The following is a 72,089-nucleotide window of genomic DNA, read 5'->3' on the forward strand; positions in this document are numbered from 1 at the left end:
AAAGTATTTTTTTCCAAATTCAAGCCATTTTTTCTCTTTTTTTTCTCAGGCATGGACAGAAAAAAATATGATTCAATATTTCACTATTACTTTACAATGAAAATTTACAAATATGAAAACATTGCCTTGTTAACTGCCTTTTTTTCACCCGACATCTTGATATCGGCGGGTAAAAGACAATATCAATCAAGGGCTGATAACAAAGACAATATCAAAATGGCTGTACATATTCTGTTTATCACATACATTTTGTTTTACCAGTAATGGATTATTTATCAATTTTTCTAATTTTGGACAGAATATAATAAAACACCAGCAGGTAATAATGTGGTGTATTCTATAATGTTTTTACTGCATTTGATTTTTTTCTGTGTTTATAGCAGAATCACTCTTCATTATGACAGGTGATTATTGTTTATCATCAATTCAGCATAAAACCAATTAACCCTTCACTCGTATTTTCCTACTTTATATTTGGGCATTATATGTAGATGTACTTGAAGACATATGGTTGCTGTCATGAAGATTACATAGGGAAATAATCCAAATCAAGTATTTTTCAGGATCATTAATCTTGAGTGCAATTCTTCCTAACCAACACAAGGGATTTTGATGAAACTTTATATGAAGGTTTTACAACATATTTAGATATGCATGAAGTAATATAGTTACTCTCTGAAGGCTTGAAGGGAAAATATTCCAACTTAACTGTTCAAATGTTAAAACCTTATAAGTGCAACTCCTCCTAAACTACTCAAGTGATTTTGATGAAACTTTATAGGAAGGTTGGAAATCATATATAGATGTAGAACTATTAAGGAATAAAGTCACAGTCACGGACTGCAAGGGGAAAAATTGAACTGACAAGTTAAATATTCACAGGATATGAAGTGGGGGTCTTGCTCGCAGTATTCCTAGTTTTTTTTAGTTTTTGTATTATTATTTTGAAGGGTTTTTTTGGTTTACGTCCCGGTATTATGGTCTTTATTACTTTTACATTAAACAAAGTACTCTCCAAATTATTAGTGGCAGTGTTAGTGGTCCATGGGCTGGGAGGGTCGACCGTGCACCCCCAACTCATCAACTTCATGGTGATATTTGGGTATGTTTATACCTCCCATTACCGAATCAATTTGTCGCCAAAGAATATTCTCAAATTCGTTTTCAGTATAAGCCTATATTTGTACCCCAATGGGTAAAAAAGCCAAGATTTTTGTGACTCAATTGTTTAAGCGTGTAAGCCTTCCAGGGATAGTATGTGTTAACAAACTAAACAAATGTAGGTATCATCGTATAGAACAATGCCTCAGCTTTATAATGGTACTATAAAAATCGTGTTAACACTTAGAATAAAAAATGTACCCCTACCCCGCCGAAAAATCGCTTGAATCGACATATTTTTCAATTACAAACCCCCTAGAGTATTAATGCTTCAGTGAAAATGGCTTATTTGGTATTTTCTGTTTAGTATTATCACAATTTATACTTCTGGAGTTCTTTTGGTGACTTTCGTAGTCAGAATTTATCCAAAAAATGCGAAAAATGGAGTTTTCGATTTTTCGGTCAAAGTCACATAAATTCGACTCTACAAGTTACTGCTTAATTAAAACGTCGCAAACTGCGATAGATAATTTAATTTTTTCCATAAATAAACCACGAAAACCTATTTTTTAAGAAAGGATTTTTAAAAATTATATTACCCCTCCCCCTTGCAAAATGGTCTCATTATCTAACAGAATTCTCATTGAAAGCATACTGACATTATGAAACACATATTTTGGGCATTCAAAATTAAAATAATGATGTTCCCAACATATCTGATCAATTCAGGCGCACAAATTTTTTTTTTGGGGTGATACTTATTAAAAAATCGTAAAAATGGGAATTTTCAGAATTTCAGGGGTTACGGTCTTTCAGCCAAATGGCCTGGAATACATTTAATTGTGTATTTCCCTTGGGTCATTAGAAAAGTAAGATGTATCATAAATGTGTTTGAATATACAAAAGCTTGTTTAGGTAGGGTACTTGGAACATATTGCCCATTACAGGTGAAATGGAAGAAAATATAAATCCGAAAATTTCCCATTTTATGAAAAACTCATTATTGTCAGCTTGGAATTGAAAATAGCTCATCTGAAATAAGAAGATATGTTTAATACTTCGATAATGAAAACAACAGTACCCAACATGTCTTTTTTACATCGATTATGTGCCAAAAAGTAACATTTTTTATTCATGTTGAGGTATTCTTTTCATGGGTGGGGGTGGCAATTTTCCACCTATTTGGACTTTGAAAAGTTCAAATATTTCTTACCTGGGCTCATTACAAAGCTAAGACACTATATAATTGTATTTACATAAACAAAAGCTTATTCTAAAACAAAATGCCAATTATAGGTAAAATGGAAGGAAATATGAAATTCTGAAAATTTCCCTTTTTATGAAAAACTCATTATTGTCACATTGAAACTGAAAAATACGCGCCTGAAACAATAGTACCCAACATGTCTATTGTACACCGTTTAAATATCAATGACTAACACTCTATCCAGCAAAGGACGCATTTTCTGCCAATATTGCCTGTCCGATATTGTAAATCGATATTGGGCAGTTATTTTTAAAATAACGTGGGAACTACTTTTTGCCTGTGAAACTGTAAACAATATGGCGGCCTCCGTGTCGATGCATGTCGCTTAGAAAATTTATCATACATTTTGTACGTTTTCTGCATGTAATATTTCTCCTCATTGGAAATTAAAAGTCTGAATATTGAAATCGTGACTTGTTTTTATGTGGTGTATAATTAAATGATGTCTGAGTATTTTTGTGTTATTTTGTATAACCCTATGCTGGTCTATTCTCCTTGATCCGCATTCCACTGCAGACGACCGGTAGTCGCCCACAAATGTCTTCTGTCCGACAGTGAAACGGAGCCTGCATCGCAATTTAACATGGACTGGTCGCCGACATTGAATTTCCATAATCTTAATGTTTACATGAATCCATCGCCGAATTCCATGCATGAATGGCTCGTTTCGTGACGTCATGATACAGTAAAAGCGTTTGACAAGACTTGTCGACATTTTTATCCAGATGTAAAACAGTTACCTTTTTCATATATATTATAGACCTTTTTGTGGTAGTTGGTGAGCATGCTCAATATACACTTCCGCGAGGTAGAGCTTGGGTAGAACAAAAGAAACTTCCTGGCGGAAGTGTATATCGAGCATGCTCTACGCATGCTCATCGACTACCCCAAAGTTAGCACAAAAGGGTCTATTGTGATGTGTGGTTTTCACGATATAAAGTTCAAAATATAATCATAAATTTATGAACTCATTTTAGCGCCCATTGTCAACAAGTTCTTCAGAAAAGTGCGTCGCCGGTTACGCAAAAAAGGAACAACTCAGCCCAGCAACCGTGATAATGTATAAGAATCATTTTTCGGCATGGAATTACACAGAAAATATTTTATACTTTTAGTCATTTACATTTACAAAAATGTTTAGGTTACAAATACAGAAAACATTTTCTCCCGAATGAATTATTTTAAAATGAATTGGCAGACTCGTACGGATTTGCATACCCATACTGTCGCTAAGATATTACTTCGCGCTGCGTCGTTAGAGGCGCAATAGGGGTACTTTTTGTAAACCACAATTTTACATAGAATTGACTTCAACCAATATTTTTTTTTATTTGCAGGATAAACACAATACAAAACAAGTGTCCTAGCATATCGGAAATATGTGTTACTCTGCGCGAAACGGGGGTAAATCGCTCGGCAAAGCCTCGCAAAACCTCCGTTTCATAGCCCCATACCCATATTTCCGATATGCTAGGACATTGAATATGTATTGTATATTCATGTTGAGGTATTTTTTTGTGGGGTATGAGTGGAAATTTTTCACCTTTCATGACTGAGAAAAGTTAAAATATTTATTACTCGGGCTCACTTTGAAGCTAAGATATTATAATAATGTACCGTATGTATACTCAAGTTAGTGTTCAAACAAGAAATTTCTACAGACGACAATGCCGAAACTGACGCAGCATGATACCTTTATTCCACCGCAGTCAACGATGACGAAACTGACGACCGCATAACATTATTCGCGGCAGAAGACAATGACGAAACTAGTGACGGCATACTATTATTCCACCGCAGACAACAATGGCGAATTGACGACAGCGTGATACAATTATTTCTAGGCAGACAACAATGACGAACTGACGACAGCATAATACCATTATTCGACGGCAGACGACAATAACAAACTGATGACAGCATAATACCATTATTCGACGGCAGACGACAATGACAAACTGACTATTGCGTGACACAATTATTCCACTGCAGACAACAATGACGAAACTGACGACCGCATAACATTATTCGCGGCAGAAGACAATGACGAACTGACGACAGCGTGATACAATTATTCCACCGCAGACAACAATGCCGAAACTCATGACAGCATACCATTATTCAACGGCAGACAACAATGACGAACTGACGACAGCGAGATACAATTATTCCACCGCAGACAATGACGAAACTGACGACGTGATACTATTATTCCACCGCAGACATCAATGATGAAACTGACGACAGCATGATACCACTATTCTTAATAGTCTATCTGTATCTTTTATGCATCTAAGTGTCTTTTCTTTGTTTGTTTGTTTGTTCAACCTTGTAATTTGTACCCTTTTCCATTTGTGTATCCTTTATTTCTAGTGTCAATGAAGGGGAGACCCGATTGATTGATTCATTGATAGCAGTTAATTATCTGTTTCAAACTTTTTCCAGTGTAAAATGTTGTTATACTAGTGAAATTGAAAGGAACCCTCTTTAATAAAGTCTCCAACATGGACCTCTTTAGTAAATTTTGGTAGCGATAAATTGGACACATCCTGACAAAACATCAACAAGACCACACTCAAACAGCCCTTTCCAGACACTAAAGTGAAAGCCAAGCAGAAATAATGTGGCGTCTTACCATTGTGTTGGAAATGCACAAAATTAACCCTCATGGGAACATCTTCAGAAAATGGCCAGAGACAGGCAAGGAAATTACAACTAACCCCTACGGGCAAACAAGAAGAGATTTTCGTTAAATATGTTTGATTTTTTTGTACATCAGCAGTCTGTATAATATTACAAGACAATTTACACAAAACAATTATCAGATCTGCTTGGATTAGAAGTAAAATTTGGAATACTTGAAAAATGCAGGAGCAATAACTCTTCTCTTCTAAAGTTAAATAAAATCTGACTAATTATGGAGGACTGCAATGGCTTGATAATGTTTCACAGTAATTGAAAGCATATCTAATTGACACCTGATCAAAATTGACATACATGTACATGTATTATTAAGAGTTATTGCAATAGTAACTTCAGAACTTTAAAAAACAAAACAAAACAAAACAAAAACAAAAACAAAAACAATACAACCAACAACAAAAAACAAACAAACAATACAAGTTCCCACAATTAAAAAAAATCTTGATTATTCAAACTCTTGTTTGTTCCCATAAACAAAATTCTACTATTGATGAATAATAGACAGCATTGACATGGGAGCAAAATGGATTATCTCCCTTAGAACTACAATGTATAACAATGTCCTTCAGAATTAATATTATTGGACTGGATCTCTATCTAAACTAAATAATTAAGTGTAAGTTTTAAATCAGGAAAAATGCATGTCCCAACCCCACAAATCTGACAAAATAATTTTACTCAATGATACCTTCTTTATTGGAAAAGACTATACTTTGATCTCTACATCAACATTATTGTTCAGAATAATTTTTAAAGAGAATGTTAGAAAATTTAAATTTTTGACAGAATTAGCTGCCCTTGAAATGTTCATTTTGTGTGCATTTCAGTGAGATTATAACTCACCTTACCAAAATTATATGCTTTTCAATTGCACTGTGGTGTGGTGTTAAAATAATAAAAAAAAACAATTAGCAAAATGGATTATCTCCCTTAGAACTACAAAAAAAAACAATATTGACATATGACATATTACTTTTCCCACTCTCCACAGAAGAAAAACAAAATAAACGAAATACATATATAAATGTACATGTATAATCCTTCTATACATCAAAGGAAAAAGCTAAATAAAATATTTAAAAAATTATGTAAAATTAAAAGCCTATTTTGTGGCAATTTCTTTACATTATACATGAAGATTCATTTCTGCTCCTGCAAACTCCAAATTTAAAATCTACATTCATGAAATTGGTAATAGCTAGTGAATTACAACTCACTAGTATTTTCAGTTTCGTTATTTTTTGTTTTTACAAAACTAAGCATTCTATAATTACATATAGTTCCTTAAGAGTACATGTATGTGATTTCCAAAAATTCGATATCCATATCGATCATGATAAAATATGTTTGATTTGCCCATTATCGGAAAATTCAAATTCACCGAGTGTTTAAAACTAACTTCCACCATGCCTTGGCCATCTAGATATATTAATATTGTCTTAGTGTATTATAAGATAAATCCCAAATCTGTCTACCGTTCAATGTACATGTACATGTACATGTAATGCCATATGGCTAGGCCTTATTAGTTCTAAAATACAAACTGCGGGGAAAATCCTAACTGGCCTTGTTAACAAGTCACTTGAGATTTCCTATTAAATTGTCAGACTTCCGTGGAATTGAACTATAAATAATTGATGTAAACACATTTACAATGGGTATCCAGGGGGTTCATAGGGTGATGGAAAATTTGTCTTATCTTCATTCAAAATATCAAATGAGCAAATAATAGCCTGACTGCCCTTGGGGACCCCCTTTTCTCAAAATTTCTCAATCCAACTCTGTAAGTACATACACACGAAAACAATACACATACATATTTACAAAAAAATTAAAAAAAGAGATACACAAATATTGTAAATAAATCAATTTACATTTAGATGATGTACTGCACACATGGTAAGTATTGAAGAAATCCCCATTTATTTACAATTAGTGACAATAATTTCCAGTTTATTTACTTTATGTCAAAAATATTTCAAATTTCAAGAAAAGAAATGAATATACATGTAACTTCAGAAGGATTATAAATGTATAATACATAAAGAAATGTATTTTAAAACTAAAAAAAATAACATTTGACTTGCATGTACATGTACAGGGATATCACAAGTTGTAAAGTTGAAGGTGAAATGTCTTGTAAAACAATTCAAATCATGGATACCAATAAAAATAAGATATAATGCATGTTTTTACATAACTACTACTTTTACAAGTTCATTTTAAAATTTTGAAAGTATTGTTTTTATCAAGAGTAATTAAAAGGATACATATATAATATTCATAGTTAAAATAAGTTATAACTATAAGTTTACAGTTTCTGAAATGTTCATTGTTTTAGAGAATCTTTTAAAAGAATATACATGTACACGTACATGTATATATGATATTCATGACAAAATAACAAATAAATATTTTTTACATCATTTGAGTATGACTAAATCCAAGATGAAAATGATAAATACAACTAATATGTATATACATGTACAACAACAATGAAGTAAACATATTTTCACTGATGACTCATCTAGATACATGTATTTGAAAAACTTGATGAAGACCAACACTTATTAATACAGAAATATAAAATAATTTCCCAAAAAAATGATTCATTTTACTAAATTAACTTATTTTTATTATTTTTCTTTTTTAAAGATTTTTAATTCAGTTAATTATAAAATGCATCACATTTACAGTATGTAAATAAAAAAGTAAAAGGTTATTAAAGATAATTATCTCAGTAAATTAAAACCTGTTTGTAAAAATACTTCTTACAAAAAAAGAGAGATAATTTCTGATATTGTTATAAAGATTTCTGATTAATTAAATCATTAATAAATTAAACATATTTTATTTACCTTTAAATCTGAATTTGTTTAATAAATTAATATTGTCCTAGTCCATCAAGAGAAAAAAACACCAAAGCATTATAAATGCACCATTCAAACTACATGTACATGTTATAGTCTTGTTGGTCATAAAAATACAAACCGGCATTGTTCATCACACGCATCATTCAAAATGAGATTTTCCTATTAAACTGTCAGATTTCGTTAGATTTGAACTAATTATAAAATACAGGTATAAGTGTTAACATAATGACAGTGGCGGATCCAGGGGTTCAGGGTGTACCCCCCCACCCAATATTGTTTTTATTTTTTGCAATCTATGGACCTTAATGAGCAAATAATAACCTGGTACCCCTCCCCTTTTTCATAATTTCTCCATCCGCCCCCGTTTGCTAAATATATAAAATTAAATACACATACATGTACATATATATTTACAACAACTGACAAGAAAATCAACATTTTATACCTACATGTAAATCAAGAAATTGGAGATATTTCTATTTATTATTGAAGTTGTAAGTACATGTACATGTAATCACTGTTGAGGGTAATGTAATGTCTTTATTAAAATCTTTCAATAATATACAATGTATATGTAATTAAAATTTGAAGAAAAAAAGATAATCAAAGTTCAGAAATAAAACAATCTTTTTTTAAAAAAAAAATCCATTTTAGTTGAAGCAATGAAGACTTATCACATATAAGGATATCACATGTTGCCAAAAAATTTCCATTAAATTAATTCAAACCATGCCTAAATAATGCTACAGGTACATTACATGACTGTACTTTTTTATTATTGTTTGAAAGAAAGTAATTTTTAAAGATCTAAATACTGAGTATGAATAAATAACTAATAGTAATACATGTACTTAATTTTTACCACATTAATATTTTGATGTTGTACATGTATGGTGTTAGATATTAACACTAAGTAATACTAGTATTAGAAGTTTTTATTTTAATTATTTTCAGTTTTTAAACAAGAAAAAATCATTTATTTAGAAACATGAAAATGCAAATATATACAAAAAAAAGCTAAAATTATTTTCAATGATGACACATCTACTAGATACATGTACATGTATTAGACAATCTTGATGAAGACCAACACTGATTGATAAAAATATAAATTAAATTTATTTTACACTGTACTCAATATGAAATTTCTGTACAATTTGAAAGATTTTTTTAATAAGTTAATAATTATCATATTTATGTAATCTTATGCCAAGATAAAAGTAGAAATTTTTGTCAGATATTGTTAAGATTTCTGAAAATAAAGTCCAAAAATTAAAATATGTTTCTTTTCTTTTAATCGAGTTAATTATCACATGAACACATGTATGTTTATTTATATCTGACAATTAAAAAAATGGTAGAAATGTCTGATATTATTAAAATTTCTTTAGGAAAACAAACCCTACATATAAAAAATAAAACATGTTTTCTTACCTTGAAATCGAATTAATCTCAATTATTTGTTTATCTCAGTTTTGATTCTCCATCAAAGTCAATATACAGTAAATATCCTGACCACATTCTTAGAATCAACAACAGTGAGGAGATGGTTCACTTTATCATAATGTACACACACAGGGCAATACAACCCATCACCTCCACTGACTACAACTTCATGTTTATCTCCATCCCTTGAAATTAGTAATAAATTATGTTTGTTAATATCACACACAAAAATATTCTGCTGTTCATCCATTGATATTCCACGAGGCCGTGACATTGTATTGTGATCCTTGAATGTGAAGACAACTCTAAGATCAGAATCTAGGACAGTAACTGTGTCGTTTTTGTTGTCAGGACAGGTATAACATATTATGTTGCCATCTGTGTCTATATATGAACTAATACTAACAGTCTGGTCATCATGGAGTTTGTCTATTTTTTCTGTATCTATATTAATTTTTCGGATTCCTACCTTAGGTACACAGAAGTATAAATGTCCATCACTATGTGTAATTCCAATGACTTTACTCTTTATCTGAAGTGTTTTAATGATTTTACTCCTGTCTACATCTATGATGGAGATTGTTTTATGGTCAGGATTAGAAACAGCAACATGGTTCTCATTGATGACTGTTACATCCCATACTGCTCTGAATCCTCCATTAAATCTGACTGATGATTTGTGTTGACCATTACTGTGTAGTATGTTTACTACACCATTGAGATAATCAGTCAACACCAGGAGTCCATTAGGCAGCGTACAACAACCAGGACACCAACCTCGATCTACTGTAAACTGTTGTTTAAGTGTCAGTTGTCTGGGGAATCTTGTCTTCACCTCTGCCTGACCTTTGTTTGGTTTGTTTATGTCTATGGAGGTTGTATTTTTTTCTTTTGATACTTTAATGTCACACAGAGTTTTTATTCCAAAAATTGTGTCGTCTGCTGTGATGTTTTCATTCATTTCTATGTCTGTATTATCCATGGCTCCTTCTTCAGATAATTTGTGCAAGATTTCTTCTGATTCTTGAACTTTTCTCTCCATTTGTTTTGTTGCAATAAATGCTTCGAAATTTGATGTGTGGTTCTTAATGAGTTCCTCCTGTCCCAATAATTCACCAAGTTTTCTTTTATTTGATTCCAGGATTTTTGTGGTGGCTTTGATTTCATTTACATTTTCATTTACAACTGACTCTAACTCTGATAGTGATTTGTTTTCTAGTTTCTTTATTTGATCAATAAGATTTTGTGTTTTTTCTTTTACATTTGTTGATAATTCTTCCTTCTTTGTTTTCAGTATTTTCACATTTTCTTCTTTTTCAGTGATCGCTGTCAAAAACGTTTGATGAGTCGTTTTTAATGATATCCAAACATCTTCGAAGATGGCTGAAGATTTTACATTGCGGATCACATCATCGATATGTAAAGTGTCTTCACATTGTTTATGAGATTGTAATAAACACTTACAACAGACAAGGCAATCGTGAGACCTACAGTAAATTTGATATTTTTGTTTGTGGTCTTCACAGTCGAGTTGAATTTTGTGGATAAAAGATGGTAATTTTAGGTAATCTTCAAAAGGTATGGTGCTGTGGTCCCTTGTTGCTTTTCCTACTCTATGGTGTTCACTACATGTTGAACAGAGGGATTCCTCACATTGTGGACACCATACTTCAGGAGTGCTGGTCTTTTCTAGTAACAGGCAGATGCTGCAGCTTTCAGATGCCATTTTCCTGTAATATAAATAGAGAACTATAGGATTTACCTATTACCTTGGTTAAGTACATATATATCAAGCCCCTGTTTTTCTTTATAAAAACTAATCCAAAGTTGTGATTACATGGGACTTGGGTTAAAATCAGTTACATACAGCTGAGCTGCGAAACGTAGCTTGAACTATTATTTTGTGATTTGGCACTGGGGATATTTTTTTGTTTTAATGGTGGTTGACTCAGCATGTTACCAATTTTTTTATCGACTTTAAAATGAGTTTATATAAACCTTTCCTCTTTCAACTATCCCTTTGACTTTTTATGAGCAATTCCACGGGTGTTTTCTAGAAAAGCAGAGAACGCTTAACCTACCCGTACACCTGGTCCATGCTCCCAGTTTTTAGTGGAGTCTGAGTTGCTAATTTGCTTTTGATACTCTCTATGTATTATTTTAGTTACTTTATGTTATTTTTTGTCTATGTCCGTTTTCTATGTCTGGTCTTTGTCCCTGGATTACATGGTCCTAAGTTGTGATTACACAGGAATCTCAAATTTAAGTACTTTCATGTCTTGATTTGGCACAACTGCCGTATATATATCAAATTTGTATTGTTTTAACGCTAGATTGCAAAATAAAAAAAAAAAAAAAAAAAAAAAAAAAAGATCAAGAGCTACGATTTCGCAGCTAGATTTGGCACACCCGCCATATACATCAAGTTTGACAATCAACAGAGTTATTGAGGGACAAATGTTTCTATGACTTACAGACATGCAACATATTCAGGGATTTCAAATTATTAGCGGCGGTCCTGGACTTATCAGACAGACGCGGAGTTTTTGTTTCAATGATGACGTATGTTTACGGGTCTCACTAATTGGCGACAAGAAGTGACAAAAAGCGAAAAGAAACACCTAGTCGAATAGCGCAAAGAAATTTATGTTTTCATTTAATCAGAGCGTACAATTGATTATTTATGTGTTTGATTTAAATCAGAAAGAAAAAAAAACGAATAAGAAAATATAATTTTTAAAAAACCAGGAAAATAATATTTTACAGGTAAAAGTGTGCAGATAAAGGATTGTTTGAAATATTTTCAAAATGATAATAGCATCCGAAAGATTTTTTCTTTAAAGAAAAATAATAATAATAAAAATAATAAAAAGAAAGAACGAGATAAATCAATAAAGTAACAAGAAAACTGACTTCAAAATATGTTATCAAGATTCATTGAATATAAAAAGACATAATGAAGATATCACTAATTGGCGACAAGAAGTGGCAAAATGCGACAAGAAACAACTAGTCGAATAGCGCAAAGAAATTTATGTTTTCATTAATCAGAGACGTACAATTGTTTACTTATGCGTTTGATTAAAATTTAAAAAAATATGTATTGTTTTTAACCAGGAAAAGAATATTTTTTCAGGTAAAAGTGTGAAGATAAAAGGTTGTTTGAAATATTTTCAAAATGTAATAACACCCGGAAGATTTTTTCATTAAAGACAATAAAAAAAAATAGAAGAAAAGAACGAGATAAATCAATAAAGTTACAGGAAAACTGACTTCAAAATATGTTATCAAGATTCATTGAATATAAAAAAGACATAATGAAGATAACAATGACAGGGAATTATTTGTGTAAATTTAAATGCTAACATGTAAACAAGAAAATATTAAAAAAAACAAGGTTGTCTGAAATTTAACACAATGTCGAGTTACAGATAATACTAATTACAAATATACGCCTTGTATCAGTGGCCTGGGAAAAAAAACAAAATACAAAAAACAAAACAAAACAAAAACAACCCAAAACACCAATGTTATGTTTTTAAATATATACTACCATTTTCGTTAAGAAGAAGGCATATTACTCATCCTGCTATTATCTTTTTTTCAAGTTTTCATATCTCTATACGCAACGGTGCCAAGGTGCTTTTCAGAAATATTGCTCAATTTTCCTGTTGAAATAGGTCTTTTTAGTCGCCTTTCCTATTTATAATGTGTTTAAGTCAAATCGTCATATGAGAATGTTGCTAAGTGAAAGTAGAGCACAATGGGTATGCTTATTTACAATTTTACGTCTTAGCAACGCGTCACGTAATCACATCGTGGATGCAACGCAAATTACTAGAAACATGATAAGTCCAGGAGGAATCCGACCAATAGGCACCATGTACTTTTACAGGCAATTAAAACACACATTCAACTATCTAAAAAGTGCTGCTAGAACTTTACCTGAGATTATTATTATATTTAAATTTTGCCCAAAAGTGACGTTTTCCCGGGTTTTTTTTTTTTTTTCATCACATTTCTCCACTTCAACAGGCAGTACCTACATTTTAAGTAATTTAGGTAAAGTATCGCAGTATTTTTTACGTAGATTTGGGTATCCGCAATTGATAATGCCCTAAATAAACTAGGTTTGTTTTGCGCTTCCTCCGGGACTTTTTGATTCAAAATGAGTGGTATTATTTCAAGACATGACAAACGAAAATTTAAACGCTTGAGGTAATAAATCGGTGTAGCATTGGATACGAGCGCGGTAGAGACAATAATGTGACAATCCGGAACACGTTATGAAACTTTCAGTTGTTTCAATTTGTGTGTATTTATATACAAGTAGAACCTGTTTACAGTAATTCTATTACATGTACTTATATTAAGTGGGGTATAGGATTTTTTTTAAACCTGAGGCTGTGTACATGTACATGTTTACGTGTATCAGATTTTTTTTTCAAGCTGAACTACACATATTCATTTTTAGTCCATGCCTTTTGTACCCGGCAGCATATTATTGTTTATTGGTACAGTTCCTGTGCACATCCTCCGATCTATTTCGAATTAACACATCTTTAAGTAAGACGGGGCAGTTAGTATATCAAGTTATTCATGTTGATGTGACCGTATTTTTTTAGTTTAAATTAAATTTGAAAATTTTATTCGTAGCAAAATTTGCCATTTTTTTTCACTTTGGATGCTGGCTTATGAAATGAAAAAAAAATGGACCGATATTCTGTATCTATCAATTCTCAGCACCACCCCCTTCCAAATTAAAGATTCACATTATCCGAGCGTAATTTCAACATTGAATATTACCAGTGAATGGGTCCGTATTTGCTTGTTTATGGAATTTACTTCAAAATAGTTCAACATAACTAAGATGAATTAGGTTATCAGATGATTTGTGAATTCATATTCGGCCTTCACTGGTTGTACTTAATGATGTTACAGTTTTGTTCTGCCATGAATTTGCAATTTACTAAATTTATATATAAATAAATTAAAATTAAGAAAAAAAAAAAACAAAACAAAACAAAACAAAAACTTCGTGAGTACATGTACTAAAAAAGGCATACATTTAAGTCTAGTTCACACTTAAAGAAGCATTTGAATTGTCTCCCGCTACATAAATTTTACGTATGCATCCCCGGCTTAAGATCCAGCACTCGATCTGTAAAACGATTTTAGATTTTCATGACACCCATGAAGAAAGAGAAACTGACTGGAAATAAAAGTACAGGTCTGTAGTCAAACCAATAACCATGCAGTTATTAAAAGAGAGAGCGAAGTTTTATTGAAGTCGTTTAGCGATAATGCACCCTCCGTAATCATAAACCAAAATTATGTAGATCTAGAACGTTTGCTTCAATTGCCGCTTTTAAACCAGTGGCGGACTCAAAGATTCAACCGTTTGTTTGTTTATTGGGGGTTTAACGTCCGATTTCAATAAAAACAAAGGGAGAAATCTTCGAGCATTTGTGGGAAAGGCCGCTACTACATGCATCCTCTGGATTCGCTTAGGATATCGTAAACTTTGGTCTTTTTTATAAGCAGCTGAAAATATGAACTCATCTCTCTGTTCGTATCATGTACATTATTGGTTGCGACATCACGCTAGATTTTTAAGATGTCTGAATGATCAATGCGTACTGATAATCACTGGTCAAAATGATCTGTATCACCGATATGCGGTATCAACCCGAGAGTCCTATATCACCCAAGGCCCATCATTTTGAAATGTCATGTTCATTATATGAATATATTCATATTTTATCTATATTTCAAGTATGGTCCGTGAAGGGGTGCCATATATAGGGTAAGCCTATAGGTCTAGAGGTGTGATGTAGGGTATGCGATTTACAGTTATTAAGATTAAAATATGTTTTTTTTTGTATATGCATTAAAAGTGTTTGTTTAAACCCTATATCGCACCCTTACACATACTTAACTTGAAATATGGTTAAAATATATCATATAATGAACGCGTTAAAATCTGTATCAACTCTCAACCTGTGGCCCCTGGGGTGATTTAGGAGTCTCGGGTTGATACATCATGTGATACAGATTTTGACATGTAATATTTAGTATATACCTGACTAAGTTTGCCTTTTTCTTTATATAAGCAGTTTTTCAATTCTTGTGCACCAATTAAACAGTCAAGTCTGCAGCACAGCTATGACGTATTGAATGGTCGCTTTTCTATCAAAAACATCATTTTAGTATGAAAACCAACATAGGAACCATTATTATGAAGGATGCTGTATAGTTTCACATTTTAAATCAGGACATATTGTACAAGTATATAAACAGCCATACTATCCGGGAGGACATTATTCTATTTCAGTTCTAAACAAAGACCTAGCATTCCATGAACATTTGTAAAAAGGTGTTTGGGGATGAATTCACTTTAGTCAGTAGTTTAAATAATAAACATGCATAGGTGAATACCAATGATTTCCGGAAATACCGTGCTCACTTCAAAGTTTTAAAATATTCAGCCTGGTCATAAATTTGTTGTGTGTGTGTGTGGGGGGGGGGTGGGGTGGGCGGGTCGGATTGTATAACCTTGGGGGTAAAAATACCTTCATAGAGCAAAGCAGGTATTTTTTTTCTCCCTGTTCACTTACCCTCTGCATATCTAGACCGTTTTGACAGTCGAACTGACCCTGCTCTGTAGTTATACATTAATACTGATTTTAAAGGCAATGTTTTTTTTCTTATGCACACAAAAATTTTCATATCACAAGTGCTGCGTAGAAACAATAGAAAACAGGCACACTGGAGGCAAACTCACTAAGATAATAACCCATGGCTCATGTGGGCCTACTCCAATTTAAACCATGAAGATATTCTGTCATAGAAAGGAGAAGACATTAATTGTTTTCCCTTAATGCACATCTACATGTTGCCTTACCTTCCTATAAAATACAATCAACTTTAATTGAGAAGTTAAGGAGGAGTTGCACTTGTGCTTGTAATTGAAACTACTCCCCCATTTCTGCTATTCACTAAAAAAATTACCTCGGATGCACCAGGTGGCATTAAAAAAAACTTGAAATAAATAACAATAACTCTTTTAAGAAGTTTGACACAAAGATAGGATTGATAAACTAAAAACAAGTAATGGTTACAGAATAAAACTGATCAGACTGATTTTAAAGGCCAGAGCTTTGGAGGTTTTTCTTTTGTATAACAAGGAAAGCTGAAGAGTTCAAATTTTGTAAAACCATTATAGAGGATTATTTCAATACAGATTTGAAGAATAATTACTTCCTTTCACTTGCAGACAATCAATATTTTCATTATGCACATCTACATTAAAGCAACTGAAACTATAAAAACTGGATACAATTACTCTGTTATTGGTGACTTTTATAGACAATTATATTATTCATCAAATTTTATTTTAATAATAGTACAGTTTGTTCTATCTTTTAACATATTTCCCATTATTCTAACAATCCACTGGTTCCAGTTTACTCTGCTCACTATGACGGCTGTAAATAATACCTACAAGTATATAGCAACTAATTAAACTAGAAGTTCAAACTATTAAAAAATCAATGACACATATTCATACACTCCCTAATAGTAATGTCAGACAAAAATACCCTTGTTTTACTCTTAATGGCCTTGACTAAAGACTGCAATACCTGATACATGTAAAAGTAATGTGTTTTCTTTCAATAATATAAATAAATCAAAATAGTATTTTGGTCGAGATGAACAAAGTAGCTGTCTTTGTAGGAACCAGGCACAATCTGTAAAATGTGCTACACCCCCAAAAAGGCTACACATTCTTATTTTTGTAATTTAGTTGTTATATAGGTCTATATTATAAAATGTGTAATTATTCTTTCAAATCTGCCCGCTCATAGGAGATAATCAACATTAAAAATCCAATATATTCTAATGTATTTGAGTGTCATTTACAGAGTTATCTCCCTTAATTTTGAAATCTATAGATCATTCAATCAAATTTTATATCCTAACATACATTGTTTTCTATTTACTATGGCAATTCAAACGAAATATCAACAATGTAGGCTTTTCACCCATGAATCACATTCTGCATGATCTTTAGCTGGAGTACTACTTAAAATGAATACACACAATAATTTTAACTTAATTCTTTAAAAAGAAGAGTAAATGGCTCTAAAACAGATATTTAAAAACAGGAAGTTATATCACTTTGCAATCATAAGCATGGCCATGTCCTCATATCTTTGATGCAATTCAAAACGCCCAGTTGTTGTCCAAGTGAATCTCGACTCATGACTTCGTATTAAGAAATCAATTAAATAGCAGAAATTGGTGGAATTTGTAAAAGTAAAAATACACTAGGGAACATAATGGTAAAATTATAGTTGAAAAAACAAAATTATCCTAGTAGGCAAAAGTTTATGTATTTCTACAGTGTTCATTCCAGAATAATTATCAAACCCCCCCCCCCCCTTTGACTGGCCCCTTTGACAGTAGAACTGGGGGTCATTTTCAGGTAACAGGAGGGAATCCAACAAATAAATCAATAAACCTCTGGTTGATATATACTTTACTGGTTCCATTTTTACTTACATGCTGTACTTATCTCTACAAGGGTCATGACTGCTTGGTTTTCAGACCCACATAACTTCATCTCTGGAGTTTTTTTAATAATCTGCTGAAAAAAAACATAGGAAGAATATTTTAGAGCAGCTTGACACAACATCCAAATGTACAGACCAAGTACAGGTACACTCATTAGTTACAGTTTAATACAAAAGCATATGATGGTACGATTGATTATTTTGGCAGATGTAAAATTTGGCAAAATTGTAAAATGGTACATGAAAAATTTGAACTTTCTGAACTTAAATGGCTGCTAAGTGGTGCACTAAATATTTATTGGTTGATTGGTGTTTAACTCCCAAACAGAATTATTTCAGTTCTATCCAGACAATGAACATGAAGTGGAGAATAAAAATGAACATGAAATGATGATGACATGAAGAATGGGATAAGACACAAGCTAAGGCTTTCATAATTGTGATGTAACAGACACAGCATCATTTCATCTCAAGAGCAACTAACATCTGAAATACATGGACAGGAGCAAAACAATGATAATAGATAGAGGTCATATAAGCAAATAATTCAGTTCAACCTTTTCTGTATTGAACACAATTAAGACAATGCATTTGTATAAACAAATCTTTTAAAAAATTGTTTTCTCATAAAATCTTTATTCCTAAGCATGGTTCATATGTTCATGATCTACATGTTCACATATGTACATGTATATGGTGATAAAATTTTGTTCAAGATTCAGTTATTAGAATCCAAGAACTTGCTCTTAAGATTGTTGTTAACAAAAGGTATAATATGATTATCTCAACTTGCTATCTTCCAAATATACTGGTAACATACATGTATATTCAGGTACAAGTGTACTACATACATGTTATCAATCTGTTATATAGAAAACTTTGTTTCTCTCAAGTGATCAATTAATACTGGAGGTTGTGTTCACAAGATCTATGTACAGAATAATAGTTTGATTATCACATTCCCTAATTTTTTTTCAGAAATGTTAATACAGATACTTTTTACACTGATGTACAGGTGTTATGTACATATTTGTTATTACATGTCCTTACAAAAATCATATGATACAAACATATGCTTAAGAAAACTACATGTAACATGCACTGCTGTTTTCATCAGGCTAAATAAAATTACACCTCTGTTTTCTGTTACATGCCGATAGCAAGGAGAAAAAATGGGTAGGTAAGAATTTTTTTTTAAAGAGCAGTAACCAAATCATCCTAATGGCAATTGACACAATTCAATGGTGAAATGTGTGTAAGGGGTACATATGAGATTAAAGTACACTGGTTTTAACAATAGACAAATATCATTTCATAACAAATTGATTTTTTTTAGAATAATCTGAAAACCGGAAACCGGAAGTAGTCACGTGGGAAACAAGAGGCTTCCAGAAGCCTGAATCCCTCACCTGATTAAAGTTTGTTTTTCAAGGGCAATAAATTTGACAAGGAGTTGTCCAACAAATTTGACTCAAGAAGACTTTGGTATGACTATTATTAGGATCGTTTCAGTGATAGAAATTTTCTTTCTTTTAGTTTTGAAGATATTGACTGAAAACTAAAAAAAAAAAAAAAATACTGTCATTTTTTTTATCTTTCAAGGGCAATAACTCTTACAGGAGTCACCTGAAAACTTTGATCCCTGATGACTTTTGAAGGCCTTATAATAAGGGTCATTTCAGCTATAGAAATAATTTTGCTAAACCTAACAGTTTTGGAGATACATGTATATGCGAAAAACTACTGTCTGACCCCTATGTTTTATTTTTAGTAACAGCGGCCCTGTTTTTGACGGATAAAATATCCCCACATCATTTCTATGCACAATCCCCAAGGATCATTAATACCAAGTTTGGTTCTAATTTATCAAGTGGTGTCAGAGGAGAAGATTTTTGAAAGAAATAACATTCAAGATAGCTAAAAAAAAACGTTGAAAAAGGGCAATAACTCCGACATGGCTTAACATATCAAAATGAAAATTTCACTACAGATAGATCTCAACATGCTAAACACTTTTACCCAACGGTTTTGGAGATATATGCGAAAAACTATTGTCTGATTCCTATGTTCTATTTTTGGTAACGGCGGCCATGTTTTTCGATATCCCAAGAAACATTCGTACCAAGTTTGGTTCCAATTGGTCAAGTTGTGTCAGATGAGAAGAGTTTTGAAAAATTGTTAAAGACAATGACGATGACGACGACGGACGCAAAGTGATGGCATTCGGCCAGGTGAGCTTAAAAAGATGGACCTGTGCTAAAAATTTCTGGTCAGTCGGCTTTTTATTTTTTTTTAAATTTTGACACAGTCGGGAGTGAAATTGCGCAGTCGGTCGGGTAGCGGAAAACAAAGGTATACTTTTATTTGGCCTCAAGATAGTCAAAGACCATTTCCTAGCATTTACTGTTAAAACATATTTTAAAAAATACCTGATATTCAATAATCCATGCTGTGTACATCAAGTGCATAATCTAGGCACTAGTAGAATAGTTACAAACCAGACTGTAGGAAAGGTCCATTCAATTCAACTTTGATCCCTGTAAAAAAAAGAATAATTCATGTATATAAAGGCACACATGTACAATCTACATACCGGTACTTATTAAATATTTGAAACAGGAAGTTTCGGGCAAGGCAATTCTGTTGATACAGGAAGTTGATATGGGGCAGCAACCAAAATTACTTATAGTGTGCATCCAATCTGTACAAAACCAAATTCCAAACTTGAGAGGCAAGGGCATAAACATTCATATGGAAGAATAAAGAAAGTGATTGTAACATGCTACCACTCTTTGAGTTATTATGCAACTAAGAGACTGGTCATTATTTATCTCCATGGGTGGGCTTGCTAAAAAGAGAGGGAGTGGTTGTTATAGAAAAAAATACAAATTTTCTGATTTACTAAATGGGAAAGAGGATAATGATTTGCTTGAATCATTCATGGTTATATGATACAAATAAAATATAAAAATATAAAAATGTAACATACACTTTTATACCAAAGTATGCCATGTGTATGCAATAAGCATTTCATACCTCAGGCTACATATAGAATTGCCCCTGAGCACATAGCATACACTTTAACATTGGATGCTAAATACTCTCTTATTACCCAGTCTGCACATGAAATTAATCAACGTCTCGCACACTTTCATACTCCACTCAACATATAAAATCACACAATGTACTAAATATAGCAATTTTTATTCCAGTCTGCATATAACATGTATAAAATCCTTCTCTGCATATGTAAAACACACTTCTATGCTCCAATTTGCTTATAAAATTACTTCCTGTGGATTCTGCATTATATTCTTCCCTCAGCCTGCATACATAATTAATCCCTGATCAATCTAGGTGGATTTTCACACTTTTAGTCTGCACATTTAATCCTCCCTCTATATTATCTATGAAATATTAGCCACTGTATATTAAACCACTTCCTATTTAGCCTGTGTGCACCTTTAAACTGCAGACTATGATTTTTAAATTTAAATTATACATGCTTTCATTAAGAAATGGATACTGACACTCGGGCATAATTTTGACAGTTAAAATTAATGCATTTACACTTGGCAGAAACACTTCAATCACATGCATTTAAAAGGGGGTCTCATTTTGTGCATATGTTTAATACATTGTAGATCTAGAGGGTGGGTTGAACATTTTACCGCATTTAGAAAAGGGGGTTCAGTCCTGTTTTTCTAATGTAGATTTATATTTTGCTGGCCAACACTTGAAGATAAAAAATAACTGTTCCTAACTGTTTACCATATGCAATGCATTCCATATAGTTTAATGATCACAAAATATTTTTTGTCAACATCATGAACATGCTACATCAGATAATGTACCTCAATCACTATTGACTTGGTGATCTAACTGGCCGGCACATATAGTTCACAAGCACCCAAATGAAAGGTAAATGGCATGTTCAGGGACTTGTACTTGCTAGGCATGATTCAATACAAAAGTTCATGGAAAGCAATTGAGACCCCATGTCACAATACTTTTTATCTTTTTCAATTCTTTGATGATTAAACGTATACATATAGTATGATAATCAGGGTAATACCAAATGTAATACACAGATGTTATGGTCAAAAGTACATGTACAATGACATATGCATGCATGTGTACTTCAAACTAATAACGATATGAGTACAAACTTGTGCTCAGACATAAATTAACCTTTTAAAAAATTACATTGTTACCAATAAAAACGCTCTGTTACATTGCACAAGCATATGTACCCAAGCAGCTGTCAGAATGTACAAATACTTTTCTTTTTTGTTACAAATTATTGTTTGTATCATGAACAAAACACTGAGTGTATCATTCCGTTTATAATATTAGAAACAGAACAGGAGCAATTTATATTCCACATATCAGCTTATTACGTAGAATTATATAATTTGCTAGAATGTACAATTGATAAGTATATATTCCCCCAGTACGTAGCCAAAAAAACTATCAATACCAAAGGTTTTCATACTGTCTTGTGAATTTTATTCTTCTTGCTCTTCTAACACAGAATGTATATAAATGTACACTAATATGGGTTGAAATAAAAATGTTAAGCTGCATGTACATGTACGGTATATGCTTGTGTTTATCATCATTATTATGTAACAATATTCATGTACATTTTTGCTTTAGTAAAATTTGTAGTCCACAATGTTCTGAGGTAAACAGTAGAGTGCCTAGAGTTGTGTCGGTAATAATAATTCAGAAATTTATGTAACGACTGTTAATACATGTATGTACATGATTTTTGATACATGTAGCTAACATTTTTGTACATATATATAGCTCTTTAACTTCTTGTGATCATACTTAATGCACACAAAGTATAATTAATGCATGTCGTTTATAAACATATATTTTGTGTAGTTACTGTCAGGGCAATTAAGGGATAAATTGGTGTCTAGAAGATTCCATAAAGAAAAAGTAAGTCGCACTAGCAAATCGGATCTGTGTCTGCTGAATTATCAACCAGTATCTTACATGTATGAAAACCTTTAATCATACATGCACAATGTGTATGTAGATCAACTCAACCGGTTATTCTGTTCTGTACCAGTAATATAAAGTCCCTGGCGAAATGCAAAATCTATCATGTCCCATAAAAAGTGTCTGAACATTCAATTTAATATATATCTACATCTGTAGAGTGATCGGCTGTCACTGGAGGAATATACCAGCAACAACATTAGCTTTTATCATACTAACTCTTAGTTCATACGTGTACATGCATGCCTGTAATATGCTTAGAATTAATTTTGTCCTTTTTTATCAATTTAGATCGAAAATCAGAATTGATATAGCAGTCGCCAGAGCCTTTAGATTTGTAAAGCCTGATAGCATATGAAATTATCTTGCACTACTGCAGGAAAATATTCCCACTGGCATACCTCATTGAGGTTCAAATGCAGATAGTTAGGTCCTATTTTTAGGTATTTCTAATTTGTCATATTTATTTCTATGCTATTTATGCCAATAAAAAACTTTATCTGTGAATTTAAGAAGATGATTAATTTGGTTTGTATTAACAATGATCCAATTAAAAAAAATAATTGACATTTAACTTCACCAATACCTGTTTATTTCTATGCATTTACCGGAATAAACCAATCGTTCATTATATTATATTCAATAGATCTCCTACAAATACAATATTCTTAGACGCATGATAAACGATTTGATGTTAAGCTAGAAATAAAAACCGTGCGAGATTTTAAATAGTCATTCCTCATAGAAATGAAAAAGAGCAATGGTGAGTGCCAATTGGAAGGGTTGCCTTTAGACATTTCATGCAGGGCTTGGCAGATCCATATACTAGTATTTACAATAAAGGGGCAGTGGTTCCGACCAAGAAACTTATATAAAGAAAGCGGTTACAGGCGGTAGGCAAGGACTACAATTCCTGTTCCAGCCTAATATTTGTCACTCATTTTTTGCAAAACTTTTAACAGACGACAGATTTTATTATGCACTCAGACAGTACAGGACTGTAACAAGAGGCAGTCAACTATAACATACAATACTATGGTGAACATGACAGAAGTGTAATACATATATACATTCTAACACAATCAAAAATACTGGCTGCATTATATGTGTAAGGTATAATCGATGTGCACAGGGGAGAATTGTGTTCAGTAATGTCATTTTAAGTAAAAAGCTAGCCAATGTTGTTCAGAACGGTAACATTACATAACGACAACATGCCTTGCATCTTCGACAGAGATGTATTCTTGTGGTAGTAGGTCGGTATAAGTTTCACATGCAGTTGGTGTACAACGTCGTTTGTACATACAAATAGGTAGTGAAACTCATCGCCAACCAATCTATCATAACAAAGATGACAGAAATGCTCTTCACGAGGAATGTTATTCTATTGTCCGGATTCTATGGGAAATCGTATATTCCTACAACGAAATTTCTCATCACTCTGACGTCTCTTTTTCTTCAACTTCTTTAAGTAATTTTCTAACTTGAACTTGGTTTTAAATGAACTATACAACTGACCCTTTGAGCTATTCAACTTATTAGAATACCAACTCTGTATAAATTGATCTTTTAGAATCTGTTGCATTGTCTGACCGCAAATACCAACAAATGACTAGCCTATAAGATCCCTTATAGATTTTTTATGAATAAATCACAAGTTCCTAAACTAAATATATTTCTAAGAGCCGGCTGTTGCATGTCCACGCCTGTCATGTCCACCATTTGTCTAAAAGCAAGATGGTAGCATAACCCCTGAAAACACCCTATTACACACTGAATCGTGTATTTTTATTATGGTTATCGCCTCGTGACATTGGAAGACCGGAGATGACAAAATGAAACTTTGCTCATAGACGATGGCATAGAAATTTCGATAATACATTCCTCAGGAATGGTATCAGTCTGTGGTCTGGTGCTGTAGGTGCTTCAGGGCCTTAGAAGTGCATGGCGAGTGTTTCCTGCACCAGACATAATTGTTGAAATTATTCTAAGGCTTTTACCAGAGTTTTTACCAAGAAACTAAGTGCCTTTACATGACACACAGGCGTCTATGTGATAACTTGTACGACTTGAGCCATATAGCTTGTCAACTGAGAGATGTAGCTAGTTGAATGGGACACGTACCTAAAGGCATGGTTTATTTCAGTGATTGTGGCATAAGTTTGAATGATCTGACAGACAGTTTCGACCTGAAGACCTTTTAATTGAATTTCGAATTGAAAATTTAGGAACTGAGAAAGGCCAACCAATAGTTTGTAGTTCAGTTATGCAGTATGTTGGATGTTTTGTATGAATTCATCTTGGTGTTCCATATAAACCATCATCGAACCTGAATATTTCACTAGCTGGTGCACTGCATGCTACGTTGCATCGCAAATTGTTTTTATTTAATGCCCTTCGTCATCAGAATAGTGTATTTAAAAAAAAAAGTCAGAGTTCAATATTAACCATTTCCAACAAAAAGCTTGTGATTAAATATGTTTGAATTCCATCCTTGTATTTTCCTCTTATCCCTGCTTTTATCCCATATTTTGCAATTTGACGGTTATTTGAGGCGTAAAAATTCAAGCGATTGATATAGATTGATTCAGTACATGAGTACTTTGATTTGTCTACTTAAGTAAATATATGTTTATAATTGAGCTGATAACTGGGATACATTTCCAAGGAGCACTTTTTATACACATATTCATATATGTAGCCCAGATATGACAGTGCATCATGCACAGGCACTTGTTTCTGTCAAAAAAGGGGGTAGGGTTTCCCCTCCACGTCTTTACTGTTGACAGAAACAAGTGAGTGTACTGTGTGACACCAAGCAATCAGATAACAAACTTTATAAATAATATACACAAGAAGAAAAGTAGAAGTGCGAGTCAGTCTGCATGGCTTTACTTTCTTTTACTTCATGTTTGGTGGCAAACCTGTGGTTGTGGACGCTTTTCCCGAACACAAGTTTACCTTGCAAGAAAAAACAATTGATCAGTTATAGAAATCAACATTAAATACCTACCATTCCCCCGCTTTTGTCTTCAGTTCTTGGTGAAGTCATGCCGAGTTACTTGAACAGGTGTTGACATCTGAGCTGACATCGTAGAAAAGCTTCACATTGATCCTGATGAATGATGAAAAGCTGTTGATTGGTCTAAAGTTATCGGTGGGCGTGGCAAGATTCTTTCAGTTTTCTTCAAAATACGCTTTTCGATCAGTTTTAAACCGAAAAAAAAGAATTCTTCGTCAAATAAGAAGTTAAAATGTATCATATGAACCAGGCATACCGTTTACGCTATGCTAGTACGATGGCATTCGAACGTTTTCTCTCCGAATACGCAACTCCTTACGGTCCCGCCATTCTGACGTCACTAAAGTCAAAGTAGAGTTACTTCACTTAGCAAAAAAATTCCTTAAAGTACTAACACCCTTGCGTAGATAATAATCCATTTATAATATATTTTGAACTAAGTTCTTCTATAACAATGCATGTTGCTATATTTTTCTTTCATTAAAAAAAATCACCTTTACTTTTAATCATACCACTGAATATTTTTCCAAATAATTTCCTTTTTGTTATTTCAAATAAAACATGTTTCCACATTTTTAACAATTTGAAAACACATCAAATCAAATCTAATATATATATAGATATAGTTTCTTTATGAATTGTAGTATCTAATTTGTTCAAACTGTGGTCAAATTGAAGAAAGATGTTTTTTTTAAATCTTAAATTTGTATCAGTTGACTTGGAACCATTTTTTTTTTCCAAAACCATCCTGACGTAACATAAATATATTTTCATTACGGTTACCGCTTCATGACATCGGAAGCGCCGAGATGGCAAATAAAAATGAAATTTTGCATAGACCATGGCATAGGAATTCCGATAATGCATTCCTTAGGAACTGTGTCATTTTTGGGGCTGATGTTATTGCTTTTTGCAATATTAATCAATTTATAAGACTATTTTGGCCATGATTGGTGAAATTATATCACAGGGGCTTGCTCCCACTATCAAATATGCAGCCCGACTCTATATATAAAGAAGTATTTGGTAGTGATATCTGTGTTTATTCATAAGGTTGTTTGCAGGGCAGTAATAAGTAATAATTATGTTTAATTTTAATCGGGGAGAGGGGATGAGTTACCCCAAAATCTGGGGTCCGCGTTTTCTTGTTATATACTATTCGGACTGCATATTTGGGAATGTGAGCAAGCCCCTGTGATAATATTATAATACTTTATCGTTTATGTTAATGTACGTGTCTCTGGACTAGATGTCCAGAAACTAAGCGCTTTAAAATGACGCATAGGTGTCTATGAAATAACTTGTAGCACTTGAGCTATCAACCTTGTCAACTGAGAAATGCAGATAGTTGAGTGTAACACGTTTCTAAGGATATGATATATTTTAATGGTTTGTGGCTTAAGGAGGTAGAGCTGGGGTAAGGGACGCCTCTTGAAATCAGTGATATGTTTGCATCATATTCGATTTCACCAAAGCATATCAAGCTTTCCTTTGAAACATAATGAAATCAGTCCAAATTACTTGATGTTTACATGAGCATGTTGTCAAATGTTGATTACAAACGTGAAATATGGTGAATTTAAAAAAAAAAATTAAAGCGATGCGTTTAATATTAACTATTTATAACAATAAGCTTATGTTAATATACGTTTGAATTCGATTCCCGAACTTCCTTTTATTCCATATGTTTGCAATACGACGATTATTTGAGGCGTAAAAACGATCGATAAAAAATGATTCAGTACATGAGTACTTTGATTCTACACTATGAATCAACTCTACCATTGGTAGGTAGTGTCTGAATTCTATGTGGACTGGTACTTGAATATACATGTATTAATACTTGTTTTATATATGGATGTATGTGGCAGACCTTATTTTATTTTGATCCCCCCACCATAAAAAAGAACTGGTCTTATTCATAGTCTTAAAGTTTGACCCTTGACATATTTTTCAACAATTATGAATAATAAAGTACGGACAATATGGGAAGATTGTACAATGAACTGAAGTAAAAGCTGAATGTAAATCTTACTCTTTACCGGTCAGTATTCCCAATAAGCACGATGTTAACTTCTTTGAACGTCAACAAGGAAAACGCCCCGTTGTTATGGTATGGAATGTTATCTTTTTACTTCCTGGTAGAACCTCACAGATTACACACGATTGGTTGACCTTTACGTGGTATTATTCAAACATTTAAATATGTGTAAATATTTTACCATTGTGAAATGCTGAATAGCACAGCGTCATCGAGCACACTGTTCATTTCGTATATTAATCTAACTTGATATTTTAGCCACGCCACGGGGTGGTCACTTCTGTTAAAATTTGGTACGGAGTGCAGGAGCTGCAAAAACACCCATATTCACATATTTGTCTAGCAAGGAAATCCGTCCCATTCATATAATTTGCAGTGCAAAATACATTCCCATTCATATATTCTACCACATCAATTTGAATTAAGAGAAGACACTTATTGATTAATTGGTGATAATAGGAAAGTTTATCTTGATAATAAATTATACATTTAAATTGTAGAAATATGACCCTTTGATATAGTACAGCTCAGAAATTACAACCCATTCACATAGGAAAGTAAACAAAATATGACCTAATCATAAGTTCCAACTCCAAAAAACAGACACGTTCCAGCACCACGACTGTATATGTAAACTAGTATATAGGAAATGACTTTAAAGTACTTTGGCGAGATCTTTTTAAAATGACAACCGTGGAAAAAATATTACACAATTGAACATACCTAAAAGTCAGTTCAAAAAGGTCCGAGTTATTTATTTTTGATGAGTTTGTGCAGGGAGTGTATGTCAAATTGACATAAAGTCCCAGTGGTGGATCCAGGGGGAGGGTGCAGTTGGGTGGGCACCTCTCCTATTAATTGGAAAATTTGTCCAAATCGTGTGTAAAATCGACGAAAGATGGCAAATAATGAGCTAGCTCCTCTCATTTTTTGAGGCACCTCGGCTGGCACCCCTCCTTTTCAAAGAGTTTTGACCCGCCCTCTGGCACCCCCCTTTTTTCAAAGAGTTTTGATCCGTCCTTGAGTCCCTGGTTAGTCCCTGGTTTGTGCCAAAATGAAGTAATTATAAAGTATTCCTAGTTACAATGAGTATTCAATGAATGTTGAAATGAGTCATCTTTAATCCTTTTTGGACTATTTTGTTGATCAGTTTTCAATTAGGTGAGAGGACAGGACGTAGGAGCCAGGATGAATATTATCATATTCCCCAAAAAAGGGTTTGAATTCTTTTTTTAATTGAAGAGGGGGTCTTTTTATTGCTCAAATATTTTATGTGTAAATATATTAAATGAAAAAGGGGTTGTTTGTGTTGAGAAGAACAGTCAATCGTAATGATGTTTTACCAACTGCTTTTCGTTTCACATACACACACGCAGACACAAATCAAAACAAAATAAAAAAAAGAAAAAAAAAAAAGACCATAACTTTATTTGCTGATGAGTCTTCTATGATCTATTTTATCTTTAATTTCATGTTAGGAGACTTTTCAGTTCTATTTGTTTGTTATGGTTTGTTTGGTTTTTGTTTCAAATTCACACTTTTTATAAACTATTTCCAGTTTGATGAGTATTGCATGTTAAAGTTTTTGAAAGAATTGACATGAAAAATATCGAGAAAAAAACGCCAAAAAGGACAATAACTCCAACATAAAGAAAAAAACCTGTCATTTCTGTTCCGACTTCGAAATCAGTGACTGGGACCAAGGTTTATTAGTCCATTTTGGGACCGGGATGAGATTTTAGGCATACGTAAGGACTATCAATTCCCAAAATACTGGGATTTCCATACCAAATTGAAATTCAAATTCTTTATTGTTCAAACACATGTTCATTAAATGGTCATAACACAATAATAACATAATAACATATCTTCCTCTGTCGTTGGGAAGATTTTAAACAGCCTCCACCCCCCCGTACTACTTATATACAAACTTCGAAATCGGTGGCTTGAACCAATATCCTTAAGCCCATCTTGGAACTGAGATTTTAGGCCTACATAAAGACTATCAGTTCCAAAAATATTGGGGATTTTTAGACTATATTTCAAATAAGGCCCTTAAAATTGGGTCTAGGTGAGGTCCCCCCTGTTTTGTAGTTGAAAAATTTGTCATCGACTGGCACTTCACTAAGTTGAACTTGACCCCTACTTTTTCCGACGTAGAATCATCGGTACGGGTATCCTCTACAACGCTATACCCCATGTCCCCCTTGCACTTTTTCAAAAAGGCCTTTAAAATTGGGTTCAAGTGAGGTCCCCCCCTCCCTGTTTTATAGGCACTTCATTTAATTTAGCGTTGAATCGTAAATATTTGAGACAGATAACCTTTTCATATTGAATTAAAATGTTTCTATTATTCGGTTTTAAAAGAAATAAAATTGCTGACCTTTTCTTTCACTCTTATGAGGCTGACTTTATAGTTGATCTGATCAGAAAGAAAGAAGCTTGCCGAAACTACGCAGACTTTTTATATATATATGTACTTCACGAACAACTTGAAAACCACTAAAACCCAATTTGTTAGATATTCTGTATTATTAATTTCCGCTTCTGCCAAACTCAGGACGAAACTTTGCCTCTTTTACATTTTTGACCTTATACCTTAGGGCCATATGCAGAAATTGCACTATGCTTATTTTGGACACATTGTTTTGGAAATACCGTATATACGTTCCTTTAATTGGCAACTAGAGGTTCTAAAGAGCCTGAATCTCACACGTAGCAAACTGTGCTAGGGCAGTATGTAATGATACCATTTTAATCATTATCATTTTATTCAGAATAACGTTTATATATTGATAGAAATTTGGCCCCTAAAAGTGTCATTTTGACAATTTTTCCAGCTTTTTCTAATTATTTAGAATTAAATCCTCATTGCATGGTGATCCGATTAAAAAAATAAAACAAAACAAAGCAAAAAAACATTCATCGCATGTTCGATGAATATGCGTGGGTCATGCTCAACATACACATCAGCAAGGAAAATTCATTTATTCTATTCAACCCCTTTATAGAGGAATTGTATATTGAGTATATTCATAGAGTTAACACGAACGGGTTCTTACGTCTGGTGTAGGTTTCACTTAACAAGTGAATCAAATACTGTAGAAAATTTCATATTAAAAAATCTATCACATATTTGAATAAAGTAATACCACTTCAATATTATCTTGAATATTAAACTTGAATATCGTTGAATACTATAGAGTTATAGAATGGCAATAAACGAAATTACTGTGTTTACATACGATGTAGATTTCTCTGGTTGAATTTCATAGTTTGGTACTTGGTTGGATCATAATGTCTTTGACATTTATTCCATATCTCAGTGTTTTTAATATATTCTATATAAATAAACAAATATAATATGTTCACCAAACTCTTTGAAACGCCAACATGAATTTAAGTACAAATGGAGTTTAAAAAAATGTTCGACGTTAATTTTTTTTCTTGGGAACTGTCAGTTGCGTTTATCATGTTTATAGAGAAATGCTTAATGATTTCAAATTTTTAATACCGAATCATAACCTACTATATTATTTGTTCATGACCGGAAGTATAACATCCATATTGAGCATGCCTGCATTTGGCCTTTTAATTTATATTGAGTCTGTTTCTCCTTATTGGGTCTATATTTCCATATTGGTTCAGTTATTAATTCTTATTTAATTCTGGACAAATAGTATTGAATGTGCAATTTTAATCATAATTTACACAACTGGTTAAAAGTACATTATAAACACTATCAGGTCGAACAGTCATGGAACAGAAGTTCCCCCATAACACAAGTTCAAACAGATGAAATTAGAAGACATAGGCACAGCCAAAAACTGAGCATCGCTCGTATACATTTTTCTTACATGTGTAAAATCGTACCGGATCTAGACATTGTAAATAATTCTTTTATATTTTGTCTTTATTTTTGACTTGTATATTTTAATTTCAAACCAATTAAAAGGCTACTGTCATTTTGAATTCAATTCCCTGACCCATTTCTGAGGGCCTGTCTTATACCTTCCGGTTTGAGTGAACGTCTATAGTTAGCCTCTTATGCAGTGCTCGGTATTACGATTATAAGTTCCCAAAAAAATTTGATTGTAACATCGGTATTAATTTCTAACGAAACAAACATAATAAAACAAATGTTGACAGTACACCAATCAAAATAAAACCACTCCTTATTAACATTGAACTTCAAAATCGTTAAATATTTAATTATAAACACTGCCAGGTCGTACAACATTCAGAATACTGCCACAGTTATATTAAACATTAATATCGTATTATTGTTAATTGAGTATAGTATATTTGACCTAATATGGATAAAACTCCACATCGAAAATTTCATTCTATTAGGCTATTACGACAATCTACAAAGCAATACGGATTTTCCCGTATTGGCACGGGTTTTGCAGGACCAATATTAGCATAGGCGAGTATCTTCAAGCATTCCAGTAACCTAAGAGATTTTTGCAAGGTGTCGTTGAGTTATGGAAATGTATACGATGAAAACTTCACAATTTTCAAGACAAATTCATTATTATTTGAACATGTTAAGGTAGTAGACCTAAGATAAGGGACATAACTCTTACAAATCATTGGAACATTTGTATTCACCATTTTATACCCATCTCATGTAATCATCAAAGTAATTTGGTCTGATTTCATTCTGTTTCAAAGGGAAGCTTGAAAGGCTTTCGTGAAATTCTATATGACACAAACATATCACTGATTTGAAGAGTTATGTCTCTTACTCCAGGTCTATCTCCTTTACTTTATGAAGTTTGGTCAAGTTCAATGAAGTAAAAGAAAAGGTCAACAAACAACTTTTATGATGTTACAATACATTTACTGCAAATGATTGACCTTTCACCTCACCTTTTACGAACTGCATGTAACAAAATCTGTAGACCTAAACGGCCACTTTGGAGTACACAACAACGTGAGACCACACAACATTCAAAATACCACCACATCAACGTTAAACTTCAATATCGTTAAATACTACATATGAACACTGTCAAGTCGCACAACATTAAAAACAAAACACTACTTCAACATTAAACTTCGATGTGGTTAAATACTAGATTATAAATACTGTCGGATCGAGGCGACCTTTTCACTGCACTATTGGACTCATTTCTCTTAGCAAAGAGTTTACTTTTACTGCGCTCAAAGCTACATATTTCAATGGTTCCACTGTCAGATCCCAGTAAAACGTCATCTAATGACGACTCGCTCTTTATTTCTTCATTTTTCCAAGATTCTTTATCCATCTTCTCAATGGTTTCCTTTGGTAGTTCGGAACCACGTCTGGCTATATTGTCTTTACTACTGACTATAATTTCTGTTCGTATCGAGAAGATATTTTCCTTAAGCCAGAATGTAGCCATTTGACCCTTTGCCTAAAAAGTTAAAACGCACTTGTTAATTAACATTTTTGCATTGAGTGAAACCTTGCACAAACAATACCTTACACTAGTCATAATGATCAAATTACCCTGTTTATTGAATTTGTTCTTAAGTAGCACTCCACATAAGAATAATGCAAAATGTGATTCATGGTTGGAAAGCCTACATATTTTTATTTTTTATATATTTTTTTTAAATGTTTAAGTAAACAGAAAGTAACATGTAGTTTTTCATATAAACCATCTTCACAGGAGATAAAAATCATATAGAATGCACTGTAGATTCCAGAATAAGGGAAATAACTCTGTAAACGACACTCAAATACAATAGAATCTTTTGGATTTTCAATTTTGATTAACTCCTAAAGGGCAGACAGATATGAATAAATAATTACACATTTCAAAATATAGACCCATTAAAGAACTTAATTACAAAAATAAAAACATGTGGCCTTTTTTGTGGGGGGGGGGGGGGTATCACATTTTTCAGATTATGCATGATTCTTACAAAGACAGCCACTTAACTTGTGACGAATGTGTTTCTTTTGAAGTCTCATTAGAGTATTAGTTTAAACTTGGCCAACTGAGAGATTAAACATACATTATGATGAGAGAAAAAGAACGGCAGATGGTGTATAATCTTCGTATTTGTGACTGCTGATGCTAGTTTGGTAATGACTAGGACTATCAGGATTTGTTAACCATGAACTGTACATGGTAATATCTTTCTGAAATTTGACCTCTACCCTTTTTCTTATCAAGTTTGTGTAAGAATCAGGCGAAATGGGAATATGCACAGAATTTTTCTATAGAATGTTAGAAAAATGAGGATTTTGACAGAGTTCATTCAGTGAATTTCACAGAAATTATAACTCAATTTACCAATGCGATATCGAAAATCTTGTCTCTTCTCCTTGATTTTGATGGTGCAAACTAAATTTTGCCAAAACCGATACACATACTTCAGCTTCATATCTAGACCTAGACCTACACACAGATAACGATGGACGTTAAAATTAAAATTTGTTATGGCGAACCTGATGATTTCAACAATGAGTTTCCCATTTTTGAGTGGCACAATACTAATATCTCCAGCATAAGGAGTATTTAAACAAATGAGTCTACTAATTCATTATTTCCGGCACATTTCAATACAAAGGGGCAGCATTAAATTATCGCCGATCAAAATCGGTCAAATCGGTAGTCAAAATAGTACAATGGATAATTTTAGCCTAGCTTTGTTAATATCATCACTTATTACTACAAAGTTTATTGACGTATATCACACCTTGATTGACCGATTTGTCTTTCTATCACACATATGAGGCTAGGCTGGATATCTTACGGGGTGGAAACGGTATATTCGTTGTTTTCCAATACTCATCTTTATATTAACTAGACCCCAATATTCGATATTCGAGGGAGATATTTCAATCAGACATGATATCTTACCTGATTGTAACGGTGTATTGGAAATTCCTTTACTAACCGTTATATCAACAAGACCTCTAACATTCAAGGCAGATATCTTCAATTAGATTTAATATATTACAGGATTGAAACGGTATATTCAAACATTCCTTTACTAACCTTTATATTTACAAGACCTCTGGATTTGAGGGAGAAAATTACGAATGTATCCAATAAAGTCTTAGCCTGAGGGCTGACATGAACTTTCATGGCCGAAACGAGACATGATTGTACGTATAAATTAGCACATCATACAAAAAGTACTGTTTCTAGCACAAGATATCAGTGCACAGTAAGGCCTTAACGATAATATATTGACAGTAGCAAACGCATGCGTTTCCACTTCATCAAAATGGAATTGATTAGTGAAAGTTCTGTATTTTTTTTCGCTTGCTTATTGTTGTATCTTTTCATGAAACTATATTTCGACTTAATTGTTTATTTTGTGGTCGTGGTCGTTTCATATTTGGTAACTATTATTCTGGAAATAGTGTTTTCAATTAGTTTACTGTGATTTTATTTGTCAACATCTTCTGTTTTCATAAAGAGAAAGATTAACGGTAACCGGTATATCTATCATCTTCTATGGTAAGTTGTGGCCGTTACGATGAGGTAGAATAAAATGTCCAGTGCAGGCGATATCCGGTATTTCAGAGATAAAACACCTCTCTCACCAGGCTCCACGCAGGCCTTTCAAATTTTTCAGGCGTTATTCAAATTTTACGTCGTTTGACAATCGGATAACGATGCATGAAATCAATCACTTTTTCCCGACTTTGAGAGGACTGTCTGCAGCGTCTAGAGTGAATTTCGAACGTCAGAGGTTGTTCGGAGTTTGCTCAACCACAATTAGTGCTTACGCCTTGTAGGCAGATTAGAACAGAGCACCGTCCAAACTTCCAAACTTTCTAATAAATTATAATGTTTATGCCTTTGAAAATATTATGTCGAAAAATAGTTATAATATATGTTTTGTTTAAACCATTGCAATTAGGCTAGAGGAAATATTAGTATTATCTGTTGTGATATTTTTGTAAGCACCAGCCATTGTTTTGATGGAAAAGAAATGGAGAATACAGCCTAATATTTTGCTCTGCAACTTTGTTAAAATCAGATGTGAATGCTTTGGAATATCTGAAAAGGAATTGTAATAATAAAAAAACAATGTCTGCATAGAAAATATATTGTTTTAATATTGAACCCAGTGATATGTAAATGACGAATCTCCATGCATTTGAATGGTATACGAGGACCCATTCTCATAAAACCACAGAGTCACGTGACAAGATTTACATACCCTTTTATCAGAGTTGTTAATCTAATACTTTAACAGCAGTAGTGAAAGAAAGTTATTTTTAACTAAAAAGGAAATAGTCTATGTATTTGTATTTAGCATGTGGAATTTCATTTTTTGGTTTAATACAAATCTACAAATGAAAGGGCAAGAACATATTTTTTAATAGTAAACGTTCATCTTCAAGTATTTAAAATATTAAAAAAAAAATAATCATAAAATGAAATATGGAATGTATTGCACGTTTTTATTACTGCAAATAATACAATTTAATTGAATTTGCAATAATTTCAGCTCACATTATGGAATAATTTTGAACTTTATTGTTGCATTTTTTCTCTCAAAATCGTAATATTTAATGTATGCAATAAAAATTTCGGCATTCTGGAATTTAATTATGTATCAGAAAATTTCATCTGTATTAAAGTAAAAATTTTGGGCCATCTTTAAGGTTTATTGTCTCTACCCTTTCCAGTAACAAATGTTTGACTCTAATAACCTTGACCATGCGATTCCATCTTCGAGGCTGTATTGACTGTATCTCCGAAAAGACAATATCTTGGTATCTTCTTTCGAATAACTCCTGCGCATATAGGCCCTAGAGAAGGTAAGGGAAAACTTTTATAGCATGTTTCTTAGATAAATACAGTTCTATTACTGCGCAGTATATCATCAGAATCCACTATGGGAAAAGGAAATGCAGCTGTCTTGATTTTGCAGTAATAACAAAATAAGTGTAAAAAGTTTTTAAATCTGGTGTAAGCACTCTATTCACAAGATACAGAGTTATGTATTTAACCCAAAGCAGCGGGAGTATTGCAAATACTTTTTACTACAAATTGATGTAAAGTCGTTGAATTTCAAATTATATCAATTTTGTGTAGAACATTTCAATTGATGAACAGTCTAAATTACCTTTGTGATCATTTCCATTGATGAACCATTTAGAATACCTTTGTGTACACTATTCCATTTGATGAACAGTTTGAATTAATTTTGTGTACACCATTCCAATTGATGAACAGTTTAATTTACCTTGTGAACAACATTTCAATTGATGAACAGTTTAAATTATCTTTTGTGAACACCATTCCAATTGATACAAAGATTGAATTACCTTTGTGAACACCTCTCCAATTAATAACCAGCTTGAATTACTTTTAAGAACACCCTCCCTACACTTAACATGAATTACCCGAGTATACAACTGTCCTTGCTTGAAGAGCCAAGTCAGGTAAATGTTTAATCCTCAATATTCTGATCTCCTCTTTAGTATAGCTAGGGACATTTGAGCGATTTCTTTGGCGTGTTCATCTCCATTCCGCTGTGGCTGGCCTGAAACTACCATATGTCCATCACCAATAGTCTCCACCTGTAAGAATAATTCCGAATATATTCTAAGCTAAATCAGTCTAAGCTAAAGCTTTCACTTACACTCATCGTATAATATACGAATTAAACCGGTCATCTGGGCGAGGACTTTTCACCTATTAGTATGCACACAAAGTGTGTGTAAGAATTAAATTTAGACACACAATAATAAAAAATAAAAATAAAGGATACAAAAACTTGACAAAAGCAAATTTAAACCTACTCTCAATTTTTCAATTGATTTGGAAAATCGAGATCTTTGCTTTTTTTTTAAAATCTCATACAACCTCATAAGAAGGGTACATATGCATCCAAACGTCTAATGTAAAGTTAAGAATTTAATTGACTTAAAAATCGTTACTACTTTACTTATAACAGCCATTTTTTTTAAATATTGCTCCCATTATAAAATTTCATACCAATTTTATCCATGGAAAGATTTTCCGAGAAATCATTCAAAAAACTGTGCAAAATGAACGCTGCAACGGTTTATATTTACTTTTTTGACCTTTTGAAATATATGCAAAAGTACTTACCTTGTAAACATCAAAACTGTCCACGACTGCATCAAACATCGTTCAATAAATCCACAACCTGTAGAAATAATCGAAAACGTAATATGTTAAATTATAATTACTTATAAATAATGCGAATACTAATTTTATATAGATATATATATATATATATATATATATATATATATATATATATATATATATATATATATATATATATATATATATATGCGTTTGATGAAAATGTATACAGTAAGTGTAACTGATTCTAATTATGATTTTACTATGATGGAAATGCTTTTTAAAAACCTACAAAATATAGTTTATGTAAATATTCCTGGACAGACGCATATTTTAAGAATTCAAAGGACATTCATACCACAAGGCTGATTTTTTTTTATTCCTTTTTAAGGTATTTACATCTATCCTAATTTTTAGATCTTCTAGGTTGAATTAAAAAAATGCGGAATTTCGACTATTTGAGAGGGCACATAATATACATGCTTTGGAAACTTTCTTATTACTTATCAATACAAACATATGGCTAATATCATTGTATGAAATATTTCAGTATACTCTACACGTGTTTCAAGGAGTAACCTCTAATCTTGAGCGATATCACAACATGCATAGGAAGATATAAATCCAACAATACATTAGAGCATTACAAAGTTCCGCCCAGCGCAATAAATGAGATGAATGCTCTGTGTTTTTAGGGCTTTTTGATTTTGTAATAATATTCATATACTGTTTACAGCACTTACGATGCAACATACTACAAGGCGGGAAATGGTGCTTCACACCAACATATCAACTTAGATGATTTAGGTTGCATGGAAGAGAAGCAGAATTGTATAAATGTTCACATAATGGATGGAGGTCACATGACTGTAATCATGCAGAAGACGTCGGGATTAAATGCTACGGGAAGTATACTAGTAATTACAGCTACTAACTATATATGAAATTATGTGTGGTTACAGAGTATATTGATGTTTTTTTTAAATGCACTAGATCAGTTGTTCTGGTTATTTGCGTTACTAGACAAAAAATAAATATATTTTTTTTATAAAACCGATGATATATGTGTCCGATTACGATATTATACATTACAAATAACATATTGATAGAGCTACATCTGATTGTATCTGAGTTCATAAAATTTGTTAATTTTTCAAAATCGCATGCTTGTATATCTTGACAAGGCTAACATTTAATTTATCAAGTGTTTTTTTTTTATTCTTATCCTTTTATCCGCAGCAAAACATATTTATACTCTGCAAACAATATACCAAAGATTAAGTAGCTGTCTTTGTAAGAATCATGCACAATCTGGAAAAATGTAATACACACAAAAAAGACTACATATTTTTATGTTTGTAATTGAGTTTTTTTTATGGGTCTATACTATGAAATGTTTAATTATTCATTCCAATCTGTCTGCTCTTAGGAGATAATCAACAATACAGGAACACAGTATCGATATAGGCATTGTAACAGCCCAAGACCATCAAATGGGGGATCAAATTGTACCGGTGTCGAAAGCGAATCTCAACCGTGTCAGATACAAAGATGTCCAGGTATAATTTATTTATAACATTACTGTTAGAATTAAAACGGATTCGTTTTTATCCCTCATCTCAAGAAATATGTTACGATGAAAACGACATGTTATGTTGACATTGGTAAATCTCTAAATACTGCTGTATTTTGAAGTTTAATTATTTCTGATTGCTTTTGAAACAAGTTAATGGTCGTTGGAGTGTATGGGCCTCTTGGGAAGATTTTAGTGTGTCTTGTGGATTCGGTGTTAAACGCCGGAAACGGTACTGTAATAACCTGTTTCCGGAATTTGGTGGTGAATGTTGCAACGGAACAGCGCAATATTTTGGAAGTTGTATACAAGAAAACTGTCCTAAGAATATATCTGTTATGAAAACCACTAGTTTGTGTTAAAATGTTGATATGTTAATTGTATGTCTCAGCATGATAGAAAATCTAAAATAAAATGAACTGAATCGTATTACCATACATCGTGTATTAAATTACAGCCCTAAATTAATCCTATGAGGAGGAATGAACCGGCCAGCGAAAGCTATATTTTCATATAGCCTAGCTGACCGAGTTGTCTAGCGTGCAGGACTTTGTGCAGGCTATGTTGCCATAGATGTCACCGCGGAGGGCACCACTAAAAATTTGCAGCGCAAATTTTGACATTTCTAACATCGTTGGGAATATTTCAGACTTTTCTATACGTAGACTTTTACAGATCTTCCCTGTTACAATTCGATCCGATGGAGTAGTGTAGCAAATAGAGTCGTCACATTCTGAGACGTTTATATATATATATATATATATATATATATATATATATCCAACGTCCCAGAATGTGATGACTCTATTCTCTACACTGCACAATCGGATCAAATTGATACAGGGAAGATAACTTTAACTTATAGAAGGGTCTGAAAAATTCTCAACGATGTTAGAACTGTCAAATTTGCGAAGCAAATTTTTGTCGTTCCCTCCGCGGGACTCGAACTCGAACCGCTGTGACATCTATGACAACACCGCCTGCACTAAGTCCAGCACCCTAGACCACTCGGCCAGCTAGGCTATATAAAAATATAGCTTTCGCTGGCCGGGTGAAAACTGATTTATTCAACGGGTCATGGTTTGCCTTTCCTCGTATGTCTATCCCGGACTTGACTTTTTATGACTAGCTCGGCGGGTGTTTCTAGAAGAGCAGAGGACGCTTACCCCACCGGTGCGCCCGGTCCATGCTCCCAGTTTTTAGTGGAGTCCGAGTTGCTCATTTACTTTTGTTACTTTGTATGTATGATTTTAGTTACTTTATGTTCTTTGTTGTGTGTGTCTGTTTTCCATGTCTGGCCTTATCCCTGGATTACATTCTTTTGATTACCGCTATAACCTTGGTTCCCTTGATTACTCTTGTACTTTCTGTTTGCGAAAAAATAAAAGTTTCCTTCAACAATGGTAGTATACAAATTTTCGTTACATTTTTCTTAGCCTGTATTAATCATATGTTACTAATGTGACTAATATTTACAAGTAATGCTAAGCTTAAAATGGTGATGCTGTATCGTGGAATGCATTTTCATACTCATATGACATCTAACAACCGTTCGCCGACTAAACTTGAATTTTATTTATATAGTGATTGAAAACTGTGTAAAACTAGTCAGCCTGCGCTAATAGATTCCGTTTTACATATTATAACACCTATTTTATGAATTTTGATACCAAACATTGCATGCAAGAATAACGATTGACGTTCAGTCTTATCGGAATATGTATCTGAGAAGCACACAGAAAAGGATCAGGGAAGTGAATTCAAACTGAAAAGTAGCCTTTAATTTATTTAAAATTAGAATATTCAATTCAAAAACAAAGTTTATAAAAATAATTATTATTTACAGTATCTTGATACGATACGCTGAATTATTCCAAAATGGCAACCGTTTATATCTTTCTCACCCATTTCAACTTTCGTCCCATTTGTCAAAGGTTTTACTAACGTAAGAAAAATGTATACGTGCGATGCTCCAGTGTTGGCTGTTGCCTTGTTCATATTAGAAAGTGTATACAAACTGTATTATACTGTTTGAACAGTTGATGGTGGTTGGTCTTATTGGATGGAATGGAGTTCGTGTAGTGTATCGTGTGGTGGGGGAGAAGGAATCAGAACGAGGCTGTGTAATTCACCAGAACCCGATTTTGGTGGTGCATTTTGTGTTGGAGAAATAAATGAAACAAAAGTGTGTAACAACAACATATGCCAAGGTGAGGATTTTGTAAAAAAAAAAAAGATATATATATATATATATAAGGCCTATTATACATACACTTTGGAAGCAGGGTATATCCTTTCGTTCATAAATTTGAAAAGTTGATTTTTTTCATGTTTAGACTTTGTTGGGAACAGTCTATTAATAGGATAAAATATATCTTATATATTTGATGGACAATTCAGTACAATTAAGATTGCACACGAGACTAATAAAGCAACTGTGGTGGGGAACCAGTTTTCGTGGTTTTCGTGTGTGAGCCGGACCACGAAATTTGGTTCCCAACGAAAAGGAAATTCCCATTGATGTGTTAACCGAAAACCTCAAAATCATGAAATAAAAAAATCCATGAAAAATGGTATGCAGGAATTTAAGTACTTTTTAGTATTTAAAAAGAGAATACCTAGAAAATATCAACATTATTATTTATTTTGAACAGTTAATGGTGGCTGGTCTTCTTGGTTGGAATGGAGCGTGTGCAGTAAATCCTGTGGTGGAGGGATACAAACCCGAGAAAGGCAATGTAATTCACCTGAACCTAGTTTTGGAGGTTCCTTTTGTGTCGGAGAAATGAATGACACCCAACAGTGTTATTTATTCACCTGTCCTGGTGAGTGTTTCATATTTCTTAGCGATGTCGTATTTTCTAACATGATAAAAAAAAAAATCAATTTGAGCTTGCACGGGAAATGTTTACCTAAAAATTAATCGCTTCGCTCCCTACACTTTCACACGTACAAATTGAGGAAAATATGATGATGGTTTCGATTTGATTAAACTTTTGTTTTACAAATAACAGAGGTCAAAACAATCTACCTTTCAAATTGAAATTACTCATTTGAAACACAACAATGGTTTTCAGAAACGCGTGGCATCAAACAGGACAAGAACGGACGAACAGTAACTTAAGTCACCCTAACTGTAGTGTCGTCTATATTTGTGGTTGTCACTGCAGTCAGCATATTTGTAACAAAGGTCTGAAAAGACAATCATTCGAACGAATTGAAATTGTTTTTATTTTTAATTATTTATTCATTTATTTTTTTTGTTTTGTTTTGTTTTGTTTTTTTTATATCACTTGTTTCTTTTTCAAAAACAGAAAGCAGCAAACAGAACAGGAATGACGGAACAGTAACTTATTTCACTCTAGCGATAGTGTCGTCAATATCTGTGGTTGTCACTGCAGTCGCCATATTTGTCATTTTATGTCTTATAAAGAGGAGGCGACAACATAAAGGTTCGATGATTTCAAAATTTAATGCAATAATATTGATAAAACATTTATTCCCCTTTATCAAAGTTTTGGTAATTGCTTTTGGTATTTTTGTATTGTGTTCATTGCCTTTTGAAATACTAGTACACGTCGCAGTTAGTTAAGTCAAGTTCTATAATTCATGTAGTATTGGTACAAAATCTGTGTATGTCTTTAAAATTTAGTCAAATGAAAAAAATACTTCTCTGGCTTAACTCCTTACCTCACATTTTAACCACTAAAGAAACAAACAAAAGAAAAAAAAAAAAAAAAAAAAACAAGCATCCTCTGCTTTTCTAGAAACACATGCCGAGATGCTCATAAAAAGTCAAGTCCAAGGTTGACAAACAAGGAAAGTAAAACTATGACCCGTTGAAATAATCAGTTTTCATGATGCAGATGAATACACCATAGCGATCCACGTGTTCATGATGACGACCATAAAACTTCTGTAGTGATGACTTCAGTATTGTAGCAACATAACCCTGTTCCAGAAGCCTATTTGTTAGCGTTCTAGCGTTATACAAAACAAATCTGCGTAGTTTCGGCAAGCTCTGGCAAAACGTATGAGTTGTGATATGAAAACTCCATACGCAGGTGCTGAAGGGATGTTGCCACAGATGAAAGGAAAGTTGACAATTTTGAATGAAAAGTCATCACGCTTGTCGTAAAGTTCGGTCAATAGTTTTCATGAATTAGACTTCACAATAAATTCGTATTAAATTAACGTGATTTTCAAAAGAAATCCACTTAACGTGAACCTCGTGTGAAGCATTCACGTGAAAACTACACTAAAGCTCGATTTACACGAAAATCATGTTAAATTTGTCAAAAATTTTATCTACTCAACTCAGGAGAAATTCATGTAAATTCATATTCACATCATGCTTCTCTATAATAGCTTTGGCTACAAAAGACAGAGTTTAATGGTCAGCTTTGCTTATATTTTGCAGGTGATCAACACCAAAATGCAATGTAAGTTTATAGTAAACCATATCCATGTAATAACTCTTTTTTTTTAATTGAATGATTTAATAACTATCAACATTATTCCTATTTTGTAAAGTGCACGAAAACAAAAATTCAGGCAGTGACGTACAATTAACATAAAACTGGTATTGCCCCTTAGCTCCCATGATCAAATTAATCTACAAAATCAAAGAAAATGACACAGACATACATGCAACATTACGAAAACTATATATATATATATATATATATATATATGTTTAAAAATTGGTACGATTCACGCTTAGTGGTGTCTTGGTATTGCGACCACTGAGGTCAGCCCAAGTACAGAACAAATACATGTAAAGAAATGTCGGGGTCATGACAGGCCTTTTTGTCAACCTTTCGTCCTGTAATAACACGTACAATTCTATAATATTTGTATGTCTGGTTCATTTGCATACTACAGTTGATTCATTCAAGGTTTCAATCACGTAGTATAGGGTACTTCTAACTGATTAAATTAAAAAACAAACAATTCTGTTATGTATTCTTCTCATCTGTTTTAGTCCGAATGTGTTTTGTTTTGCCATATTTTTTTTTAATTCAATGAAGTAGATTGTTTGTTGTTTTGATGCACTTAACACATTTCGCTCATTACTCATCTGTTTTAGTCCGAATGTGTTTTGTTTTGCCATATTTTTGTTTAATTCAATGAAGTAGATTGTTTGTTGTTTTGATGCACTTAACACATTTCGCTCATTAATACTTTCAAATGCTGAACATATTACTATAAAAATTCTCTAAGTATCGTACTTCTTATCCGATGTAAACAATAGTATGAATATGTATTTGGAAGAACTGCACTGCAAGATTTGTTCTTAGATGATATTTTTTAACTGAACAAAACAGTGTATGAATTTATCAATTCCTTTCTTAGGTCATCGGCTATTCAGAGAAGTTCCCCCAATGACTACCTAAGTGCAGGTAGTGCTGCATGTAGCAACAATCCAGATGGGAACTATGTTTCGATTGATAGAACAAGAATTCAAAGTGTCATATATGACAACTATGAAGTGGAATGCACTGCATTTGAAAACAAACAATTCGATGACGAATCAGAGAAAAATATGTACGAAAACCTTAAGGCGAAAACATCCGATAACATGTAATTATTAATCAAGACAGTTTGCTTAACTGTAGAAACTAATGAAAGAAACCTCATATTTATGTTTTTTTTTTATAATAAGAAATATTGATGTAAAATTCTTTGACATCGTAGATAATTTGAATCTAATGTGCAACGATAAGTGTTTGCAAATATAAATAGAAAATGATAACAACAACCATTGTAAAGAGGTATAGTAAAACATATATTAACCAAAAAACACAGGTTCAAATCGTATTGAAACTGATTTGAATAAAGTAACTAATTCATAAAGTTTTCCAGTTTTCCTGAGTTAAATAGATGGCCTAAAACCCTGCTTGCACTTTCGCAATTATTCTATTGAAACTGACTTTTTCCAGTTTTTCAGTGTTAAATAGATAGCATAAAACCCTGCTTGCACTTTCGTAATTATTCTATTGAAACTGACTTTTTCCAGTTTTTTCAGAGTTCGGATAAGATAGGTCTCATTATACTATGTTGTTAATTAAAGGTTTTCATTTCTTTGTTCCTTTGATGTTATGAATGATCGAAGTATTTTTTGTGACTTCGACTTAAGTGAAAGTATTTGTAAGAATCAGGCAAAATGGAAATAAAATTAGAAACATGCATGTCAAAACCCCACCGATTTGACTATAAAATATCACCCAAGGACGCTTTTTCTCTATTTGGAAAGACCATTATCTGATTTCTGAATCATTGGATTTGCTCCGACATTTTTTAATATAATCTTAGATATATGAGATTTTGACAGAGTTGTCTGCCCTTGAAATATTCATTCACAGTGTATTTCAATGAAATTGTAACTCGCTTGTTCAAGATGAAATGGAAAATCTTGTCTATTTTTTCCTGATTCTAATGGTGAAAAATAGTCAAAGTACACTATCAAAATTATGATTTATTTCATACCATGTTTCACCTACTGCCTGATTCTTACAGGGACTGGCACTTAATAAGTAAATGCAATTGATTTAGAGAGTATTGAAGTATGAAATAATTTAGAACATTATTAATATTAACGACAAAAGTACAGCACCACCTTTGATAATCATATATTGCTCGTTTTACACGCAAATCAAAGTACCATTCTATGTTAATCGTTTGTACACAATAGAACACAAGACTGTTAGATCAAGCTTGATCAGAGTACATTTATAAGTTATGCAAAAAGTTCTGGTCTGATATTATTTAATTTCAAACATGTTGTATTTAGTGAAAAACTGATTTTTTGTCGGTCAGCTCAACAATAAACTGAGAACACGGTTTTATGAATTTCTAATTTCGATATCGTTATAACAAATCAAAATACACGTCTTGTATGTTTATGTGTAATAGTATATTACTTCCTTAATTCCCAAGTATGTACTTGAAACTGAAGTACATTTGAAATATATAAGTTAACAGTTGTTTAAAAAAATTGACCCTGTTAAGTGGTCTAAGTATTTGTGCATTTTCGTAAAAATTAACGAAATGCTATTTAAATAGCAGTGATATACATGTACATTTATGATGCATTTTAATTTAATTTCTCTTTTTATTTTGTTTTTCTTTGTGATTGCTCTATTTTAATCTTATTGTTTTGGAAATGAAAAAAAAAACCACATAAATCGAAAAAAGATGTTTTTTTTTCTTTTATCAATTACAAAGGAATAAGATAAAGCCTTAAAAAAGACAGAGGCTTATAATGAGTGATTCTTGGATTTCGTAATCCCATGTTTTTTTTTTTTTTTATTGCAAATCCTTCTTAAAGCCAAAAGACACTATATTAGTAAATACAAGTGCAAATAAATGTAATCCACTGGAAAAATTAAAGCTTAAAATCTGGTTATGTTTTACTACAGTAAAGGTACGGGGAAAATACCTCGGCAGAATATTTACTCTATAACCAGTCAAACTTTTTCACGATACGTAGCGGACCCAAGGATATGAAGATGGGTAGGGCTGTTTGTTAGACCTTACAAAGGTTTTTATACAATCTTTTTGATTCTATAAAGATTTAATGGATCACACACTCTTCTGGTTTTAGGTATAACACTGAAGTACTCAAGTACACTGACAAGAATTGATGCGTCGGAAGTATCAGATTGTCTGAATGTACTGAGTAATCGTTTTGGTATAATGCATTAAGTTTGCATGCCTTTGGTTTTGTCATATGTTAGATTTCTGGTTGTTCTGAAGGTCATGTTACTAACACAATTCTTCAGAGTCCCAATGCATAACATGTGTGATATGTTAACATCTTTGAAACTCCACTCTGATATGTTATTAAGTGTCAGCCCCTGCAAGAAGCAGACAGTAGGTGAAACATGGTATGCCAAAAAAAAAAAAACAAACAAACAAACAAAATTTTGAAAGTGATATTTGACTATTTGCACCATCAGTACCAGGGAAAAAGACTATATTTTCTATATCATGCTGCCATTGGGTAACAATTTCATTGAAAAAAAAATAAGACGAACATTTCAGAAGCAGATAAATATGTCAAGTGTTTTCACCCAAATTCCCACAAACAATGTTTCATAAATTGGAATCATAACTTTGAAGTTCTTATGGATGTCATGGATGACTACGCAAGAAAATGGATAAACGAAAACGATAAGACATTAGTTCTTTGTCAGAGTGGGTACCGACTGTGAGGTCTTTAATTTTGAAACAAATGATAGTTTTAAGTAGATCAATTAGGTTCAATGCAACGTCAGTTTTCAGATATCCCGGAAATTGCAAGAATGTAATCCAGGAACAAAAACCAAACATGGGAAACAGACAAAAGCAACAAAATACACTTAGTAACTAAAATAATAGATACAAAGTAACAAAAGCAAAAGCAACTCGGACTCCACTAAACACTGGTAGCATAATGCTGAACAAATTAGTTTTCATAGTGCAGATGGATACACCGTAGCGATCCACGAGTCCATGATGGCGACCATAAACCTTCTATAGTGGTGACTTCAATCCTGTAGCAATATAATCCTGTTCCAGAAGACTCTTAAAGTAAGACGTTTAGCGCGATATAAAAAGTCTGTATAGTTATGACAAGCTCAGGCATAACGTATTAATGAGATATGAAAGCTCCATACACATGTGATCAAGGGACTTACCACGGAAAAAAGGATAGTTGAAAGCATTATTTCATTTATCTTAGAGTTCTGCTAATTGTCTGGAAGCACGATGGTAATATTTGTTATTTATGTTACTGTCTTTGCGGAATTCCGTTATAACATTATACTTCTTTTTAATACATTTTTGCATTTTTGTAAATGCTATAATTTCCTTTACAAGTATGTACTTGAGACCTGAGTACATGCCATCGTAAGAGAGTCATGTATCATCGAGCAATTTGAAACATGATGGTAATTTGTTATTCATGTTACTGTCTTTGTGGAATTCCGTTATAACATTATACTTCTTGTTAATGCATTTTTGTAATTTTGTAAATGCTATAAATTCTTTTACAAGTATGTACTTGAGACCTAAGTGCATTCCATCGTAAGATAGTCATGTATCATCGAGAAATTTAAATCAAGGATGTGGAGTTAAAATATCTATGTACTTTGAAATAGAAGGAGAGAAAAAAAAAAAAAAACACAAAAAATGTTAAAAGATAAAAAAAAAAATGCATACCGCTTTTATTATTTGTTTTTGTATCCTATCTTATTTTTAATGAAGCTAAATGTATATTGATCAAAATATTGTAATTGTAAAGGTGATACTACCACATTAGGAAATTGAGCAATTGCGACAAATATATCCAGTCATTCAATAATACTTTTTTTTCATTCAACCACAATTTTTATTCATTGAGTAAACATACAACATTGACAGGAATGCAAAATGTAAGACTTACCCATGAGTTGTGGGTAAATTTTCTATTTACTGTCGATATCGTTCATTTTGGCTTTTCCTAGTTGATCAATTTTGAAACAATAAATGTTTCTGCATTAATTAGTTATATGACCCAATATTATTAACGAAAAAATAGTACTGGACAGACACTACCGATACTATGATATGCAAAAATACTGGTGTCAGTTACTTTACTTACTCAGGGAGAAGTGTTGGAGATAAGCGGAAAGATGAATCACTCTTCCCACCCCGATTTTTCAAGTGGACTTTCCCATGAATATTGCGGTCGATTTGAACTGCCCTTTATGTCTAGATGAAAAGTATGGTCTAAGCTGCACAACAAATATCAGTAAAGAAATTATGGAACTTTTTGAAATCAATGATTATTGATCTGTGGTCGTATGCCATCAAAGTTTAATAACTACTTATTTGTTTTGAATAAATATTTTACAGCAAGGGATACAGTGCAAAAATGAAAAAAAAAAGAGAACCATTGCTGACTTTGGTATAACAATGTATTATTTCGTTTAACGTTTAGACAAGGAATTACCAAAAGCACAATTAGACAAGATCTAGCACTTTTGATGAATTTTAATTGCAGATATAAACGGAATCATCTGAGTTATCAAAACAAATACAAAAAAAAATCGATTTTTAACATATTTCCGTGAAAGTTTTTTTGGTTTTTATTCCAAACCAAACACAATAAACGACAACTTTTTTTAATTTTTTTTTTAATTTAATTTTAATTTTAGGAATGCAAACATGTAAATATTTTTAGAGGAAATTGAAATATGGTTTGTAATTAAGAGAAAATAATTGTTTCGAAAAAAAGTTTGTTAAAAATTCAAACAACTTTGGCTTAGTTTTGACTTTTCATTTTTAATATTAAAATTTATTCAAAATTCAGTATCTCCATCATTCCATCTATTTCAAAATAACAATAAAATCAAATAAAATCAAATAAAATATACTACAAATTTAAAACTCGCATATATACATCGATATATAAATTGCTTTGATACGGAAGAAGACATATTGACAGTGTAAAAATGCTGTTGGAAGTTATTTATCAGTAGTGTTTGTTTTTAAATGTGTCAAAATACAAGAAAAATACAAACATGTCTAATTTGAAGTTACGGCCCATTTATTAGCTTCCATGTAAATTTTGTTTAGACTTCCCGCAGTACTTTTTTGAATATATATACGATTTTACCTACCTACCCTATTTTTTCATTCAATGTAACCTTAGCAAACATATAATTTTTCTTGGCTTAAACTTCACTTAAAATAAATTTGAATAAACAAGAATTCAATGAAGTGTAAGTAAGCTATATATAACGACAAATTCCTTTGTAGAGGAAATGGTTTCTTTGATAAGGGAAGTAATAGCAAGAAATATATGCAAACCTAAACCTGGACCATTTGGATGATTTGTTACTAAGGTAAGGATGTAAAGAATAAAGACCATAACCAGACCGAGGAACGCAATATTCGAGACTAAACCACAAAAAAAAAACCCAGAAAAACAACACCATAAATAACACGCACAATATAGCTAAAAACACTCAGACACGAGACTTTATAGATACTAAAATGGGACTGTATGGACAAGGTGCGTCGATAGGGTAAATGTCGTCTGCTTTCTTTTAAATGAATATCATAGTTAAAAGACGAAAGATGGGAAATTCGACTTTGTAAACAAGTTCGTGCACAAGTGACCTCACCATAACGATCTACGAGTGCGTGACTTTCAAAATAATGACATTAGTTCGGAAACACAATCTTGTTCCAATTTCTTAAAAATATATAAAATTTAGAACGATGCAACAATTAAATCCAAGAAGCTTCGACAGACCTTTGTATGACTATAAGCTGTGATACAAATAGGAATTTGTAACATACACATGGAAAATTGATAATTTAAAATGAGAAGTTATTCCGTTTGTCGTATAGTATTTTGATGACCCTCCCCCCATTTCGCCAAGCGCAAAGCAGGAAACCCTCGCCATCATTTTTAAGCGTCGTAACAAAATTTGATAATTCCGGCAATATTCATGTACACGCACTGTTTACCTTTCTAATGTCAGTCATTTTAATGCCACTAGCCTGGTAGGATTTATTTTACGTGACTCTGGCCAATTTACGTTACAAAGCGTTACTGGTAAAGTAAACTTGATCATCACTGGCCAATTTATTTTTTATACTGGAGTATCACCTGAAAGTGGTACTTGGAAGGTTTTAATAGTGACCAACTCACACAACCAGGGTTTCAAAATACATTTCTTTTAGTTGAGCGTTGTTTTATGCCTATCTTTCAACGCCCGTAAAATATGATAAACTTCTGTCTGTCTGTCGTAAGGAAACTCCAAAACGCTTTGATGGAATATAATATTTTTATACAATGATTGGTTATATTGAAGAAAGCACCTTTTAGTTCGTCAAGATTTTCTGATTTTCCCATTTTTTGAACTACATGTATCGAGTTTATGACACTACAAAAGGAGTAATTTATTTTTTACAGTATTTATTTGAAAAAAAAAAGAATGTTATACTAGAAGAATATGGAGCAAAACTCTGGAAAATAGAGCGAGACCATAAAGTTTTGAAAGTCGGATTCGGACCGGGAATCGGACTAGAGGCGGCTTATAAATTCATTTCAGGTACTAGTATGCTGGTAGAAGACCCTTTTGTGTTAAGGTCATGACGATGCTCAATACACACTTTCGCGAGGTAGGGCTTGAGTAGAACAAAAGAATCTTCCTCGCGGAAGTGTATAATGAGCATACGTAGGGCATAGATCTATTTTGATGGCATATTGCCATTCTTTAACATGTTCTGAGTAATGTTTCAGCAAATGCGATCATTATGTGATATCTCATTTTGTGTGGTTACACTTGTTGAATAACTTTTGGGGATATATTAAAGTGTTCTACAGTTTTTGAATTTCTGTTATATTGGTCCATGTGTTGAGTTTCATCATATCCGTTCTTATTTTCCATTGTGTACTAGTACTTGATAAAAAGTGACCATGCTGCTCCCATCTTGAAATCATTAAGATACTGGGTGAAATGCACGGCAAAATTTCATGACCATTTTCACGTCAAATGTTTCGCCATTCTTACATTTTAGCTCACCTTGACCAAAGGTCACAGTAAGCTTATGCCATTACTTTGCAAGTTTTAAAAGTTCTAAAACATTGTACCAGGTGAACGATTCGGGCTCTTTAGAACCTCTAGTTTACATACTGTCTTTCTTCATAGATGAGTACATGCTATCTTTAGGGATAGTGTACTTAGGTGGTAACTGTCATAGTTTTCCTTTCCCCTTTCGTCTACCCTGGACTTGATTTTTATGTTCCTAGAAAAACAGAGGACGCTTACCCTATTGGTGCACCTGGTCCATGCTCTCAGTTTTTAGTGGAGTCCGAATTGTTCATTTCCTTTTTTTTGTTCTGTGTGTGTATGGTTTTAGTGACTTTGTGTTCTTTGTTGTGTATGTCTGATATCCATGTCTGGTCTTTGTCCCCGGATTGCATCCCTTTGATTGCCGCAATAACCTTGCTTCCCTTGATAAATCTTATCACACCCGTGCACAAATACATATCCTACAAGCAAGGTTTGTGACCAAGTGTTGGATCTACATGATAGTGTTTCAGCCATATTTATTTTTTTAAATAATTTTAAAAATGTTTAAATGTTGAAATGTCATGTTTTAGTAAAGACTTAGTAGTTTAACATAAGTGTATGTCTTTTTCTTTAATACAGATGGATATGGAAAAGTCTACGGTGCAGGATTCTAAGATAAAATGCTAAAAGTGGCTTCGAAAAGACTAGCATCACAAATTAAGGAAGAAAAAGTAGAGATTGTGAATGCTAGTGTTGATAACTTACCGTTTGATAAAAACAGTTTTGATCGAGTTTTCACTGTAACTCTTACTATTTTTGGCCTGACCTTGAAGCTGGATGTCGTGAACTCTGCAGGGTCATACGACCAGGTTCTGTAGTGGTTACCTTGTTAAGTTTAGACTCCCTCAAATTTGCAGAAGGAAATGGTTTTTTGAAGTACGGAAATACTGACCAAGAACGAAATGTGAGAGGACTGGAAAAGACTGGGTTCAAGGATGCAAAGATGAAAGACATAACGGAGGACTAACGATTTAAATTCCAGGCAATATTTGGCCTCAATCATAATGTACATTGTATACCTTGACAGGCGATTACTAGTATTTAATTAAGGAATATGACTAGTGAGCTTTGGTCTCAATAGAATATACCCCGTTAATATGCGTGGTGTACATTGCCATGTGATCATTTAATTAATGGAATTTGACAGAACCATACTGCGCATTGTGTGCTTTGCCTGGTGATCGGAATTTGACTAGCGAGCTTTGGACTCAATACAATACACCCGGTACAACATACATTGTCGGTCAGGTGATAATTTGATTAATTGATTAATGGAATTTTACAAGCAAGCTTCGGTCTCAATAGATTATACCCGATGCCAGGCGATCATTTGATTAATGGAATTTGACTAGTGAGCTTTGTTCTCAGTAGAATATACCCCGTGCCCAATGAATAATTTTATTTATTATAATTCAATTTTATTAAATTGTAAACTGGATGCTTTACTTATACAGGGCTCCAGAAAGTTTTAAAGGGAAGCGGGCAATCATTTGCTCATCTTTTGTTTATATTTAACATCAAAATTCATAAAAAAGGGACCTCAAGGCTCAAAGGCCCGGAACCCCAGACCACTGATTATTTGACTTCTGGATAAATTTATAATAAAAAATCATTTCACGATTGAATACTGCCACCGGTGGAAAAGTCATTAATGCACACATGACGCAATACAGGTAACTTGCAGGTAAGCGAATTTCGTCGGAGGTATGAAAATGTTATGGAAGTAGCCAGTTTTATAGGGATTGTAAATTTGAAAATAGAGAATTCTTGGCCTTTACTTTACATTTATTTTTTCATCAAATGTTTTTCACCAAATTAAAACATACGAAAAAAAACATAGAACAGAACATTTTCTGATTTGGCATTGAAATTCTAAGCCATGCATCATTTGGCAGCCATTGACGCATCGATTTCAATTTACGATTATATTTATTTTTTGTCTGTAGCATAGTAGTTACTTTAAACATGATGGCTCTCAGGGATGGATCCAGAAAAGGGTATGCTTGGTATAACATGCTCTTCTGTGGGTGTCCTGGGTATTATTTGTTTGTTTTTTCCCAAAATATGCGCGAAGCTTACAAATTATTTTCCAAAATAGAAAAAAAATGGAGGAGGGTAACCCTCTCTGGAGTAGCTACTGGGTCTGCACCAGTATTAATGACAATTATTAGATTTTGTTGACATTAAAATATGCTTAATCATTTTCCCATTGTTAATATATGTCCAGCTCGTGATCATACACCTCAAATACTACCAACATAAAAAATTCTTCCAAATGAAGTATGCAATTTCTATTTATATAAGTTGTTTTAAAAAGTAGCAATTGATATTAAGTGCGCATTTTTGCATGTATATAAAACTGTAAAAGTACTTTGTCTGATCTATACATATTTTAATGACGAATTGATACAGCCAGTAAATAAAACGTTTTTTTTTTTTGTCTGACCGTTTATGAAGATATGACGTCTTTCTTTCAAGAAGAAGTAGCAAAGAATCTCCGTCAGCCAGGTACAGGTCTTTTTTGGATGGTATGTAACAAAGGTTAGTATATATGTACAGCTATCTTTTATTTTTGGACTTTAAGAATCTGATACAGACTTTATTAGAAACAAACTCAGTGGCAGATCCAGAGATGGAGGATGCGGGGGATGGCATCCTCTATTTCAATCGTAAAATTTGTCATTTTCATGTTTTAAATTGACAAAAATGGCAAATAATGTCCTAGCACCCCTTTTTTGTAAATCCCATATCGCACCCCTCCTGTGCGAAGTGTCTGGATCCACCCCTGCAAACTGAAACAAAAACAAGGGAAAACCAATGCATAAACAAACAAACAAACAAAAATAATAAAAAAAATTAATAAAATAGGACAACACGCGTTATTCCAAAACGATGTTTGTTACACTGGAGAACCATTATTTTATTATGAAAGATGGAATGTATGTATTTTTATGATCTCTTTATCTAAATAAATATTCTGAAAAAAACACCACTTATATTAATATTGCATATTTCGGCATACTGTACACGTATTTCGAAGAGTAACATCTCATAGCCAACATCATCACCAAATACATAAGTTAATATAAATACAAAACTATATTCTACCTGTACACCGGGTCCATCCTCCTATGATAACGGATTCGTTCTCCGTGTCATGGTTATTTTTTCCCCGTTCGTCTACTTTATGGGCAACTCGGCGGGTGTTTCTAAAGTAACACAGATGACGCTTACTCTACCGGTGCACATCGTCCATACTTCTGGGTTCATTTACCGTTGTTTTTTTTGTATACGAGTAATTTTAGTTATTACATGTTCTTTGCTATATGTGTTTTCCCTTTGGAATATATTTCTCTTTGCCTTCCGTTCAAATCTTGGTTCCCTTGATCACTTTTACACAAGAAGAATTGAAGACCAACAACTCAATCGAGTCAAACCCAACACCGAGAAGTTTCGGCAAAATAAAATATGGAATTTTTTGGAAGTCTCGGTGTTATACTTTTAGCTTATTTAAACATAAATTACATTAAAACCTGTCTAAACACAACCTCCTATTATCCGAAAACCTGTCTAAACCGGACACTTTGTAATGTATTTTTGAATTAATTTGAATGTATTTTGAACCTTGCCAAACCAAACACCTGTCTAAACCGGATACATTTCAAAATCCAAAAAGGGTTACCTAAGATGTATTTTACAGTAGTATTTGTGTTTGGATTCAGCTTTTTATCAAGCACAACTCCGTATTAGAAGAGAATGCTGCAACATTATGCCAGATAGAACCTGATCATCATGTGCTTAAGGTTGGGTTTGATCCAGGTATAGGACTAGAAACCGCTTGCAAATTTGTTGAAGGTGAGTAAAAAATCTCCTCTACAGACGTACTTATAACTGCTTCATGATTTGCTAAGTATCTCTCCGCTAACTTATAAGCTCTGCTTTACCAGTTTCTTCCGCAGACCTGTGATCGCTTCCTGATTTAGAAAGTATCAATCCGCAAGCTTTTAGGTTCTGCTATACAGGATGTAAAAAAAATCAGAGGGCATGAGCACTACTCATAACAAACTGTGTCCGGTGTGCTTTACTAATTGCATAAAGGGGTGGGGTTTAGCACTGAGTGTGACAGAATGGCACGGGTTTTGAAGGACCAATCTTAGCATAGGCGAGTATCTTCAAGCATTCCAGTAACCTAAGAGATTTTTGCAAGGTGTCGTTGAGTTATGGAAATGTATACGATGAAATCTACACAATTTTCAAGACAAATTCATTATTATTTGAACATGTTAAAGTATTAGACCTAAGGTAAGGGACACAACTCTTACAAATCATTGGAACGTTTGTATTCACCATTTTATACCCATCTCATGTAATCATCAAAGTAATTTGGTCTGATTTCATTCTGTTTCAAAGGGAAGCTTGAAAGGCTTTCGTGAAATTCTATATGATACAAACATATCACTGATTTGAAGAGTTATGTCTATCTCCTTTTAGTATATTATGAAGTTTGGTCAAGTCCAATGAAGTAAAAGAAAAGGTCAACAAACAACTTTTATGATGTTACGATACATATACTGCAAATGATTGACCTTTCACCTCACCTTTTACGAACTGCATGTAACAAAATCTGTAGACCTTAACGGCCACTTTGGAGTACAAAACACCGTGAGACCACACAACATTCAAAATACCACCACATCAACGTTAAACTTCAATATCGTTAAATACTACATTTTTCCCAGATTCTTTATCCATCTTCTCAATGGTTTCCTTTGGTAGTTTGGAACCACGTCTGGCTATATTGTCTTTACTACTGACTATATTTTCTGTTCGTATCGAGAAGATATTTTCCTTAAGCCAGAATGTAGCCATTTGACCCTTTCCCTAAAAAGTTATAACGCACTTGTTAATTAACATTTTCGCATTGAGTGAAACCTTGCACAAACAATACCTTACACTAGTCATAGTGATCAAATTGCTGTTTGACTTTGACGAGGTGACAGCAGAAGAAAAAGGCATTACCAATTTGGAGGGTGTTTTTCTAGAAGCACGGAAGACTAATTTTTTTACCAACCCAATGTTATATGCTCCAGATTTTTGCGGATTTCATCTTACACATTTTATACCGTTTGTCTGTTTTGTGTCTTTTTTGCTCTGTTCTTGGTTTTCTTCCAATACCCTGTTTATTGAATTTGTTCTGAAGTAGCTCTCCACATAAGAATCATGCAAAATGTGATTCATGGTTGGAAAGCCTACATATTTTTATTTTTTATATTTTGTTTAAAATGTTTAAGTAAACAGAAAGTAACATGTAGTTTTTCATATAAACCATCTTCACAGGAGATAAAACATATATAGAATGCACTATAGATTCCAAAATAAGGGAGATAACTCTGTAAACGACACTCAAATACAATAGAATCTATTGGATTTTCAATTTTGATTATCTCCTAAGGGCAGGCATATATGCATAAATAATTACACATTTCAAAATATAGACCCATAAAACAACTTGATTACAAAAATAAAAACATGTGGCCTTTTTTTGTGGGGGGGGGTTTAGATTTTGCATGATTCTTACAAAGACAGCCACTTAGTTTGTGAGGAATGCGTTTCTTTTGAAGGCTCATTAGAGTATTAGTTTAAACTTGGCCAACTGAGAGATTAAACATACATTATTATGAGAGAAAAAGGAACGGCAGATTGTATATAATCTTCGTATTTGTGACTTTGCTGATGCTAGTTTGGTAATGACGTAGGACTATCAGGATTTGTTAACCATGAATTGTACATTGTAATGTCTTTCTGAAATTTGACCTCTACCCTTTTTCTTATCAGGTTTGGTTAAGAATCAGGCGAAATGGGAAAAAATCAGAAACCCCACCGATCTGACTATAACTTCACTCAAGGATGTTGTCTCTATTTGAAATCACTGGATATGCACAGAATTTTTCAATAGAATGTTAGAAAAATGAGGATTTTGACAGAGTTCATTAAACGAATTTCACAGAAATTATAACTTAATTTACCAATGCGATATCGAAAATCTTGTCTTTTCTCCTTGATTTTGAAGGTGCAAACTAAATTTTGCCAAAACCGATACACATACTTCAGCTTCATATCTAGACCTGGACCTACACACAGATACCGAAGGACGTAAAAATTAAAATTTGTTATGGCGAACCTGATGATTTCAACAATGAGTTTCCCATTTTTGAGTGGCACAATACTAATATCTCCAGCATATGGAGTATTTAAACAATTGAGTCTACTAATTCATTATTTCCGGTACATTTCAATACAAAGGGGCAGCATTAAATTATCGCCGGTCGAAATCGGTAAAATCAGTAGTCAAAACAGTACAGTGGATAATTTTAGCCTAGCTTTGTTAATATCATCACTCATTACTACAAAGTTTATTGACGTATATCACACCTTGATTGACCGATTTGTCTTTCTATCACTCAGATGAGGCAAGGCTGGATATCTTACGGGGTGGAAACGGTATATTCGTTATTTTCCGATACTCACCTTTATATTGACAAGACCCCAATATTCGATATTCAAGGGAGATATTTCAATCAGACATGATATCTTACGTGATTGCAACGGTGTATCGGAAATTCCTTTACTAACCTTTATATCAACAAGACCTCTAACATTCAAGGCAGATATCTTCAATTAGATTTAATATATAACAGGATTGAAACGGTATATTCAAACTTTCCTTTACTAACCTTTATATTTATAAGACCTCTGGATTCGAGGGAGAAAATTACGAATGTATCCAATAAAGCCTTAGTCTGAGGGCTGACATGAACTTCCATGGCCGAAACGAGACATGATTGTACGTATAAATTAGCACATCATACAAGAAGTACTGTTTCTAGCACAAGATATCAGTGCACAGTAAGGCTTTAAGGAGAATATATTGACAGTAGCAAACGCATGCTTTTCCACTTCATCAAAATGGAATTGATTAGTGAAAGTTGTGTATTTTTTTTTTCGCTTGCTTATTGTTGCATCTTTTCATGAAACTATATTTCGACTTAATTTTTATTTTGTGGTTGTAATTGTTTTTTTTTTTTCCTTTCACATTTGGTAACAATTATTCAGGAAATAGTGTTTTCAATTAGTTTATTGTGATTTTATTTGTCAACATCTTCTGTTTTCATAATGAGAAAGATTAACGGTAACCGGTATATCTACCGTCTTCTATGGTAAGTTGTGGCCGTTACGATGAGGTAGAATAAAATGTCCAGTGCAGGCGATATCCGGTATTTTAGAGATAAAACACCTCTCGCACCAGGCTCCACGCAGGCCTTTCAAAATTTTCAGGCGTTATTCAAATTTTACGTCGTTTGACAATCGGATAACGATGCATGAAATCAATCACTTTTTCCCGACTTTGAGAGGACTGTCTGCAGCGTCTAGAGTGAATTTCGAACGTCAGAGGTGGTTAGGAGTTTGCTCAACCACAATTAGTGCTTACGCCTGTTAGGCAGATTAGAACAGAGCACCATCCAAACTTTAAGAGATAAATTATAATGTTTATGCCTTTGAAAACATTATGTAGAAAAATAGTTATAATATATGGTTTGTTTACACCATTGCAATTAGGCTAGATGAAATATTAGTATTATCTGTTGTGATATTTTTGTAAGCACCAGCCATTGTTTTGATGGAAAAGAAATGGAGAATACAGCCTAATATTTTGCTCTGCAACTTTGTTAAAATCAGATGTGAAAGCTTTGGAATATCTGAAAAGGAATTGTAATAAAAAAAAAATTGCACATACTGGTAATACAGTGTCTGCATATAAAATATATTGTTTTAATATTGAACCCAATGATATGTAAATGACGAATCTCCATGCATTTGAATGGTATACAAGGACCCATTCTCATAAAACCACAGAGTCACGTCACAAGATTTACATACCCTTTTATCAGAGTTGTTAATCTAATACTGTAACAGCAGTAGTGAAAGAAAATTATTTTTAACTAAAAATGAAATAGTCTATGTATTTGTATTCAGCATGTGGAATTTCATTTTTTGTTCAATACAAATCTACAAATAAAAAGGCAAGAACATATTTTTTTCAATAGTAAACGTTCATCTTCAAGTATTTAAAATATTAAAAAATAATAATCATAAAATGAAATATGGAATGTATTGCACGTTTTTATTACTGCGAATAATACAAATTAATTGAATTTGCAATAATTTCAGCTCACATTATGAAATAATTTTGAACTTTATTGTTGTATTTTTTTTCTCAAAATCGTAATATTTAATGTATGCAATAAACGTTTCTGCATTCTGGAATTTAATTATGTATAAGAAAATTTCATCTGAATTAAAGTAAAAATTCTGGGCTATCTTTAAGGTTTATTGTCTCTACCCTTTCCAGTAACAAATATTGTTTTACTATAATAACCTTGACCATACGATTCCATCCTCGAGGCTGTGCTGACTGTATCTCCGAAAAGACAGTATCTTGGCATCTTCTTTCCAACAACTCATACAGCGCATACAGGCCGTAGAGAAGGTAAAAGAAAACTTTTGAAGCATGTTTCTTTGATAAATACAGTTCTGTTACTGCGCAGTATATCATCATCAGAATCCACTATGGGGATACAGCTAGAGTACCTGGAGTATAGCTAGGAAAATTTGAGCGATTTGTTTTGGCGTGTTCATCTCCATTCTGCTGTGGCAGACCTGACACTACCATATATCTATCACAAATAGTCCCCACCTGTAAGAATAATTCCGAATATATTCCAAGCTAAATCAGTCTAATCCAAAGCTTTCACATACCCTCATCGTATAATATACGAATTAAACCGGTCACCTGGGCCGGCACTTTTCACCTATTTATATGCACACAAAGTGTTTGTAAGAATTAAAATTAGACACTCTATTATAAATAATAAAAATAAAGGATACGAAAACTCGACAAAAGCAAATTTAAACCGACTCTTGATTTTTCAATTGATTTAGATCTTTGCCTTTTTATCTCATAAGACCTCATAAAAAGCATACACATGAATCCACGTCTGGCGTAGGTTTAAGTCGTTGCTTTTCCAGAAAGTCGATCATTTTTTATGCCCAGGTGGTATGGCTTTTTTTCTGATAATTTCCCGTATGACTCATTACACAATTGGCCTATTTCTGTCGCTCAACGGTGACAAGAGATCCCCAGTAAATAATGCCAGATGATTGCGTACTAGTTTACACATATCGGAGGTTATTTGTATCTCCTTTCACTTTACAAAAACTTGGTCTTGTTGCATAGAAATAAAAGGAGTTTTTTTGGCGAAAAGTTATCACTAAATAATTACACGTAAGCACGCACACTAACACACATATATAAATAAAGGATTAACAATACTTTACTGCTGAATTAATGTAAAATATTATATTTAACCCCGATTCATAGATATAATTATTTTGTGAATCCTTTTTTTATAAAAGTGAGAAACTTCGTTTAATTCGTAAGAGCTTCTCAGCAGATAGTATAGCTATAAATAGCTTATAAAGGACAGTATTTATTCTATCTGTAGGAACATATGTACATATATAATAGATATTACATTGGGTTACCCATTGTAGGAGCAAACATATAGATATAATTCTGGGTTACCAATGGTCCCCATAGAAACAAACATACAGATATAACATTGCGTTACCCATGGCCATATATAGGGACATACAAATAGATATAATATTGGTTACAAAATGTCCTCTATAGGAACATACATAAGATGTAACATTGGGTTACACATGGTCCTCTATAGGAACATACATTAGATGTAACATTGGGTTACACATGGTCCTCTATAGGAACATACATAAGATGTAACATTGGGTTACACATGGTCCTCTATAAAAAAATAATCTTAAAGATATAACACTGGGTTACCTATTATCCTCTATAGGAACATACATTTAGATATAACATTGGGTTACCCTTGGTCCTCTATTGCAAAATACATATATATATATATATATATTACACTGGGTTACCCATGGTCTCCTATAGGAACAATTATATAGATATAACATTGGGTTGCCTATGGTTCTCTATATAAACATACATGTACATGTAGATATAACACTGGGTTACCCAAGGTCCCCTATAGGAACATACCTATAGAAATAACACTGGGTTGCCCATGGTCCCCTATAGGAACATATATATATATATAGATATAACAATGGGTTACTCATGGTCCCCTATAGGAACATACATACAGATATAACACTGGGTTACCCACGGTCCCCAATAGGAACATACATATAGATATAACACTGGGTTACCCATGGTCCTCTATAGGAACATACATATAGATATAACATTGGGTTACCCATGGTCCCCTATAGGAACATACATACAGATATAACATTGGGTTACCCATGGTCCTCTATAGGAACATACATATAGATATAACACTGGGTTACCCATGGTTCCCTATAGAAACATACATACAGATATAACACTGGGTTGCCCATGGTTTCATATAGGAACATTCATATAGATATAACCTTGGCTACCCATGGTCCCCTAGAGGAATATACATACAGATATAACACTGGGTTACCCATGGTCCCCTATAGGAACATACACATACAGATATAACACTGGGTTACCCATGGTCCCGTATAGAAACATACATACAGTTATAACACTGGGTTACCCACGGTCCCCTATAGGAACATACATACATATATAACATATTCCAGTGTCTTAACGTAAAAGCCAGGGGCAGAACTAAATGACCAGGTATTGCTTTTTTTGATAACCAGAGATAATGAAAAAGTGTGCTCCATTTTGAATTATTTTTTTTTCTAATTCATCGTTTATTTACTCATAGTGAAGCTATGCTTTGCATGCACTATGATTTTAAAATGATAGAGTAAACTTCTATCACAGTTACCAAAATTTATTTCAGATGTATATACGCGTATTATTACTGATACATTTAATTTTTGAAAATAAAGTATTGGATTCATGCGAATGATATGCAAAGAAGTCATGAGAATATACTCTATGTAAAAGGAAAGTTATTCTAATCAAAATCCTTAAATAAAAACACATTCTTATGTCTTTACAAGTCATGTTGTCTAGACACGGGTTGGATTGTTATTAGCTGTATTGGTCTGAATAACAAATTTTTGGAGGAATGGATTTGTCTTGCAGTGTATGGGGTTGAAATTTTATTTTTATATTTTGTGTGTTTCTGCCATCTTTCTATATTTCGTTATCTATTGTTTTAATCTTATCCAAATAATCAATACATATGCCTTGTTATTGACAACAAGGTGTTACTAAGTTAAACAGGTAGGTTTTAACATGCTTATTTACTTATATGAATGATGGGGATGTACTCCGACCCTTGATTTTAGCGTACTCTAAAAAAATTACATTAAAATTTTGAAACTTTATACAGTAAATCCGACGTATAGGCTAAATTTTGGATTCTCGCTATGAAGTATTGATTACGCTCTAAAAGAGCTGAATACAAAAGGGGGAGGGGTTATAGACACAATGATTTTTTTCATCACTGGAATCATGTTATTGATTCACGTTGATTTTATGTTATGTGTACAAGTGTGGACACAGACTGGTATTGCCCGATAGGGCAAGCATGGACGCAGACTGGTATTGCCCGAGCGGCAAGTATGGACGCAGACTGGTATTGCCCAAAGAGTAAATTTGAACGTACATACGTTTTGTCTTGAATTAAGGATAACCAATGGAACCAAGATTCTAGCGGAAATCAAAGGAATGCAATCCAAGGACAAAGACCAGACATGGAAACAGAACAATGAACATAAATTAACCAAAATGATACATACAAAGTATTAAAAGTAAATGAGAAACTCGAACTCAACTTAAAACTGGGAACATGGCCCAGGTGCACCGGTAGGTTGAATGTGTTTTTTTCTGCATCGTCCAGAAAACTCAGCAAATTCGGAATTTGGACATGCTCCATTTTCAATTTCCTAAAAAGCCTGTCAATTACTCTTCCTTAGGACCAAATTAGTATTGTATGATTTACTATTGGACATCTATAATGTCTTTTTTTTACATTAGTCCTAGTTAAACAGTTCTTTAGCAAAGGAGAATAAAACTGCATAATAGACAAATTTCCCACTTACAGTCATGTATTCAACGAAAAACTTTCGAAATTCTCATGAACCAAAAATACAATACCGGCATATAAAGGACTTTAAGGCTAAATCCATCGGTACTGGCTCACAAGTAACACTTCAAAATCAATATTTCAACTAAATCTTGTATCAAACAATTTTATCCAATTCTAAATAGTCACATATATTTGTAGCATGAAAATGTTTCCTTGTATACTTGTTTTGAAAGTATATAAAATATATCAAGATGCTCTGCCGGTATCATTTGGTTTCAGAACCAACAAAACGTGTGTGTATATTCAGCACTTCACAACACTGTCATTAACTTTTCTTTAGAATCTTTATTTTTATATAAACAAATGATGTAAGAGGTTGGATTCCGTTCTTTCATACCCCAAGCCAAGTCAGAAAAAAGCTTGCCAGACAATCTCTAGCACTACTGGAGTAAATAAATAGACCATCCGTTTAGGCCTAAAACTGTTTCCGGTCATCCTACTGACCCTCCTTCAGATCCCCTACTCAAAGGGTTTTATTTGAAATTTTGAAGAATGAACATTCTGCCGTCGATTGTCTTTTAGAATAAAATGAAAATTGAAAACACACATGCTATGAGTGTGCTCTTGGTCGTGAATAATCCCTTTTTGGAATTCGGTAATGTTTTTACCACATCTGTCAAAACAAAACAATACTCATGCGCCGAATCCCAAAAGGGATTAGGCTGTAAACTAAGTCTATTACGTGTTTAGTCTTTTTTTTTTTTGTTCTCATTGTACCTTTATGACTTATTTCATTTAAAAATATAAAATAAAAATAAAAATCCCTACCTACTGACCCTACATTTTTAGAATATTGCTCGGAAACATAACATTATTTTTTTGGCTTTGGGAATATCTCATCAATTGACTGGGATGCACCAATATCTGTCTTACATGCACTTGAAAGTGTTGTTTTTATCCCAAAAAGTATTTTGTTTGGTCAAAGATTCAGCAAATGCTGCTGTAGGCTATACAACACTGTATATAGCGTGCACAATACGAATTGAATCACTAGTTCACCGATCGACATTAAATCACGTTATAATGACGTTGTGTACGTTGTTAGTGTCATTTAGGATTATAATCATAAATCTTTGAAAGATGCCATTAATTGTGGAGGGAAAGCATTATTCGATCACAAGAACGTCCATTTTCATATGTAGACGGGTAACATTAAGAAATGCTTGCTTCCCATTTCACCAATATGTCTAAGTCGTTTCTTGGAGTACTTTGTTAAACAAACTTTTTTGGAAAGAGCAGTTTGTGCTGCAGACGATGTCATATTTTTCATGACGTAATGATAAGATCAAAGCGTATTACAATATCACACACGTTTGATGTGGACATTGTAAAAATGGAAAAAATCGATTTGCAGACAAAATGTTAGACATTTTTTTTTAAAAAGTTATGCGAACAGCTTTTTTTTAATCGGAACTTTTATTAACTTATATTGACAATTTATTACATAACCCCAATGAAGATATATATAAAATGTTCAATCAGTCTTTTTGTTAAACGCCTGTTTGTCCGTATTTCACTTATGTCACAAATCTTATTTTTTTTTCGACGTTGGCCATTGGCTACATTCTTGCTAACGGTTGTAAAATATACAAACGAATAGTATTTTTACCAAAGTAAAGGACTGTATAATTATTCAGAATATCATGTTAATTTAAAAAAAATAATGAGTTTTAGTGTCTATAAGTAGATAAATAATCACGTGTGTGTTATGACGTCACGTTGTCTTTTCCACACGTTTTCTACACGTTGCGTGCTACCCGGTCTTTGTCAAAGGCTTTTTCACGTGTGTGTTATGATGTCACGTTGTATTTTCCACGACGTTTTCTACACGTTGCGTGCTACCCGGTCTTTATCAGAGGCTTTTTCACGTGTGTGTTATGACGTCACGTTGTCTTTTCCACGACGTTTTCTACACGTTGCGTGCTACCCGGTCTTTATCAAAGGCTTTTTCACGTGTGTGTTATGATGTCGCGTTGTCTTTTCCACGACGTTTTCTACACGTTGCGTGCTACCCGGTCTTTATCAAAGGCTTTTTCACGTGTGTGTTATGACGTCACGTTGTCTTTTCCACGACGTTTTCTACACGTTGCGTGCTACCCGGTCTTTATCAAAGACTTTTTCACGTGTGTGTTATGATGTCACGTTGTTTTTTCCGCGACGTTTTCTACACGTTGCGTGCTACCCGGTCTTTATCAAAGGCTTTTTAATTAGCTTTTAGTGAACTAATAACTATAACATTTTGAGTTTTACATGTTTATATGCTGCAGATAGTATATTCTAAAAATTATGGTACTTGGTTGAACATGTATCTTAGCGCAGCATTTTGTCTGTGTCTAACCAACGTGTCACAACATCTTAAATTTGTATATTTTATTTATTCACGCGTACATCATGCGAAATTAGAACGAATTGTTCAAAAAGGCAAATGGTGTTGAGTGCGCGCACTCCTGTCTGTTCCTATGCAACTATGAAATCGGTATCAACGTGTCTGCATCAAAGTATTTTAAAGTGTGTAGACACGCGAGTGCACATTCCCTAGTGAAATATTGTAAACTCAACGTATTTCATGATCGTCTTAATTACTTCTTGACAATTATTTTAGCTATTAGATATAATAAGCTGTACACACGTTGCAAAAATATTTTTTTGAAATTTTGTTTTCATATCGGACCAAAAACAAAATAAAAGATTTATTCTGGTGTGGCCTTTTTGACCACTTTTAACTCGAAAACCAAAAGAGTTATCCGAAATCTGATTGAAAAATGCAGGCAGGATTATTAATGAGGAATCCAAAGAAGAATCCGAAATAAAAATTAAAAAAAAAGTTATGAAAATGTTTCTAGGCGCTGCCAAACTTTGAACCCCTATAACTTGAAAACGGTCCAAAACACATAAAATCTTCTGTACATTTGTTTACCCGAATTAAATAAAGAACACATTAAAAATTGGATAATTAAAATCGAAAAAAACAAATCTACATGGGTTTTAATAAAACACGTATTTTTACCCTTTTTAGCCCTTTTTCTTAAGCGGTAGCGGTTACAAAGTCCAAATTAAATCGGAATCTTCTTAGTTGTTGGTAAAAATCAGATCAACATTTCAGAACAATTCGTCAACCACAATTAAAGTTATCGCACGGAAACGAAGTGTCTCCCAACCACGACGACGTCGCCGCCGACAACGTCGATTGCGCCATAACATTATACGACCGCAAGTTTTTTTTTCCGTCGTATAACAAAAACGGGAGATTTCGCTCTCAAATTTTCTCAAAGAGGGAGCTTTGTCTAGGTTTTGTTTTCTCAAAATGTTCAGCAATGTTTAATGTCTAGCAACAGACCTTAGAATTCCGAAACGAGTACATGAATTCGGAAATATCAACATACATCTACATTAGAGATATAAAACCAAGTAGGAAAGAAAAGTATTTACGTTATTCGCTTCCACAATTTGATTTCCGGGGGGGGGGGGGGATTTCACTTGCTTATTTGCTTGTAGATTTGTTAGATTTCTGTTTTAGTGAGGGTGTTTTACTTTTTAGGGCATCACGAAATTTGTTTTCATAATTCCTAACATTTTTCTCAAAGGATAAAATTTCCTTCAAATCAATTTAAAATGGTTGCCAAACTATTTACCATATCAAGATGTAATCTGATCATTTCAATTGACCAAAACGTACGAAAAAATAATATCGAATCGGATAATTAAATAATAAAACATGTCATGTGTATATTTTATGTAAAAAAATAAATAGGCACACTTCTTTTTACGTGTAACAATTAAAAAACGATGTACGTCGCAATAAAAAAGACGTCGAAATTTTACCGATTTCGACATTTCCGAATATGACACAAACACCGTACGCTACGTCAATGCATCAATTTTAATGAATTTAATGAATGACCGTGGTCACATGACAACTAGTTTCCCCGAATACACAATGACCCACATTCACGGGTTTGACTATGCCCGGGTATTGTGTAAACGCTTTGATGCTTTACGCCGTCCGTGAGAGACACCCATTTTAAACGATAGCCAAGATGAGTGCAAACAGTATTGAGTACATATGTTAGCACGAAAAAGAAAACTATATTAAGTATAGGAAGAGTCAGCTGATTGTCAGCGTCACTCCTATCATGCAAATGATTGGCTAACACTGTGTGTTACGAAAGATTTTTAGGGATTTTAGTGGTTTATATCCACAAAGGCAGTCGAATTATCTCGTAGAAACAACGGTGTTCTAGCTTTATAATGCACAAAATGAAGGATGTAACGGATATACGGAAAGTGCTATCATTTTCAACTTTATTGTTATAGTGTTATTTAATAAAGTTACAGTTCTCATTTGTAGGATATTCTGATTCAGATTTATCAACATGTCAAGGGTATGCCATTCTGAATGTCTACCTCAAATGAGGGTTGCAATGCTCTGTTTTTTTTATGATCAAATTATCTGCTATTGATTTTTGCATTAGTTAAGGAGTGTTATACCCTGAGTTTTCTATATTATGTTTAGAAATGTTTTGTGCAATATTTCAGGTGGTCTTTTGCCTAAACAGTTAAGTTCTGACAATCATTGGTATGGGTAAGACTTTTGTATAGTGGTCCAAAAAGATAAATATCATATTTACTGCAAAATCAAACATTAGAAAAATCTGGTCGAAAAAATGAAAGTGTCCTTATAATTCCTGTGCAAAAGGCATTATAATTTTATTGACATCACTCAGATTGTACTAATTACATCTAGATAAACACTTTGAATCAAATAAGGTAATTTTAAACACACATATCATAAATAATGAAATATTAAAAGGAGTAATTCCTTTGTACACAAAACTCTGTGCTTAGATCATTTTCGCTCTACTTGTTAGGTGAGGTCCTTTCGGCTATTTGTTCTCCATCATTTCTTGACATATGTGGTCATTATTTGTAGAAGATCGTAGTGGAATCGTGATAAAACAATGATTTTAGATAGCTACATGTACGCTGAGGCCAACAAAATACTATCGCAAACCTGTAATTTGCGGGCTAAGTCGGATACTCTACAATATTTTAAGCATATTGAAAATGACTGACTTCTTAGCCACCGACCATTTATTATCCTGGGGGGGGGGGGGGTTAGGACTTGATGTCGGATAAGATTTTTTTTCACGTAAAAACAGTGGCTATTTGACCGGAACCGGTTGAATAGCCTGTCTTTTATGGACAGGCAATTACACCGGGGACTAAAAATCACAAGTATTATAATTAAGATATATATGTATACAGAAAGAAAAAGACATCGCTGATACAATTTAGTTGTTAGAAATATTTAGATAGTTGTAAGGAACATTTAGATGAGTGTGTAAAGAATCTGAGAATTTGGGAAATGTCCAGATACTTTTGATAAGTACATGTATGTAGACAATTGCCAGAAGCATCTAGAAGCTTTTGCGAAGTATCTGTATACTTCGCGAAAATATGTAAATGCTTCTCACAACTATCTGAATATTTTTCACACATATAGAGATGACCCTCACAATTATATTGGTACCTTTTACTTCACATTAATACGATACAACCAAATAATATCATCGATGTATCTTTGATAAATGTATCTTCATAGTTGTGGCAAGCATTTATATGCTTTTGCAATTACTTAGATATTTTTGATAAGTATCTAGATGCTTTTGCGAAGTATTTAAATACTTGTGAGAAGTATCTAGATACATGTGGGAAGAATCTAGATACTTTCGATAAGTATTTAGATAGTTGTGAGAAGCATCTATATTCTTTTGCGAAGTATCTAAATATTTTTCAGAAGCATCTAAATGCCGTTTAGAAGTAGCTAGATAGTTGTGCAACGCATCTAGTTGATTTTGCGACGTTCTAGATAGTTGTTAGATGTATCTAAATGCTTTTGCGAGGTATCTAGATATTTGTGGAAAGAATCTCCATACTTGAAAGAGGTATTGAGATACTTTTAATATGTATTTAGATAGTTGTGAGAAGCATCTAGATTCTTTTGTGAAGTATCTAGATACTTTTGGGAGCATTTCGTTTGTTCCTATGGGGGGGGGGGGGTCAAATAAAATCCAACTGTTGAGATGCACTTAACAGGCTAATCTTGCGAAATCAGCCAACAAATGATATCATAATCATTCAGTAAAATATTCAACGTTGAGCTACAAGCACAGCTTCTGTTTATCTGTAAAAAAACTATATTGTTTTACTTTTTTATAATCTGCATATTTTTTTTATTATTGCTGTTATTGTATAATGTATACACTGTTATGTTTATCTTTTTCTCTACTTTCATTTTCATTTGCACCGAACTATATTTTGTGTATTAAAAGAGGTCGTGATTAGGCGGGGGACCTCTGGTCTGTCTGTCTCAAGTTAGGTTATTATACCTCTATGGCTCTTGTTAATTTATCTAGTATGGATTGCGATCTCTTGTCTGTCTGTCTGTCTGTCTGTCACACGTTAGGTTATTTTACCTCTATGGCTCTTGTTAATTTGTCAAGTATGTATAGTGATTTCGTGTCTTTCTGTCTGTCACAGGTAAGGGTATTTTACCTCTATGGCTCTTCTTAATTTGTCAAGTATGTATAGTGATCTCGTGTCTGTCTGTCTGTCTCAAGTTAGGTTATTATACCTCTTTGGCTCTTGTTAATTTGTCAAGTATGTATAGTGATCTCGTGTCTGTCTGTCTGTCACACTTTATGTTATTATATCTCTATGGCTCTTGTTAATATGTTAAGTGTGTATAGTGATCTCGTGTCTGTCTGTATGTCAGTGATTTCATGTTAGTTTTGTTGTCTGTCTGTTACACGTTAGGTTTTGAGGTATGTTGATGTCGGGTTTATAGTTAAGTGTAAGTAGTGATCTCATGTCAGTTTGTCTGTCACACCTAATGTTTGTAGGTTTTTTATACATTTGATTAATTGGTCAAGTGTGAACAGTGATATCATGGCAATCTGTCTGTTACACGTTAGGTTTGAGGGTAGTTTTTATACATTAGGTTGATTGGTCATGTGTATAAAGTGCTCTCATGTCAGTCTGTGTGTTTGTCTGTCACCCTTAAGGTTTGAAGGTAGTTTTTATACATCTTGTTAAGTAGTCATGTGCATATAGAGTGATCTTCTGTTAGTCTGTCTGTCTGTGTTACGTTAAGTTTGGAGGTAGTCTATATACCTTTTGTTAATTATTTTAGTGTATAAACAGAATTTAGACTTCAAAATTAGTTCCTTATAGACAGATGTTTGGTACAATTAAACAGATATAATGGTATTTATACCCCATGCAACCACGTTGTGAAGGGCATAATATTTTTACCTGTTAGTCCATCATTAGCTGTCCAGACTTTGTTCTAAACACTTGCAGATATTAAGATGATTGTTGGTATGTGAGATTACCATGATGATAAACAGATCATGTTTACGTATTTTGTCGCTCAGATATTGAGCTGATGTTTGGTATGTGAGTTTACAATGTATCATGATCAATTACAGATCAAGTTTATGTTATGTTGAGATTTCCTATGTACTAAGGCCCCTGGACTTTCTCTTTTTTCAAATACTTTTAATTTGAGAG

At 33.1% G+C, this 72,089-nt stretch overlaps 2 protein-coding genes across 10 annotated transcripts; one reads left to right on the forward strand and one right to left on the reverse strand.

Moving 5' to 3' along the window:
* Nucleotides 1–7,742: 7,742 nt before the first annotated feature.
* On the reverse strand, nt 7,743–28,317 carry LOC148597014 (uncharacterized). 9 transcript variants are annotated; one of them, XR_015919017.1, is made up of 5 exons: nt 28,037–28,317; nt 25,993–26,164; nt 20,396–20,503; nt 17,956–18,040; nt 16,763–16,890 (listed from the first exon to the last, which is right to left on the reverse strand). XR_015919017.1 is itself a non-coding variant. In XM_088563362.1 (3 exons), exon 3 carries the CDS (start codon nt 11,114–11,116, stop codon nt 9,437–9,439), a length of 1,680 nt encoding a protein of 559 aa, XP_088419488.1. In that variant the 5' UTR covers nt 11,117–11,120; nt 15,473–15,579; nt 28,044–28,216; the 3' UTR covers nt 7,743–9,436. The 9 variants fall into 9 exon arrangements, 4 of the variants coding, with proteins under 4 accessions (XP_088419488.1, XP_088419487.1, XP_088419486.1 ...); XM_088563362.1 differs by lacking the exons at nt 16,763–16,890; nt 17,956–18,040; nt 20,396–20,503; nt 25,993–26,164 and adding exons at nt 7,743–11,120; nt 15,473–15,579 and having other exon boundaries at nt 28,044–28,216; XM_088563361.1 differs by lacking the exons at nt 16,763–16,890; nt 17,956–18,040; nt 20,396–20,503; nt 25,993–26,164 and adding exons at nt 7,743–11,120; nt 15,473–15,579 and having other exon boundaries at nt 28,037–28,216.
* Nucleotides 28,318–39,567: 11,250 nt separating this feature from the next.
* Nucleotides 39,568–46,537, forward strand: LOC148597015 (netrin receptor UNC5D-like). The gene is made up of 6 exons (XM_088563365.1): nt 39,568–39,680; nt 41,734–41,904; nt 42,349–42,519; nt 43,009–43,146; nt 44,115–44,136; nt 45,050–46,537. The coding sequence occupies exons 2-6, from the start codon at nt 41,757–41,759 to the stop codon at nt 45,279–45,281; spliced, it is 711 nt and encodes a 236-aa protein (XP_088419491.1). The 5' UTR covers nt 39,568–39,680; nt 41,734–41,756; the 3' UTR covers nt 45,282–46,537.
* Nucleotides 46,538–72,089: the final 25,552 nt, after the last annotated feature.

This window comes from Perna viridis, chromosome 15 (assembly GCF_037379345.1).
Source record: "Perna viridis isolate PV_CMFRI_1.1 ecotype Kerala chromosome 15, ASM3737934v1, whole genome shotgun sequence".
Taxonomy (NCBI): Eukaryota; Metazoa; Mollusca; class Bivalvia; order Mytilida; family Mytilidae; genus Perna; species Perna viridis.

What these genes read in the sequence shown, in the direction of transcription:
- LOC148597014 (XM_088563362.1), bottom strand. Translation starts at nt 11,116, where the DNA reads ATGGCATCTGAAAGCTGCAGCATCTGCCTGTTACTAGAAAAGACCAGC.
- LOC148597015 (XM_088563365.1), top strand. Translation starts at nt 41,757, where the DNA reads ATGGAATGGAGTTCGTGTAGTGTATCGTGTGGTGGGGGAGAAGGAATC. An exon ending in TAACAACAACATATGCCAAG is followed by an intron (nt 41,905 to 42,348) that starts GTGAGGATTTTG and finishes TATTTTGAACAG; the next exon opens with TTAATGGTGGCTGGTCTTCT. An exon ending in GATCAACACCAAAATGCAAT is followed by an intron (nt 44,137 to 45,049) that starts GTAAGTTTATAG and finishes TTCCTTTCTTAG; the next exon opens with GTCATCGGCTATTCAGAGAA.